This window comes from Phascolarctos cinereus, unplaced genomic scaffold (assembly GCF_003287225.1).
Source record: "Phascolarctos cinereus isolate Bilbo 61053 unplaced genomic scaffold, phaCin_HiC Scaffold_2;HRSCAF=192, whole genome shotgun sequence".
NCBI classification, from domain to species: Eukaryota; Metazoa; Chordata; class Mammalia; order Diprotodontia; family Phascolarctidae; genus Phascolarctos; species Phascolarctos cinereus.
Window position 1 is genome coordinate 34,317,745 of NW_027555625.1, and position 71,323 is coordinate 34,389,067.

General features: G+C 46.2%; 1 protein-coding gene across 2 annotated transcripts; it reads left to right on the forward strand.

The window, feature by feature from the left end:
* The first annotated feature begins 1,366 nt into the window (after positions 1–1,366).
* On the forward strand, positions 1,367–48,290 carry ATOH8 (atonal bHLH transcription factor 8). Of its 2 annotated transcripts, XM_020969527.2 has the most exons (4): positions 1,367–2,939; positions 21,427–21,618; positions 34,665–34,863; positions 47,056–48,290. In XM_020969527.2, the coding sequence occupies exons 1-3, from the start codon at positions 2,160–2,162 to the stop codon at positions 34,830–34,832; spliced, it is 1,140 nt and encodes a 379-aa protein (XP_020825186.1). In that variant the 5' UTR covers positions 1,367–2,159; the 3' UTR covers positions 34,833–34,863; positions 47,056–48,290. The 2 variants fall into 2 exon arrangements, with proteins under 2 accessions (XP_020825186.1, XP_020825187.1); XM_020969528.2 differs by lacking the exon at positions 34,665–34,863 and having other exon boundaries at positions 1,371–2,939.
* The last annotated feature ends 23,033 nt before the right edge of the window (positions 48,291–71,323 follow it).

Consider the following 71,323-nt stretch of genomic DNA (forward strand, 5'->3'; position numbering starts at 1 on the left):
CTATCAGGCTTTCCTGCCTGGTAGGGGGTTGGGCTGGATAATCTCCCAAATCCCTTCCATCTCTAACATTGTTATTATCATCTCTCATCAATGAGGCCCAGAGATCGAGCATTAAGGACCTAGGTATTCCAGATCCTTACTTTTGCATTCTACCTGAATACTATTAGAATACTGCTGAACTGTTGGGTATTGTAGTTGAGTGGAGCTCAGAACTGGAAGCTGGAAATTGCTGGGCTTACCTTAAGTCCCTTTGGGGAGTCATCAGCCCACAGACCTAATCCTAGAAGGGATTTTAGAAACCAAGTAGTCACTGGATCAGAAGTCTAGAGCAGAAAGGGCCTTAAGAGACCACTGGTTGAGGGACTGGGGCAGCTAGGTGGGGCCATAGTGCACAGAACCCGGGGCATGGAGTCAGGAAGACTAGTCTTCCTGAATTCAAATCTGGCCTCAGATAGTTCCTAGCTGTGTGACGCTGAGCAAGTCATTTAACCCTGTTCGCCTCAGTTTCTCCATCTGTAAAATGAGCTGGAGAAGGAAACAGCAAACCACTCCAATGTCTTTGCCAAGCAAATGCCAAATGGGGTCATGAAGAGTGGGACATGACTGAACGAGAAGTTGTGGGATCACATATTTGGAGCTGAAAGGGATCTTAAAGATCACTAGTCCATCTATATTTTAGACTATCAGACACTGAACACATCACTTAATCTCCACTTGTCTGAGGATTAGTCCAAGGCTCAGAGGGGTGGCATTAAGTGACTTGTTCAAGGTCATATGGGGGGGGGTTGAAGCCAGATTCCCCTGATACAAACCCAACACTTTTCCCACAATTCCATGTTTCCGATGAAGTAACCCCGCATTTGGGAAAGCGCACTGGACTCAGATGGCCTGGCTCTGAATTCTAGCTTTGCCACCTACTGCTAGGACCCATGTGACTGTGAACAAGTCACCTCACATCTCCAGTCCAGGAAGATGAACGAGAAGATCTCGAGGATTACTTCCAGGTCTAACTGAGGCCTGTTTTCTCCATCGGATTTCTGCAGCTTTCTGTCTTTGCCTCACTCACTGGTCCAGAAAAGGCAATGCTATGTCTCTGACAGCCAAAACAAGGCAGTGTTGCCCCTCCCTCCTACCACTCCCTCTAAAATCGTAGCCTTGAGACACAGAAGGGAGGAAATGTCAATAAACCATGTGCAGGTGATGAGTGTTCTAGAAGGACATGGAAAACTCTAAGCCTTAAAAGGCAAATAAAAATCAAATGGTTTTTTTTGGGGGGGCCATGTATGTAGGAGTATGTGAGGAGAGAGAGAGAGAGAGAGAGAGGAGAGAGAGAGAGAGAGAGAGAGGAGAGAGAGAGAGAGAGAGAGAGAGAGAGAGAGAGAGAGAGAGGAGAGAGAGAGAGAGTGGACAAAGGAGATTGGCAGCACAGCTGTTTTGAAAAATGCTTCCTGTTTCTTTAAAGGAGCTCATCTGGGCGGCTGGAGGCTGGAAAGTCTCCTGGCTGTGGGAGCAGTCTCCCCTAACAGGCGGCCTGCTGACTGATCTTACTAACAGGGCTTCTGTGTAAACTGAGGCTAAGCAAACACAGATGGATCTCAGCGTGCATTCTCCAAAAATGCTGGCAATGCGGCAGCGACTTCAGATGACACCGTGAGCGCTCCGGGAAGAGACAGCCTCACATCGCTCCTGAGGAGCCCCGGCGGCGCAGCTGCTAGAGAGAGAAAGGGAGGGAGGGAGCAGAGAGAGAGAAGGAGAGAGAGAGAGAGAGAGAGAGAGAGAGAGAGAGAGAGAGAGAGAGAGAGAGAGAGAGAGAGAGAGAGAGAGAGAGAGAGAGAGAGAGAGAGAGAGAGAGAGAGAGAGAGAGAAATACAGAGAAACAGAGACAACAGAAAGAAGGGACAGGGAGGAAAAAGAGAAGAAGGGAGGGGAAAAGTCAGGTCAGGGGAAAAGAGAGCGGGAAAGAGGAAGAGAAGAGAAGAGGGGGAAGAGAGAGAGAGAGAGAGACAGAGAGAGACAGAGACAGAGACAGAGAGACAGAGAGAGAAGGTGGGAGAGGAGAGATTTGGGGGGACAGTGAGGGAGAGACGTCCCCCTATCCCCGCACAGGGTCTCTGTCTCCCCTCCCCCGGCCCTCACCTTGTCCCTGGCAGAAGAATAACATGAAAAGCCTCCCGACCCTCGAGGGGGGGCCGTGGCCAAGCCTATGCATCAAGGAGGTGAGCTGCCCCAAAAAGCTCAAGAGGAAGACCCAGGAGGGGCCGAGGCGCGTGAACGGCTACAAAAGTTTCAGGGCGGACTTGAAAGTGCCGGAGCCCGCGGCCAATGGACTAGGGGAGCGCACCGAGCGGCTGATCTCGGCCAAGGGAGCGACTGTGGCGGCTGCTCCTCCAGAGGAGAGCCCGGAGCTGCTGCTGCTACCGGGGGACCGCAGTAGCCGAAGCTGCGGCGGCGGCCCCCGGGGCAGCGAGGTCTTGGACATGCGGAAACGCTGCTTCCCCCCGGGGCCTGGCCGAGGTCTGCCCCAGTCGCCCCCGCCGCTGCCCCCGGGCCTGGCGGCTCCTCCCGGGAGCCGGGACGGGCGAGAGGCTCCGCAGACTTTCGGGGACCAGAGTGTGCGTTCCCGGATCGTGCTGTGCCCGCCGCCCCCTCGCCAGCCCGCGCCGCAGCCCCCGCCACCTCCCGCGCCCCAGCCGCAGCCCACGCAGCCCCAGCAGCAGCCGCCGCGTCCGGCGGGAAGTTCCTTCTCGTCAATTTCACACGTAATTTACAATAACAGTCCGGATTCTTCAGCCGCTTCGCCTAGGAAACGGCTGGGCGAAGGGGCGGGCGTCTCCTCGGAGATCAAAGCCATCCAGCAGACCAGGAGGCTGCTGGCGAACGCCCGCGAGAGGACCCGGGTGCATACCATCAGTGCCGCCTTCGAGGCGCTCAGGAAGCAGGTACGGCGTGCACGCTCACATCCTCGCGCACACGCTCAGCTCACCTCCTGCTCTGTAGACCCGTCCCCGCGGGAGGCTCGGGGCTGGGGGCGGCGGGGCGGAGGACCTTGCTCCTCTGCCTCCCCTGCGAGCTCGCTTCGGGGCCTGAGTTTGGGGGTTGGGGTGGGGAGAAGGCTAGTCCCCGAGGAAGCATGGCACTGTAGAAAGCGTCATGATGATCAGGAGTCTGTCGACCTAGTTCGCATCCCACGCTTGTTTGTGTCCTTAGGCGAATTACCTAGTAACAGCTAGCATTTATATAGCGCTTTAAAGTTTATCAAAAATGTTATCTCCTTCGATTTCCCTGAGCCTCAGTTTCCTTCTCTGCAAAATGTGAGGCTTGAACTCGATGACCTCTGAGATGCCTTCTAACTAGATCCTAGGACTCAGTGCTCTGCCTCCTGTAGCTAATTCTCTCTCTCTTCCTCCCTCCTCCCCCCACCAGTCAAACACAGCTCAGAGTTTTCTTGGGGTGGGGGAGAAGTGGTTTTTATTGTCTGTCCACCCCGGGATTGGAGGTAAGCTGTGCTTGCTCTCCCCTTAGACTTCCCCACCAGTCTGTAGGGGTTCGGGGCCCTCCTTCCCACAATCCATGGGGTTGTTCTTCCCTTAGCAAGAAATATCTGGTTATCTGCCTGGAGATGGAGATAGGGATTGGAAAAAAGAGGGCCTGGGATGAGAACTGACCTTTGCCCCCACAAGTAGGAGGAAGGGCTTGCCTACTTTGACGGTGGGATGATGGTGATTTGTCTGGAATGTCTCCTTATTCCTGCCTCTTAGCTCCCTCGGGGCTTTGATGGAGCAACAACACCTACAGAAGGCCTATCCTGAGTCCCCTTTATTTTCTCCTGTCCCCCCAACCATTATTCTGAATTTAACTTATGCACATGCTTTTCCCCTTTCCCTCCACTAGAATGTAAGCTTGGTGAGGACAGGATCTTTTTTTCCTTTGGTTCTCTACCTCCTATTACTGTCTCTGGGCACATAGTAAGTGCTTTATAAATTTGGGTTGCATGGATGAATGAATGGTGTTGATGTTGATGGTAATGGTGATGCTGATGAGTCATAACTCCTGGGGCCAAGGGCTGCCATTGTCTAGTGAATTGCTTTGCAGCTGGAGAGAGAGACAGATTCCTATGACTGGGCAGTTTGGTGCCTTCTGACTTTAGACCTCATATTTCACTTTCCTGGCAGCTGAAAATTCCTGTCTTCAAAAGCGCTCCCTTGGGTTGGAGGAGGAGGAGGTGGGGGGAGGAGTAGAGAGAAAGGCAAGGGAGCCTAGAGTCCTATCACAGAGTCTGAATGGACGTAGTGCCATTCCCCCTCCAGCTCCAACCTGGGGGGTGTGGGTTGGTTGGTACTGGGTCTAAAGAGCTAGGAAAAAGCAGAGAGATTAGGAGGTAGGGCATCTGGAAAAGGAGGGAACGCTGTCCTTCACTGCCCTGAGAAGTGCATGGTTTTGTCTGCTTACAGTGATATTTCTGGAGTAGAGTGAGTGCACTGGTGAAGGACTGGGGGAGGCAATTCTTTTCCTTTTCCATCCTCCCCCCCTCCCCATGCCAGAGCCAGAAGGCACCAGTTTCAAAAGTACAGATCTTCTCAGTCTCTCTAAAAGGACTCCCCCCTATCCAGAGACATGTTAGCCTCCACTGTCTACATCTGGGCCACTTAGTATGGTGAGTGATAGCATTCTTTGGAATACTCAGGATTTGTGAAGAGAACAGAGAAGAATATACTCAAGACAACTTCACTTTGCCAGTGAAGTAGGGTGAACCAAGAGCGATTTCCCGCTGAGGTGCCTGGATCATTTGGGTTCCTTTCTGTAGTGATCCCTATTACCAGTTTAATAGTGACTCTGACTTTGAGGCTACTATACTGCTGCTGCTGCTGCTACTACTCCACCCTCTGACTCCAGGTGGCCCTGTCCCCAAATAGGCAGCTATTTTGTCTATTTTAAACAGGTATTTCCTAAATACTCCCTTGCTGTGCATCAATAAAATCCTTGCCAATTAATCATCTAGCATTTAGCACTTTAGTAGTTTCTAAGTGCCTTACAAATGCTACCTCCTCTGATCCCCACAACAATTCTGTGAGGTAATCCCATTTTACAGATGAGAAAACTGAGGCAGACAGCTATTAATTGGCTTTCCCAGGGTCCCATGGCTAGTGTCTGAGGCAGGACTTGAACTCATGTCTTCATGGCTGTAGGTTTAACACTCTAGCCACTGGTCTACCTAGCTGCTAAAGTTTTGCTAGGACTCTTTCTCTTTTCACACTTTGCTTTCTGCCATGATGGGAAGATAAAGCTGGGTGGCTGGGGAAAGAGGTACCTTAGAGACATCATAGTGTAGCAGAGATAGGAAATCTGGGTTCTTATTTTCACTCTGGTACTAAATGGCTGTATGTCCTTAGTAAGCATGCCTCTTCACCTCTCAGCCTCAGTTTCCCTGTCTGTAGAATAAAGGGGTTGGACTAGTGATCTCTCAGCCCCCTTCCAGTTCAAGTCCCAGTGATCTACTGGGATTCCCTGGAGGATTATAGACCCCTTGAGAAGAAAGGTCCTGGGATGACCATATTTTTTAGCTAAATGATCATTTTAAGGGTAAGGGCAGTAGGGGAAGAAGGAGAGTTTAAAAAAAAAACAATACATGGGATCATATTTAGAAAATAGCTTTTTATTCCTGAGGAAGATGAGCCAGGGTCAGATCATCACAGGCTGAGGTCCCCTTTCATTGTCCCACCATGGGGCAGATGTCCTTTCTCTCTGTGGCTCTGCTAGAGGGGATCCTACAGCATCCCACCAGTCTCTGATGGGAACCCTCATGGGTCTGGACTTTAGCCAGCACTTTATACTGCTGCTTTGGATGAAACCTTTGTTTTGGAAACATTTGATATTTTTATTAATGTCCTTTCTTTTTTATATCACATTCATTTCTGAACATGTCCCACCCCACCCAGTGCAAAGACTTTAAAAATCGGATCAGCAAAAATAACCAACAAATCATCTGAATTTGACTGTGTATATAGTATTCTACATCCATAGCTCCCCACTTCTGAAAGGAAGAAAGAGAGGCGTACTTTCCAGTATTGTATAAAATGCTTTTACTCAATTCAACCAAAACTCATAAAGAACCTAGTGTGTTCAGTGCAGTGACCTAGGTGCTAGGGATAAATAAAGCAGGGTCCCTGCCCTCAGGGAGGAAACCTGGAAGATGCCTATCTGAATTCTGCTTTTGATGTGCATGAACTGTGTGATCCTGGGCAGGCAATAACCTTTTAGCGTGGCAGATCAATGGGGTCAAACTCCAATAGAAATGGGGGCTACTAAGCCACATACCTAAGGATCCCTTTGGTCATGTTGACTTAGAAAACCTCATATTAACATTATCTATGTCCTACAATATTTTAATTTACTTTGCCAAATATGTCCCCATTCCATTTTAATTTGGGAGTATTACTGGCTAGTCACAAATTAGACACTCCTGCTTGAGTCAACTCATCAAGACTGGAAGGTACAGAGCTGCTTTGGGAAATGGGGTTCACTATCCCAATGAGATCTCAGGTCAAGTCCCATTGCCTGCCCTCCCTTGTAACCTTACTACAAGAGCTAATCCTGCAAAAATAAAGCACATAGCAGAATGGGGCAAGTAGGTAAGAGAGGGGGAGCGAAGTGGAATGAGGGATCACTCCCAGCAAGGCGGGAGTGTAGGGAACCAGGGAAGGGCTTTCTAGAGGAGGTGGAAGCTCAGCTGGGCCTCAAAGATCGAGTAGGATTTCAGCAGTCGAAAATGTGGGGGAGGCATTCTAGGTCAAAGGGATAAGCATTTATATAGCACCTACTGTGTGCCAGGTACTGCACTAACCTAAGCCCTTTACGAACATTATCTCTTCTGACCCTTACAACACCCCTGTGAGGCAGGTCTGTTATTATCCCTATTTTACAATTGAGGAAACTGAGGCAAATAGGTTAAATCACTTTCCTAGGTTCACACAGCTAGAAGTGTTGGAGGCCCATTTTGAACTCAGGTCTTCCTGACTCCAGGCCCAGTGTTCTATCCATTTTTACCACTGAGCTGCTCATTCCAGAGAACAGTATGTGCAAAAACTTGAAGTTGAGAAAAGGTGGGGTATGATGGGAGAGGGTGAGAGGAGAGAGAAACTAATCCCATTTGTTTGAAATGTCGACAGAAGAGCAAACCTTAAAGTACTTATACAAATAGCAGCTGTTTTTATTAGTAATAATCTTATTAACTTCAATCCAGTGTTGGATTCAATTCAATCCAACTAGCATTTATTAAGCACCTATTGTATGCCAGGAACTGTGTTAAGCACAGAGGACACAATAACAAAAATTAAATAGTCCTTGCCCTCAAAGAGCTTATATTCTATAGGAAGAATTCATGTTATGTGAAATATATATTATGTACACACACACATATGCACATATATAATATTATGTATTATAAGCTGAAGGGATAGATGTGATAGAGATTCAGAGGTAGAGTCCAAAGAACACGGTGACTGATTTAAATCTTTTAAAAGCCCTTTCTATCCCATTTATTCCTTCCATTATGTCTGTGAGGTCATCCAAAGTAAGTAGAATTAGGCCCATTTTACTGGACAGAAAAACTGAGCTTCAGGAAACAGAGTGGGTTGTTCAAGGTCATGAGATAATTCAGCTGTGGAGCCAGATTTGGAATCCAGGTCTTTAGAATCCTGGCCCACACTTACTCTTTCCGCAGACCCAACATTATCAGGCTTCCTTCAGACCTGGAGGATTTGCTAACAATCATGTTTGGAAATGAAATTGGCACGCTCAGGGTTTCTCTCTCTGCAAAGGAGCAGAGCAGCTCTCACCCCGTCCCTGCTCTGTTCTCCCATCTCCATTAAGGGTTTGGTAAAAGAAAAGTTCCAGCCTGAGGGGGATCCCCAAGTCCTCTAAATAAGGTGAGGGGAGGACCAGAGCATCATAGGATGTTACAGTTGGCAGGGGCCTTAGGGATTATCCTCATTTTACGGATGAGGAAAGTGAGGTCGGTGACTTTCCTAGGCAGGGAGTAAGTGATGGAATTGAGATTTCAACTTGGGTTTCCTGACTATGAGGCTAGCATACTTTCCAAAGTACCAGGCGATGTTCCAAATCTCTGTGTTTAAAGATGAGCAATGGGGCAGCTAGGTGACATAGTGGATACAGCACCTGCCCTGGAGTCAGGAGGATCTGGGTTCAAATCTGACCTCAGACACTTGACATTTACTAGCTGTGATCCCAGGCAAGTCACTTAACCTCAATTGCCTCATCAAAAGGCAAAAAGAAAAAGACACTAAAGATGAGGAACCCTAAGCCCAGAGAGAAGTGCTCCCCAAAATTCATGCCCACAGTCACACATTGAGTGAATCAGTGGAAAAGCCAAGACTAATGAGAATGAGAATGAGGGTGATGATGATGATAACTGATAATTAATATAGGACCTTACAGGTCACAAAGCAATTAATATAGATGTCGTTAAAGGTTCACACCCATCGTGTGAAGCGGAATGCCTGTATTCTTGTGTCCATTTGCAGGGGAAATAACCAAAAGGTGGAGAAGTCAAGTCACTGTTAGGTCACACAACGAGGCGGTGTTGGAGGCAGATTCCGAACCCAGATTTTCTTGACTCAAAGTCTCCATGTGCCCAGGCTCCCAAAGTGGCTAGCTCAGTTGACTGTTCCTAAACTGGTGTTTTCTTCCTTCCCTGTCATCACATGGCCATCCCTTCAACAGCTGGGAGTTTTCCCTCCACTCTGGAGACCCAGAATGGCAAGGACACTAAAGTGACTGGAAAGAAATGCCCTTTGGACCTTGGCCCTGGCTTCTTCTTCTCTTTAGCCCCACCCCTGCCCTGGATTAGGCTTCCAGGACACCCCCTCTGGCTTCTGGTGCTCATGGCTAAAGTCAGTGAAGGCCATTTCCCAGCTCCTGCACTTGGAATCATCACAAGATCAGAGGATTTAGAACTAAAGGGATCTTAGAAGGCCAGCCCCTTCTTTTCACAAATGAGGAAACTTGAGGCCAAAAGTGGGGAAGTGACTTACGTCACCTCATGAGGGTTCTGTGCACCCCACCAAGCTTCCTCTCCTATCCTGGCTTTCCTAAGTCTTTTGGTCCCCTTTTTTCTGTCTGAGCCACAATTTTCTAAGAAAAGCTCCCTTATGTCTTTATGGTTCCCCCCCCCCCCACTCATGGGACCATAGCTTTAGAGCTGGAAGGGACCTTAGAGGTCTTTGGATACAAGTTGCTCATTTTACAGATGGAGAAACTGAGGCCCAGACAGGTTAAGTGTCTAACACATAGTAGGTGCTTAATAAATGTGTATTGACTGATCCTGAAGTCCCTTTTGGCTGTGATCCTGTGATCACAAAGTAAGTTAGTCAATGAGCATTTATTAAGTGCCTACTATGTGCCAGGCAATATGTCATACCAGTACTTGCGATACAAAGAAAAGCAAAAATTGGACTCTGCTCTCAAGGAGCTACGTCCAAATCTGATATGGACGGGATAAACTGAAGAACATCAGCAGAGGAAAAAGCATCCAATCAAATTCCTTCATTTTACAGATGAGGAAACTGAGGCCCAGAAAGGTAAAATAAACTGCCCAAGGTCAGAGAGGTAGTTACATGATAGAGGCAGAATTTGAACCTGGGTCCTCTGAGGACAACTGTAGGACTTTTCTTCACCCAGTTCTCCATTCACTTGCTCCCTTCCCCAAATATATACTCTATCGTCAACCTATTTAATTTGTACAAATGTCCCCTTCTCTCCAGTCTCTCTGGCTTGGTTTTTCCCTTTCTCTGGCTTGGTTCATCATATCCCGTTTATCATCTCTCTGTCCATTCAGGGGGTGTGACTTGCAAATTAAACATAATCCCTGTCATTCCTGGGGAAGCACCTTTGCCTTCCCTTATACATTTTAAAGCTCTCACGCTTACATTTTAATCCTAACCCTGAGATCTGTCCAAAAGTGGAATCAGCTGCTTCATAGAAGGTGGTGCATCCCTCCCGGCTGGAATTCTTCAAACAAAGGCTGGATGGCTATTGGCCAGGGGTGTTGTAGGCCATTCTTGCTCTGGTCCAGGTTGGACGAGGTACCCTTGAAGGTGGTGCCTTGAAAACCAAGCCTTGCTCTGGTGTATTTATGTAGCGAGCACTGTTTCTCCATTCACAGACATTTGTCACTGGTCCCCCTTAAACACCTAGGGAATTAAGTGAGGGGAGCCCTCCCCCTTCCCCAGGACAGTGACTTAGAACCCCTGAATGATGTCTAGCTCCAAGCCCAGTACAACCAAAGCCTGGCTTTTTGTGCAGTTAAGTTGATAGATGAGAATAAGGAATGTATCTCTCTCATTGAATGTTTCTTCAGGTACCCTTATAGTGTGTGTGTGTGTGTGTGTGTGTGTGTGTGTGTGTGTGTGTGTGTTCTTAACTTTTTTTGTGTGTCCTGGATCCCTTTATCTAGTGAAGCCAATGGACCCTCTTCTTAGAATAGTGTTTTTTCATACATAAAATACATAGGACTACGAAGGAAATCGATGATATTGAAATAGTTATCTAAAACAAGGGGCAAAAAGCTCATGGATCCCTGCTTATAAAGTTCTGCCTTAGAAAACCACAGAATCTCAGAGTTGGAAGGGATCTAAGAGGTCATCTGGTCCAATCCAACTTGTATCTACAAAAGATTCCCCTCAATGACATCCAAGGCGAGTGGCTGTTACGTCTTCCAGTGATGGGAAACTCACTACCTCCCAAGTCAGCCCATTCCAGGAAATACTTTCTTATCTTGTATTAGCATTATTTGTGTCCATGTCTTACCCTCTCTCCCAACAGGCTGAGTTCCTTGAGTGGGGGAGTTCTAATTCTTTTCATCTTTGTATCTCTCTTGGGACTAACAGGGCTCTATACAAAGTACTCAAACATGTTGAGTTGAATTACAAGTTGTAATTTAAAAGGACATGAGACAGCCCTTCCTTTCCCCAAATGTCTCCATGTCCAGAGCTCCTGCTATAAAAAAAATGTTGTCTCAGAGTAGTACTATCAATTATCATTATTAATCCTAGCCACCATCATGAATGATAACTGTTGTTATTAGCATTATTGTTGATGACAACTATTAACTCTTAAAAATTGAATAATATCATTAATAGTGATAAATGCAAATTTTTACACTTGGGTTCAAAAAAATCAGCTTCTCAAGTATAATCATAAGGAGGCAGATCTTGACAGTCGTTTATCCTCAAAAGGTTTAGGGATTTTCCAGTAATAAAAGCCCCAGATGAGCCAACAGTGTGATGTGGTACCCACCAAAGCTAATGTGATATTAGGTCAAATTAAGAAAGCTACAGTTTGCAGAGCTAGGGAGATAGTGGTGCTGTTGTACTCTGCCCTAGAGAATTGTGTACAATTCTGGAACATTGATAAGCTGACTGGAGAGGCTCCAGAGGAGGGCAGCCAGTTGAAGAGCCTCAGAATCATTCCATTTGAGGTTGGGTCAAAGGATCTGTGGATGTTTAGTCTGGAGAAGGGAAGATTCAGGGGGATCATGGTCAATGTGTTCATGCAATTGAAGGGCTCTTATACAAAAGAGAGAGTTAGATTTGTTGAGCTCCAGTGGGCAAAAAACTCGGAGCAATAGGTGTGAGTTGCAGAGAGGCAGTATAAGTATTTAAGTATTATATATATATATATATATATATATATATATATATATATATATATATATATATATGTATATATATATATATATATATAAAATTATATATCATTAAGATGTTTAAATATGAATTAAAGGCAAAAAAGCCTTCTCAACAATTGTTATTGTTCAGTCATGTCTGACCCTCTGTGACTCCATTTGAGGTTTTCTTGGCAAAGATATTGGCGTGGTTTGCTATTTCCTTCTTGAGCTCATTTTACAGATGAGGAAACTGAGGTAAATAGGGTTAAGTGACTTGTCCAGGGTCATACAGCTAGTAAGTGTCTGAGGCCAGATTTGACTTTAGAAAGATGAGTCTTCCTGATTCCAAGCCTGGAGTTCTGTCCATTGTGCCACCCAGCTGCCCTTCTAACAGAGCCATTCATAAGTGGAATGAGCCATAGGAGGGAGGGAGTTTGGTGGTCTTCAAAAGTTGGAGCCTGGATGATGCCTTGTCGGGGGTAGAGGAGATCCTTTCTCTAGTGCAGGTTTAATTAGGTGACCTTTGAAGTCCATTTCAAGACCTGAGACAGAGAGATAGAGAAATAGAGACAGAGGCAGAGTCAGAGTCAGACAGAAAGGCAGACAGAGGAAGAGAGAAAAATAGAGAGACAGAAAGACAGAGAGAGACAGACAGATACAAAGAGAGATGGAGGAGGAGGAGAGGAGGAGGAGGAGGAGGAGGGAGAGAGAGAGAAAGAGAGAGAGAGAGAGAGAGAGAGAGAGAGAGAGAGAGAGAGAGAGAGAGAGAGAGAGAGAGAGAGAGAGAGAGGTTTCATATGTGTATACATGAGCTCTCTCATTTCTAGCCTTCTGTCCATGCACAGACTCGTCAGTGTCAAACCACCAGCAGGGCAGGGCAGGGCAAGGGGGTGGGGTGGGGGCAGATGGAAAGACAGCAGTGCACACTTATCAGCCCAGCTGCCCAGCCAACAGCCTTCATGGTTGTCAGATTAAGTCCATGTATGCCCAGCTGGACCCATTCCACGCATGTATCTGCTTGGGCTCCAGACTCTGACGGGAAAGATTGTGTTGGAGGCATGAGGACTGGGAGGGAGGAGGGGCAGGCTGATGAACTGAGAGGTGACAGAGAAGGGAGGGGGCTCCTGGGATGGGAGACTCCTCTTCTTTCCCCTCCCTTCTCCTCCCCTCTCTCCTTCCTTCCTCTCCCCTCCCACTTCCCCTCAGACCTTCTCTCATTTCTCCCTTCCATCCCTTCATCTACTGCTGTGTTGCCTGAGAAATGTTTTTCAGCCCTGGCGATGTAGGCTGTTCTGTCTCCCCAAATAGCTTGTGAGGTACTTGGAGAGGACACTGGATTTGGAATCAGAGACGTTGGTTTTAATCCTGCTTCAGCTCCTTCTAGTCTGTGTGATCTTGGACAAGTCATTTTCCCTTTGCTCATATGCTTCTTGGTTGGTTGATTATAAAACAAGGGGGTTGGACTTGGAGATGTCTATGGATTCCTTCTGGCCAGAGCTCCTATGGCCTCCTCCCTGATAGAGACTGCATCTCTGGTTCTTTTGCAGCCTCCTGTGAAGCTAGTCAGCTCATGAGGTAAAGGTCAAGTAGATTCTATCCCTACAATTGTCTTCCTGGACCTTTTACCTCTTGGTTCAACTTTCTTCTAGGCTGCCCCAGAGCCCTAAGCAGCCATTCTCACAAAGGCCCACCATTGGTCATAAAGGGAGATCAGAGAAAGGAGTGTGGATAAGTATCACCCACCCACACCCAACCACTCAAGTGGACCCAACTTTCCTACAGTGAATAGGTCAGGAGTGTCTTTGACTCTGCTGATCTGCCTTTCTTCTCCTGCTATACTCTTCTCTCCAGGCTTTCATGACACCACTCTCATCCCATTTGTATCACTGCTCTGCAGTGTCCTTTGCTGGTTTTTCATATGTGTCATGCCCACTAACTGTGGTGTCTCTCCAGGCCCTGTCCCAGACCCTCTTCTCTTCTCCCTCTCCACTGTCTTACTTGGTGACCTCATCAGCTCCCATAGGTTCAATGATCTTCTCTATACAGATGATTCCCATATCTATATATATCCAGCTCTTTTCTCTCTATTGACCTCCAGCCTCCCATCTCCAACCTCCTGTTGGATATCTCCAACTGTATGTGCTGAAGGTGTATCACACTCAACATGTCCAAAACTGAACTGGTTATCTTCCCCTCAAGACCTCTCCTCTTCCCAACTTTCTTATTCTTTTTGATGTCACTCCTTTCCTTCCAGCCATCCAAGCTTGCAACCTCGGTTCCATTCTGGAATCCTTGCTTTCTCTCTCTCCTCGTAGCGAATCTATTATCCAATCTTGTCATTTCTGACTTCACAGCATCTCTCATGTATGTCTGTCCACTCACAGAGCCAACCCCCGTTGTCCCCAGTTTAGCTACTCACCACCTGTTGTCTGGACTGTTGCCTGTGACTGGTCTCCCCACTCCATCCCATCCTTGACTTGCTAACAAGGGATTCCCCTAATGCAGAGATGAGAGCATGGCCATCCCAACAAGCTGCAGTGGCCCTAGTACCTCCAGGATCAAGTATAAAACCTCCTGCTTGGCATTTAAAGTGACCGTCACAACCTGGGGCCTTCCTGCTTTTCCTGTCTTCTTGCTTTGTTACCCTGTACACATGCTGTAATTCACTGACACTGGCCTTTTTGTGTCCTGCAAACACTATACTCCATTTCCTGACACCGTGCTTTTCTCTGGCCAGCGTCCCCATGCCTGGAATGCTTTCCCTCCTCACCTCTGTCTCCCAGTTTCCTTCAAGACCCAGTTCAAATTCCACTTTCTGCAGGAGGCCTTTCCTGAGCTCTCCTCTGCCCCTTCTTCATTGCTGGTGCCTTCCCTCATAGATTATCTCCAAGTTATCCTGTGTGTATCTATCTGTGCATGTTGTCTTCCTCATTAGACTGTTAGCTCCCGGAGGGCAGGATGGTGGTTTTGCTTTCCTTTGGATCCTCAGTGCTCAGCACAATGCCTGGCACATAGTAATAAATGCTTGTTGACCAACTCCTTGGCAAACCAGATGTGCCCTCTATAGTACTATGTGATCTCTATACTATGGAAGAGTGATTTTAAATGCACAGTCACAGACATGTGGACACACCAATAGTAAGGAAACTTAGCAAGAATTTTAAATAGTTATCAAGCAGTCACTTTCCCTGTAGGGAGAAAAGACCTATATATAGCTCAGCCCTGGGAGAAGCTCCTGATCCCAGCTTCTAGATCCCCCTTAGGACATAGTCCTAGGCCTCTCACCCTGCCAGAGAGAGTACTGGGCCTTCCTTCACTTTAGCCCACCCCTCGATTTAGGGACAGTCAGAGCCAGAACATCAGAGCAGAAGAGGCCCTTACAGATCTAATCTGAGATGAACAAGTCTTACCTGTGAGGAAACTGAGGCACGGAGAGGCCAACTTGCCTGAGCACATGTGAAAGCCCCAAAGCCAGAGAGCCAAGAGCCTTGTAGAGTTGTCTTCTTGTCCCAAACCTTCATTTCAAAGGTGAGGAGATCAAGGTCGGGTCTCTGGCCCTAGGTTATACAGGCAGTCTGGAGAAGAGCCAGGAGTTAAGCCCCCTGCTTTGCCATTAAAGCCAGGACTCTTTTCATTCTGCCGTACTGCTGCATAAAGCATAAGCTCTTTGAGGGAAAGGGCTATTTTACATTGGTCTTTGTATCCCCAGCGCTCAGCCCTGCTAAAATAATTAATAATAATAATAATAATAATAATAATAATAATAATAATAATAATAATAATGATAGCATTTCTGTGGTGCTTTGAGCACTTGACAAATACTATTTTGTTTGTCTGACCCTCACCAGAATCTAGAGAGGCAGGTTCTATCATTATCTTCAATTTACAGATCAGGAAACTGAGGCAGAGAAAGTTTACATGACTTGCCCAGGGTCTCATACCTAGTCAGTGTCTGAGGCAGGATTTGAATCCAGGTCTTCCTGACTTCAAGTCCAGTACACTACCCATTGTGCCACTTGGCTGCTTTATAATGCTTGTCCACTGACTGGTCGATTATTGGACCCCTCACTCCCCATTAAGGATGAGTGCCCCAAGCAGCTGGGTTTCCCCTACCAGTAATGCTGCTGGCCAGGCTCAGGCAGACAGTCTGTCCCTCCTGTTGAGGTCACTGCTTTTCCAGGAGATATTTCTCAGTACTACAGCTGCTGAGGGGGAGGGGAGGGACCGGCAAGGATTCCTAACTGGTCAGGAATCCAAAGGAATCTCCCTCATCCTAGCCCCAGAGCTTAAGAGACTGGATTGCTCAGGGGGTGGGGGGAGGGACGGAGGAGGGAATGAAAGGGACCAGATAGTTTTCAAATAGCAGCAAAGCTCTTGTAAAGTCTCCTCTTCCATAGCCAGGCAGAAGCTGTGAGAGCAAATGGCAAACAGGAGTTCCTGATGTGGACCATGGCAGGGGATTCCCAGCCCCCTCACTACCTCAGGCAGCTAGCTGCCCTCACCTGATGCGCCAGACCCCTTTCTGCCTCTTCCCCCTTGTTACCCCCACCACCACTACCACAGGGTACTAGCCAGCTCAGACCCCCAGCCTGAGAACATCTGACTTGTCACGCCCCAGGGACATTGCTGTCACAGAGCCAAGGGCTAATAAAAAAAAGCTGAATGTTTAAATGAACCTTCTGGAAATTCTTTGGGCCAAACCTCCCAGAGAAAACAATGAGGCCGGTCGGGCTCTCACGCTGCCTACCCTTAATATCACCACCTTCCAGTCAGCCTTAGACAGCTGCTGACCAGCTGACCTCCCCCTGTGTTCATTCCTCTGGCTCTCTCTGCTCTCACCTCCCATTTGTGCCCATCTGGACACAGGGCTGGGCTCTCCAGCCTCTACTCCCTGAGGCCTTCCCCCCCCCCGGAGGCCCAGGCTGGCCTAGGGAACTTGGGGGTGATGCAGGGGGCTGCAGCACTAGGGCTACTCACCCCCAGCCCCAGGGACTGGTACCTTTCCCGTGCAGCACGCCTTGTTTACTTGTCGGAGCTGATAAAGGAGTTTGGAGGAGGGAGGGGGGGAAGCACCGTGTTCCCCTGGATTCTTGCTGGGAACAACCTCAACTCATTGTTCTGCCAACTTTTCTTGGATGGGCCTGGGTGGGAGGGGGTAGCAGGGACCTTGGAATGTCCTGGAGTGGCCTCCTACTTCTGGTGGGGTCTCCTTCTAAGAGGCTGTATGGTGTTAGGAGATAAGGTGCTGGCCCTAGAGTCAGGAAGACCTGCACTCCCTTCCCACTGGTGACATTTCCTGGCTGGGAGACCTGGCATGGGAGACCAAAGCTCACCTCTCTGAGCTTTGGCTTTTTCATCTATACAATGGGGATGAGAATTACGATAGTAGCACCTTCTCAGAGAAGCATTGTGAGGCTCAAATGAAATCAGCTCCCTAGAGCCTTCAAAGACCTTCCTGTGCTAGATTTTAATTCAATTTAGGAAGCATTATTAATCACCTACCAAGGGGCAGCAAGCAGTGTGATAGGTTCTGGGGATTCAAAGATCAAAATGCAAATTGTCTCTGCCCTCAAGGAGCTTATATTCTACTGGCGGGAGATGATGCATAAATAGTTATTGATTTGAATTCCCACCATACTGACTGTTTTCTAGTGGTAGGACCTTGGCCATGGTCTTCTTTCTGAGGAAAATGAGTTTCACCTCATCTGTAAAAGGAGACAGTTGGACCAGGTCCAACTTCAACTCCAAATTCTGATTCTGAGAGGCAGTGTGGTACAGTGGGAAAGCACTCTAGAAAACCAGGGTTCAAATCCCACTTATTGTGTACGATCTTGGGCAATTCACATAACATTTCCGGGCCTTAGTTTCCTTATCTGAAAAATGAAGGGTTAGCCTTGCTGGCCTCTAAGGTCCCTTCCTGCTCTAAATTGATGATTCCATGACTCTGATTTGGGGTCAAAACAAATTAAAGTTAGGTGTAGCTATGAAGTAATGGTGTGTGTATGTGTACTTGGTAAGCTAACTCTAAAGGCCAGTCCCAAAGGAGAATTCATTTTAGTAATGTTTGGATTCCCTTTAGGAACCTCTTGTACCAAACTCTTGATATCAAAGAGTACTCTGAGCTCGGGTGAAAGGGGACAGGCCCTGCTGACTCAGGCAGACAAGAATTACTCAACCAGGAGCGTAACTGGGACACTGGAGTTAGATGTTCTGAAAGACCCTTCCCTCATTCACCTGACACTGTCTGCCAATCTCACCTCTCCATTATGATAGTCCATCTCCCCAGCACTCCCCTTCCTAGATCATTATACTATAGGAATCCACTCTTGTCTGGACATCTGTGACCTTGACAAGTGACCTCACATCCTTTTCTTAGGTATTTTTCTCTCTCTTATCATCTTTCATACCACCCCCCACCCCACCCAATCAGTATATTTAAAGTACAAACCAATATTCCCTGGAAGTTGTCTCTCAAATATGTGTAAGAGGACAGTTCGGAGTCAGTTGGGCTAGGCTGAGACACAGTTGCAAAGCGTGTAAAATTTACCTTCTCTTCCCAGCCTTTTCAACTCCTTCACTCAAGGAAGCCTCAGATGGAGGAATATTGGTGGGAAGAAAGCACAGGGATCAGAGAATGGGCACAGGGAGGGAGACAACAGAGTATTGGACTATTTCATGGAATACATTTTCCTAAAGTGAAATTCAGGACCAGTAAATGTAAAGTCTTATACTTGGGCTCAAAAAATCAACTTCCCAAGTATAGTATGGGAGAAGCAGCGTTAGACAGCAGTTGTTCTGAAAAAGAGTGGGGGGCCTTCAGGGGACTGAAAGCTCAAAGCATCAGCAGAGTCATGTGGCCGCCAAAAAGCTAATAAATTTTGGTAATGCATTAGGAGATACCTAAATTCCAGGAACAGAGAGGTGATAAACCAACATTGTACTCTGCCCCTCATTTAGAGTATCATGTTCAGTTCTGTGAGGAAATATTTAAGGAGGACATTGATTAAGCTGGGTAGTGTCCAGTGGGGAGCAATCCTGGAAGATCATTTGAGGAAACTAGACACATTTATCCTGGAGAAGACAAGCCCAGGATAGGGCCTGATGACTATCTTCAAGGATTTGAGGAGCTAACGTGGAGGAAGGATTATTTCTTATTATATGTGGCCCCAAAGGGCAGAACCAGGAATGTCGGATAAAAATTGCAAAATGGCCATTTGGGGCTTGATGTCAGGGAAATTTTTCTACTAAATAGAGCCTTCCAAAGGTAGAATGGACTAACCTGAGAGGAGGCAATTTCTCTGTCCTTCCAGCAAAGGCTGGGAGACTCCTTGCTGGGTATGTTAGTGGGGATTCTTATTGCAGGGGTGGGGAATCTGCAGTCCTCAAGTTCAGCTGATTCAAAGGGCTGCATGTACCTTGAGGCCACAGGTCCCCCACCCCTGGATGGGGTGGACAAAATGGCCTTTGAGGTTCTTTCCAACTCTGGGATTCTGTGATTTGATGAGAGCCTTAGTTCTAAGGCTCTTGGGAAGCTTAAATTGGGATATGTATCTTTTAATTCATGTGTCAGCCAGTGGGTGTGCTGATGAGAAACAGTATATGTTATTAGGGAAAACTGTCCGTGTTTATATTGTTTGTAGACACAGGGGAATTAAAAAAGTAGGAAACAGAGAAAAATAACCCAGCTTGGTTTCATTGCTCTCTGAGTCTCAGTCTCCTCATCTGTAAAATGAGTGGGTTGGACTTCATAATAGCTAAACTCCCTTCCAACTCCAACATTTTACAATCCTAAATCATGAAGACTGTGGTCATTTATGTGACCTGCTTTTTTTTTTTAATGCTGAAGTATCACATAACAGTAACAATTATTAATCATTATATTTTTCTGATTGACTTTATTGTAAATTCTATTTGATTACATGAAACCCTCTTCATCCATCCATCCATTCATTCTCTCAGCAAATATCTGAGTGCTTATTCTGTTGTTGTTTTTGTTGTTCAATCTTTTCAGTCTTTTCTGACTCTCCTTGACTCCATTTGGGGTTTTCTTGGCAAAGATATTAGAATGATTTGCCATTTCCTTCTCTAGATCATTTTACAGGTGGTGAAACTGAGGCAAAAAGGGCTAAGTGGCTAGGCCAAGGTTACACAGCTAGTAAGCGTCTGAGGCTGGATTTGAACTAACGGAGTCAGCAAGACCTGAGTTCAAATTTGGCCTCAGATGCTAGTTGTATGACCCTGGGTAAGTCACTTCACCTCTCTTTGTCTCAATTTCCTCATATGTGAAATGAGGATAATGATAGCACCTACCTTCTAGAGTTGTTGTGAGGATCAAATGAGATAATATTTGTTAAAAGCTCTTAGTACAGTGTCTGGCATATAATAAGCACTATATTAATGTTAGCTGTCATTGCCCATAGCAATGGCATCAAACTCTAAAGCTGAAGAGCAAGTGGGCTAATTGATGTTCAGCCAGAATACTTCCACTCCCAGGAAACTGAGTGTAAATGCTACTTTGTGGCACCCTCTGGTATAACTTGGTCTGGATTAGTGGGAATAAGAAATCCCCTGAAATGGATGCATTATTCAGATTCACACTGCATATTTCCATTGGGCTGGAACCAGTCGCCTTATTTTACATAATTATAAGTTTGAATGGTGTGAGGTCAAATACATTGGCTCACTTCAGGGGATTCCTTATTCAAACTAATTGGGACCTAGCTGTATTACAAATGTCCCTTGTTAACTTGCCAGGATCTCTGTGGAGAGCTAGGGTAGGCCCTTCGGCCAGTTCCTGTGCTCTGAGTCCCAGGTTAGTCCTTAAAGGGCCCCAGGGATTTCTTAGTTGTAGTGTACCTTCAGAGACTTCTGAGTGCCTCTTCAGAGAAGAAATATTTTGTGTGGAAAATTCAAAGTCCTGATTATTCTTGTTAAGGACAATCTTGCTTATCCCATAATCCCTTATTGTGAGAAGTAACTAGGCCTCTCTTTTAACAAGGCTGCTGCTGCTGCTGCTGCTGCTAACTAGCATTTATATAGGGCTGTTAAGGATTGCTTTACACATGTTATCTCATTTGTGAAGTTAGTCATTCAGTCAATAAACATTTATTAAGCGCCTATTGTGTGCCAAGCACCTTGCTATATTTTGGGGATACAAAGAAAGGAAAAAGGGGATGGGGAAAGGGGACGAAGTATAGTGAAAAGAGTGCCGACCTGGAATCCAGAAATTCTGGTTTCAAATCCTACCTCTGACACTTACTAGCTATGTGATATTGTACAAGTCACTTAACCTCTGCCTCAATTTCCTCATCTGTAAAGTGGGGGATAAAATAAAGTGGAGACTCTTTTGCAGTGGAGCCTCAGAGAAGCTGAGGGTTTGATCTAGTATCACAAAGAAAAAACAGTCTGCCAGCCCTGGAGAGCCTCTGGGTTCCTTCTCCGGCTCACACTGCTTCATCTGCTGCTCCCAGTTCTATTTAGCACTCGATTCAGAGTTGGATGACCTGGGTTCAAGTCCTTTGTGAGTTCTGGGTTCCAGTTTCCTCATGTGTAAAAGGAGGCTTCTACTGAAACTTCTAACACCGAATCTATGACTCTAAGCTGTAACCAATGCGAAGACGTCGTCTCCATGTTTCCATGGTGCCCTCGGTGATCACATGTCACGACTGTTGCCCAGACTGTGTCTCTCAGCCATGTGTGTGTCACCAGCCCTCGCCCTAAATGTTTTCTGTTGTCCTTTCTAGGTTCCCTGCTATTCTTATGGTCAAAAGTTGTCCAAACTGGCCATCCTGAGGATAGCCTGTAACTATATCCTTTCCCTGGCCAGGCTGGCTGACCTGGACTACAGTGCTGACCACAGTAACATGAGCTTCTCTGAATGTGTGGAACAGTGTACCCGGACCCTGCAAGCAGAAGGCAGGTCCAAGAAGAGGAAGGTAGGTTCTGGGGGAATCCACGGGGATGATTTCACCGTCTTCTTGTCAGGGAGAAGAGGGGAAGGGTGGTTCATGATTTTCAAGGCTCTGTTTGACAGAGCTCTTCATAGGAGGGTATGCCCACTGTGACTAGGGAAGTGGACATGCAGGAGCTCTGGAGGTGGAGGCCTTAAGTCCTCCAGGACCTGGCCATTGGGTTGTGGGAGAAGAGGAGGGCTATGTGGATTAAAGGGGCTCTGACAATTCACATACAGTGGACCCCATGAGACACTGGTCTATCAGCACAGCAATGAGGGGATCCTTTGTGTAATGAACATTAAAAAAAAATTTGGTAACCCTAGGCATACACATCCATGGAACTGTGTTCTAGGTGGGACCATAGTCTTCATAAGGAGGGCCCCTTCTCTGGAACATTAAGTGCTTAAATTTGTAGCTTGAAGCAAATCTCCTAATTTCTCTGGGCCTCAGTTTTCCCAACTGTAAAGTGAAAGGACTATACCCAATAATCAGCCTATTAGATGCTGCGTAATGAAAGATTTATGTTCTGTAATGAGGGTTCTTCCAGGTTACTGTGCTGTTGGGATTACTAGGCATGTGCAGAGGGACAAACTGTAGGTGACCCTTGAGCCTCAGTTTCTTCATCTGCAGAATGGGGTTGGACTAGAAGATCTTTAGGGTCTCTGCTAGCTGGAGGCATTTTTTCATTCTCACCCAATGAGACTTGGTAGGAATGAGGCTGGCAGACAGAGGGATGCCAACCACCCTTCTCAAGGGCAGGACCACTGAGAACATATGCCATCCCATCCCACTCACTTAGGTTGGGGACCCTTAAGAAACTGGGGCTGGAATCCGGCCTCAGACCAAATACTTGACACTTACTAGCTCTGTGACCCTGGGCAAGTCACTTAACTCCAATTGCCTAAAAATTTAAAAAAAGAAAAGATAAAGAAACTAGGGCTAGAATCCCAGCATCTCAGAATTTCAAGTGACCTCAGAGGGCTTCCAGTCCAACCAAGAATTTCCTCTAAGATCTCTCTAGCAAATAAATGGTCCTCTAGCTTTTGCTTGAAGACTCCAAGAAGAGGGAAAGCCACTACTATTTCCTGAGGCAGCACGTTCCACTTTGGGACGCCCACAATCTTTGGAAGATTTTCTATACTTCAAGCCTAAATGGGCCTCTTTACAACCCCCACCCATGCACTGAGCCTAGTTATGCCATGGGGCAAAGCAGAACAGCCTAATCCCTTTCCCGTGACAAACCTTGAAAAGCTGGCCTCATCAAAGGTCTGCAGCCGTTTTCCCATCTCAAGGCTGAGGGAGGGGGGAGGGAGAGATGGGGATTTGGAATGCTAGGGAGGCAGGGTGGTCAATCAGTCAACAAACGGTTGTTAAGTGCCTACTGTGTGCTGAGGGCTGTGCTAAGCTGGGATACAAAGACAAGCCCACTCACTCTCCAGAAGCTCTCAATTTCAAGGGAGGGAAGACGTTGGGACATATATGTACATACAAGATACACGCAGAATGAATATGCTTAATGCCGAGTCGGATGATCTGGCTTCTAGTGGCTGTGTGGCCTTGGGCGAGTCTCTTCACAGCCTCGGTTTGCTGATCTGTAAAAGGAGGGAGTAGGACTTAGTGATTTAGTGAGAGGTGTCTTCCAGCTCCCCGCCCTACCGGCTTCCCTTGCCCTGGCACAGATCCGTTCTTTCCTGTCTGCACCATCGCCGACCTCTCGCTTCCTCGGGGGCTCACTCCGATTACCCGGGGGTCTAGCCGGGGGCCCCGGGATGGGGTGGGCCCATCTAGGAACTGTCCCTGGGGCTCAGGCCTGTGATGGGGCGGGCGTCAGGGAGGGTGCCCACTGGCCTGGCCGGGCCTCCCCCTGAGGCTGCCGTCCTCCCCCGGCCCCTTTGTTTCCTTACCCCACATCCTACAGGAGCCCCCGGCCCAAGCCACGTGGGTGGGTGCCGTCGGATGGGCAGGTCGGTCACTCACTAATTGCCTTGCGCATTCCGGCCACTTATTTACCGCGGGACCAATTAGATGAAATCACCATCAAGCCGGGGGTGAGAGAGGAAGCCTAGCCCGGGCTGGCTTTCCTCTAGCCGTGTGACATGGGCAAATTAGGGCTGTGATTGATGGCTCCGCCGCCATCACCGCCGCCAGCGACCCTCGGTGACAAAGGGAGTGTTGTAAACTCCGAGTGAACCGCCCCGGGGGTCAGACAGCCAGGAGGGCAGAGAGGACGGGGCACCCGAGGTGACCCTAGAGGCACCTCCCCCCTCATTACAGAGAGAGGAAATGGAGCGCAAGGGACTGGCCCAGGGTCACAGGGGTGACAGAACTGGGATTCGAACCCAGAACATTTGATTTCCCCATTAGAAGGCGAGCTCCTTGAGGGCAGGCTTCGCGGTTTGCTCTCCTTTCTAGCCCAACCATTTAGCACAGTGCCTTTCTGTAATAAATCCTTGTTGACAGACAGACTCATTCCAACCCTATCGTTCTTTCCCTCTCACCAAGCTGCTCCCTAGGAGTGGATAGGGTAGGCTGAAATGAAATGCAGTATGGCCCTATAGGATAGTAAGCCTGGATCCTACCTCAGACACTAGCTGCGTGACCCTGGCCAAGTCACCTAACCTCTTAGCCTCAGTTCGTCATCTGTAAAATGAGGGGGTTAGAAGAAGTGGCTTCTGAAGCCTCTTCCAGCTTCATGGTCCTTATTGCACTCAGCATTCTTTGTACCTCACATCACTTCAAGGAGCTACCCCTCTTTTCTTTTCTTCTATTCCATAGCAATGATAACAGCTCCAGACAGCATGGTATAGAGCATGGTAGGGGGGCATCCTTGTCAGAAGTCAGGAAGCCCTGGCTTCAAATCCTGCTTCTGACCCACTCTGGCCCTGGATCCCAGCCTAGAACCTGCTCCCACTCCCCCACTCCCCCACTCCCCACATCCCCACATCCCCATTCCCAATGTTGATGAAATCACAAGTTAGGGCAAAAAAGAAAAAAAATCAACAAGCGTTTATTAAGTTCCTACTATATTAAAGCATCTACCAGTGAAATCACAGGTTAAACTTTTAAAAAATAAAACACAACAATTTGTTAGATGCTATGCCATGCCCGGGAAGGTCCTATATCTTACTGAAGATATGTCATGTGTATGATACATATATACACGATCATCTGATGAGAGAGACAGCAGTAACAATAAACAACTAGGGAGAAAGATTGCTAGGTGGACAGATGGATGGAGAGATAGGCAGATGAACAGACAGATGGATGAACAGGTAGATGATAGACGGATGAATGGATGGATAGATAATACAAGGATGGATAGATAGGCAGATGAACAGATGGATAGATGAATAGATAGAACAGATGGATGGATAGATAGATGAACACATGGATGGATAGCTGAATAGATAGATAAATGGATAGATAGGTAGATAGATGAACAGACAAATAGATGGATAGATAAATGGATAGATAGATGAATAGACAGACATAGATGGATGGATGGATGGATGGATGGATAAACAGGTAGATGGATAAATCTAGTTGTTATCCAAGAGACCTGGAGGTAGTAGGCAGATGGGTATGTCCAAAGCCCAAAGAGAGAAGAGGAGAGGGAAAAGCAGGGTGCCCTGAATTTCCATGGACTATCTTCTCCAAATCCCTCGTGCCTATTCCCATATTCCACTCTCCCTCTCAGTGGAGTGTACTGGCCGGTCAGAAGATCTGGATTTATTGTATGACTGTAGTTTGTTCCAGGGGATGCCCAGATTCTAGCCTCTCTGGGTCACCTGGAGCAAGTTACTTCCCCCAGCCAGTTTCCCTAACTGTAAAATGGGGTTAATAATACTTTCATACCAGACTTTAACCTCAAGTCCTCTGACTGTAAACAGAGTATTCTTTTTGTGTCTTCTTCCTCAAAACACTATGTGAAACGACTTTGAAAACTGGAGTACTCTATATTAGTGTGAATTGCCATTCTTATTCCCAGTTGACTAGATGTTCAGGTTCAGTTTAGATGGTCCTATGTTCTTCTGACCAGTACAGAGTGGGCAGCTGTCCCCAAAGATGTCCCTGGTAACTCAACTCTAGTCTTTCCCTGCAGACACTGAAGATCTTTGCTTTGCCCCATAAATGGCCATAATCAAAGCTTCAGTTGGTGCTACGGAAGCTCACAGGATATCTCACACCATTTACCAGGTCGGGCTTAGAGAATTGTACTATAGAGCAAGCTGTGAAAACTCATTGCCTTACACAGACCAAGTTACTTTTCATGTGGTGAGGAAAGAAATGCAAGTTGGGGGACTTTGTATTTCTGCAGCTGGGGGCCATAGACAAAGGGAGGGAGCAATCTCTTTCATCTTCTTCCACCAACTTTTCAGCCTTTCGTTTCCCTTACAGATCACTTTCAGGCAGTCCCATTCTGATACTCCTTAAAAGCAAGACATACTCAGGTTAGCCAGTAAGTCAGACACTTATTAAGTACCGACTAGGTACATGACACTGCCCTAAGCTCTGGGAATTCAAAGAAAGGCAAAATATTTTACTTCCATTTTCTCCATCAAGGAAAATGATTTTCCATCTGGAAAGCATAGTATATATAGAATACGGGGGCAGCTAGATGGCTCAGTAGATAGAGTGGTAGCCCTGGAGTCAGGAGGACCTGAGTTAAAATCTGGCCTCAGCCACTTACTAGCTGTATGACCCTGGGCAAGTCACTTCACCCTATTTGCCTCAGTTTCCTCATCTGTAAAATGAGCTCTAGAAGAAAATGGCTAAATCATTCCGATATCTTTGCCAAGAAAACCCCAAATGGGGTCACAGAGAGTTGGACATGATTTAAAGGGGGTAGGATAAACCTAGCTTTGAGGGAATTGAGCAATGCTATCATTATAAGACCTTTGTAAGACAGCACCTGGTATGTAATTGTTTTAAAGAAGATAAAGACTACAGACCCAGAAATGTCCAATTCCAGGGTCCTTGAAGAACTTGTAGGTGTGATCACAGAACTGCTAACAGTATACTGAGAAAATACCGAACGATGGTTTGGAAAGCATGCAGGGAGATTGGAAAAGAGGTTCCCGTTTTCAAAAGCATGGAAGGAGTTGGAGTCTGGAGACTGCAGGCAAATAAGTTTGATTTTACTCTCTGGGGGCGAAAGTTGAAAACAGATCGATGATTAAGCAGATGGTTCATGAGAATTTCCAAAGCAACTCAGTGATCACTAGGAACCAATACTGTTTCAAAAAAACATGTCATGTCAAATTAACCCAGTTCACTTTTTTAATTGTGTCTGGCTCTTCGTGACCCCTTAGGGATTTTCTTGGCAAAGATACTGGAGTGGGTTGCCATTTCCTTCTCCAGCACGTTTTACAGATGAGCAAACTGAGGCAAAAAAGAGTTAAAGGACTTGCCTAGAGTCACACAGCTAGTAAGTATCTGAGGTCACATTTGAACTCAGGTCTTCCTGACTCCAGGCCCTCCCTGTACTCTATCCTCTATGCCACCCAGCTGCTGGATAAATCCAATTAACACCAGTGCCGTAAAACAACAACTAGGGATCATAGATTGATGCACAGATAGCGTATGCCTTGATTCAACTACATTTATGATAAAAAACACTTGGGATATTCTTGTGGACAAAGTAGGGAAAGATGGGCTGAGTGATAATCATATACTTAGGTAATTGATAAATGGGTTAATATCAGCCCGAAAGTCTCTGAGGAAATGACACAGGGCTCTGTCCTTTTCTTTGTCTTGTTCAACTGTTTCATCAGTGACCCGGATGAAGGCATACCTGTTGAATTTGTGAATGATTAGATAAAGAATAACCGATTTGGTAGTTGAGAAAAATGAGGCATTTCCTGGCTTTGGAGTCAGAAGACCTGGATTCAAATGTCACCTTTGATGTTTACTCCTGGTGTGATCTTGGCCAAGTTACCTCACATCTCTGAACCTCAGTTTCCTTATTTGCTTAAATGAGGTTAGCTGGGCTACTACGAGGCTCTTTCCAGCTTCTAGATATATAGAATCTTTGGGGAGGGGGGCAATTGGGTTTAGTAACTTGCCCAGGGTCACACAGCTATAAGTGAGGCTGGATTTGAACTCAGGTCCTCCTGACTCCAGGGCTGATGTTCTAGCCTCTGTACCTCCTAGCTGTCCCTAGATGTAGGATCTTTTTTAATCCTCTGAACCCAAATGATCTCGACAGGCTGGAATACCAGGCAGAAGGGAGAAGGGAGAAGACAGCAGGGCTGCAATAAGTCCAGTATTTGGGGGTTCAGAAAGAAAGTCAATTGCACAAGAGCAGACTTGGAAAAGACCTGGTCTGCCAGCAGTTCACGTGAATGAGGCCGGGCTGTCTTTGTTGCTGACTAGAAGACTTTGATGAGCCGAGAGTGTGCTCCAGATACTTAGAAAGCTCCTGTAAGCTCAGGTTGTATTCCCAGAAGCACCTTGGCACCCTATGGAGGCCACATTGGGTCAGTCAGACCTCATGTAGCATCCTTCACTTGGAGCATTACGCCTTTAAAGAAAAATGAAATCTTTTATTGAAAACTTCACATTGAGCACCAATACAACCACCTCTACTAGTTTAATAACTATTTATAGTTAAGTTAATGAATTCCAATGAATAAAACACAGTATTTTTTTTTGTTTTTCTCCCATATCTATTGAGGCCCTTCTGGCCACTTTTCCTTTCCCCCCGCTCTCCAACTAGAGTAGAAGTGACCTCTTATAACAAATATGTACAATCAGACAAAAGAAGAAGGAAAAAGAGCCCCCTGGTAGGGAGTGGGCAGAGGAGCTGGGGCTTCTCAGAGCTCCTATTCTCTGGAATGGCTCCTGTCTGCCAGGAGGAATTTCCCTAGGAAGCCAGGCCCTGAGGCAGAGTTTCCAAGGGCTCAGGTCCCTGCTAATCCTTCCCTGCCCCCACGTGAAAAATAAACGTGCCCCATGAGCTAGTAACCTCCCAGGACTCTGGGCACATGTCCATCTGCCCCCTAGGAGAGTCTGATTCTGGGAACTCTTACATAGCTTACACTGAGGGTCATAGGACTGAAAGCTGGAAAGGGGTCCAAGAGATTATTTGGTCCTCTGACTCCTAACCTTGTCCTTGTATCAGTAGCTATGCAATCTCACCATTGGGCCACACTGCCTCCACTTGAATGGATGTAGACTTTGGGGCAGTGGAAAGGGTGCTGAGTTTTCCTGCTGATCAAAGAATCCTGAGACAAGTTCAGACCCAGTCTTTGTAACTTATTATCTGTGTGACCTTGGGCAAGTCATTTTGCCTCTGGGACTCAGTTTCCTCATCTGTAAAGGAAAAAGTGGGTCTCAATGAGCTATGAGGACCCTTCCAGATCAGATACATGATGCTGTCTGAATGTAGGGGAAGTAAAAAGAGGCCTGAAGTCATGGGACTCCCTGATTTAGAAGGGGGGAAGAATTAGGGAACTTAGGATCATAGACGCATTTTATAGGCATTTGAGCCAATCCCCTTATTTTACAAGGAAGCTGAGGCCCAGAGCAGTTAAGTGATTTGCCCAAGGTAAATGTTTGAATTAGGGTCTGAACCCAGGCCTTCCAGACTCAAAGTTCATCACCCTCACTCTTGAAGTCCAACCCCCCCCCCCACCATTGTTCAGTTAAACAAATGCCCCGAGAGGGGGAAGGGTCATGCTTTTGTCAGGTCTTCAAGGCCCTCCACAACCGGGGGCCACTGTCCCTTTGCAGCTTCCTCCTCCTCATCCCATCCTCTTTGGGCCTGCCAAACTGGACTTTCTTACTTTGACATCTTAGCCTATGCCTGTCATGCACTTCCTCCCCGTCTTTGCCTTTCAGATACCTACTCAGCCTTTAAAACTGAAAGCCTTTCTTGATCCCTGATTTGGGTTATAATCTCTGCCTCTACCTCCCTCAGTAGTACTCTTCTGCCTCATCAAAGCATTTTCCCCCCTGTGTTTTACTGATTGATTATAGTTATCAATGGATGTGTGCTCTCTTCCACTATTACATTATAAACTCTATGAGGGAAGGGGTCATTTCCCTAACACCCAGCAACATGACCTGTACACAGTTGGGAAAGGGGAGAGACTAGACCTGGAGTTTCAGAGGTGAAGAGAATCCTTGAGTGAAGAAATTCCCTCTACCCCTACAGCCTGACATCTTCTCTGCAGCTGTGGTTAGAGAGTTGCCCGAAACATCGAGAGCTTTAGTAACTCACTTGCCCAGGGTCACACAGCCTGTTGGTTTCAGAGGTTGGACTTGAACCCAGGACTTCCTGGTTGTGAGGCTAGCTTTCTATCCACTATATAACCCTGCCTCTGTACTCACAATAGTAGGAGAAGCAAACAAACATTTATAAAGCACCTACTGTGTTCTGGGCAATTCGCTAGGTTCTGAGAGTTCAAATACAAAGGGGAAATAGTCCTGACCTTCCAGGGCCTTTCATTCTACAGGGAGATACAAAATAAATGCCAGGTAATTTGGGGGCGGGGAGGTGAGGGTGAGGGGAGAGCACCTGGGGGGAGGGGATCAGGAAAGATGTAGAAGATGGCGCTTCAGCAGAACCTTAAAAATAACAGGGGATTCTAAGAGGAGGCAATGAGGAGGAAGGGTGTTGGAGACTTGGAGGATAGCCATTGCAAAGATTCAGAGGTAGGAGTTCAAGCATAGTGTTTAAGGAACAGAAAGAAGGCCAATGGGTTGGACCAGGAAGTGTGTGAAGGGGTACACTGGGTAATCAAAGTATTTATCGTATTGGCAGCAAGGTGGAAGGTAAAGAGTGTGGGACTGGGGAGGCCCAGAAGACCCAGATCTCAGTTCTGGCTTTGTTGCCAGCTCACTGTATGACCCTGAGCAAGTCTCTTCTTCTCCCCAGCCCTGGGTCTTTGTACAACGAGGGGGCTTTTGGACTAGGTGATTTCTAAGCTGTCGTCCAGAGAGAGGCATGCACTGGCCTCCACTGACCCAATTTCATAATCATGATGGGAAGACTGCGCTGCATAACCAAGCTTGGGCCTCCTCCCCCCTACAGAGCAGACAGGGCCCTGAGCGGGAAGGCTGAGCTCCTTTCTCCATTACCCTTTTCATCTAATCCTACCCCCTCCAACTTCTGCCTGAATGACTCAGATCCTTGCCCTGACCCCATTCTTCCCTCTGGCTTTCATCGGAGACCCAGATTTGGAGGATTACAGGGTGGGCAGGGCCAGTGGGAAAGGACATTTGCTTGGGTGGCAAGATTCACAGGCCCCTCATTGCCTGGGAACAGTCAAATTCCAAATGGATGGAAGAGAGCGCTCCCTTTCCCTCCCTCTCCCCCCCCTTTCTCCCCCTCTTACTCCTCTCTCCCTTTTCCTCTCCCCCTCTCTCTTCCTTTCTTCCTCTCCCTCTTTCCAGACAACTTCTCTTAGATGTCCAAGTCTGTGAAGTCTGTCCATATTGGGGGAGTGAGAACAAATACCAAATTATCTTCTGAGCATAACAATGGATGCGATTTCTCTTTCCCGGCATTTGATGACATCGCCATTTGCCACCAGCTGTTAGTCTGAAGGCAAAGGTTTCAGCTGCTATTTCTCCTTTCATATGTGACACTGTTCACTGGAGATCTTGGACCATAAGAACGGCTTGAATTTCTACAGCACTTTATGGCTTACAAATTACTCTCCTCATCACAGCCTGGTGGGAAATATTCTTTTCCCCCATTTTGCCGACAACAGTTAAAGAAGGTTGCAATTGAGGTTTTGAGAGTTTGAGGAACTGGCCCACAAGAGGCAGGGATCATGGTACAATAGGAAAAGCATTGGATTTGGGGTCAGAGGCCCTGACTGCTACCGACTGCTACCGACTGCATGACTTTAAAGAAGTCTTCATCTCTCAGGGCCTCAGTTTCCTTATCTGTAAAATGACCGGTTGGATTAGATGGTCTCTGAGGACCCTTCCAAATTTAGATTTTATGATCCTATGATTAGATGACCTCCCAGTTCCCTTTTAGCTTGAAATTTATGGAAGTCACACAAGAAGTAGGTGGCAAGCCTGGGATCCATGGGATTTAAGGTTGAAACCTTCTAGGTCATCTAATCCAGGCCCCTTGTTGTACAGTTAAAGAAACAGAGATCCAGAGACTTTGCCTCAGGCACAAAGCTGGTAAGGGGCAGAACTGAGATTTGAACTCAGGGCTTTTGACTTCAGATGTATCAGGGCTTTTGACTTCAGATGTAATGCTTTCCCTACCATGTCACACTCCCTCAGGTTTCCATTGTACATTTCTGATCTGTTCCAGTGTATGTATTCATCAATTTTTAGGGGAATTTGGGTTTAGAGGAAGTTGTCTTTTTTCTATTTTTCTATTCAGAACCCCTCCTGCCCACTCTCCCTTCCATATGGATGGATGTGCCTAATTGAGAGAGATGGAGATAGAGGAGAAAGAAAGAGACATCAAGGAAGACACAGATACACAGGGAGATAGAGAAAGAGAAAGAAAGAGACAGAGAGAGGGAGACAGAGGCAGAGACACAGATAGCCACGGAGGGAGAGGGACGTGCTGAGGAGTTCCTACTCAGAAAACAACACAAGTAACAAACCACAGGATACACACAGTGATTAGCTGACACAAGTGATCCAAGAAATACAGACATCCTTAGTGAAATGCACACCCACTGCTTTGAAATGTACACGATCCCCACAGTTTCAGAGGCACACACGCAAGTCAAGCTAGCGTGCTAAAGACTGAATGGATACAGCTTTAAAAGGATACTAAAATACACGTGGAAGCAAACACCCCATCAGCCCTCCAACATTGTTCCGTCTGCCTCCAGAGCCTTTGCCTCCCATTTCCTCACTCCCCTCCCCTCAGCCTCTGACCCTTTTGGAAATGTAGAAGCCAAAGAAACTTAGAGGTCATCTAGTCCAGGACCCTCTTTTCATGGAGTAGAAAACTGGTCCAAGGGAACTTGGCTTGCCTGAAGTCACTCACGTTTAGTTTTGTGGCTTTCTAATGCATTTTTCATGTAATTGTGTATGCCGGGTTCAAGTCCCACCTCTGACTCAAATTGTGAGACCCTGGGCAAGTCACTTAAAACCTCTGGGTGAGCCAAGAGACTCTCTAAGACTAACCTAATGAAAAAAAAAAGACTAACCTAATGTAAAGATGGGCTGCCTCAATTGGCAGAGTTGGGTATTAGCATTATTTGTGTTTCTCTGTGAGGGCTGGGACTTCATCTTTATCTAATATATCTTGTCTGATGTATCTTGTCTAAACCTCATAGCTCCCTCAACAAGAGTGTGATTTTGTAGGTGTAGGGAATTCTCTGTATGGACAAACCCTTCACAGATCTGCAACTTAAGAACTTGAACCTGGGTTTTCCTGGCTCCTTCCTGTCCGCTTGCTGTGCCCATAGTGGGTCCCTCATCTTTCTTCATATCTTTGCAGATGTCCTGGGGGCATCCCAAACTCATTGTCTGCCCCCTCAAACTTCCTCATTTCTCTCGAGGACATCACTTTCTTAAATTCTCTGGGCCTCAGTATAGGACCTGTAAAAGGAGAGGACTGGAGCTGATCTTTGAATTCCCTTTAAGCTCTAAATCTATATATGCTTAGCACAGTGCCTGGCATAGAGTAAATGCTTAATAAAATTTCTCTCTTTTCTGTGCGGCATTCTGTGTCTCTTCTCTCTTCTCTCCCCCTCTCCCTTCCTCTTTCCTTCACCCTGCCTCTCTGTCTCCCTCCCTCCCTCTCACCATTCTTCTAGGCTCTGATTCTTCCAGTGCCCCAGGTTAGTGTCGTCCTTTCTCTTTCCCTCACCCTACCCAAGTCCCATGACCAAGCAGTTGCCAGTTCTACCGGCCGAGTGTAAACTGCTTGAAGGGAGGACTTCTTGCTTCTGCCTCTTCATTTCTAATAGAGAATAAATTAAGCTTAATACAAGTGGATTGCATTGAATCGGGTGAATGGAATTGAAGTACGCAGAGCTGGCGTTAGAATCCAGTTTCTCTGACCCCAGTGGTCTTTTCCCATACACCCTTCTGGTTTTCCTTTCCAGGCGCCCCCTCCCTGCCCTCAGCTCTCCCTTATAAGCAATGCGTCTATTATCCCAACTCTGCTGGGCTGCCCCAACACTGAAGCCTCTCGAGCTCCCCTCTCCCTTACAGCGGCCCCCACTCTGCAGCCCCCTCCCCTCCGGGCTGCACTGTAGAGAAACCCGCATGCTTTGATGAAAGCCTTTCACCCTGGAGCATTGGGGGGGTAGGGTACCCCACCAGAGTTGGGGCCATCTCTGACTCCAGTTTGGGGGGGGGAGCGGAGGGAGACAATAGGGCGGGTGTCTTAAAGCCCCTAGCAAAACCCGCCCCATTTCTCCGGAGTAGCCCCGCTAGAAGCAGCCTTGCATCTGGCGGCAGCTGGGGCGCCGGCCTGCTTCTCATTTGGGCCGCTTTTGGTTTCGATTAGTTGTTCTGTTAGTCAGTAACGCTATGGAGTACATAGGAGCTGAGCTGGAGCAGAGAGGGTTTTTTTTTTTCCCCCTCTCCCTTCCCCTCCCCTCCGCCTCTCTCCCCCTCCACCCCCCTCCTGGCAGTCGCAGACTCCAGATGTTCAGAACGCTGGTTGGGAAGTTCTCCTGGCGCCACTGAGGGCAGAGGGCAGGGGAAAGGCACGCGAGCTGGAACCAAAAGGACTCAGTCACTGAAGGATTTGGCCGCCTGCCCTGGCCCTCTGCTGGCACATTCCCCAGCTCTCCCCTGGCCATCTGTTCCCCCAAAACACTTTCAGAGCCTCATCATCACTCAGGATACAACATTGAGAGCAGCTGTTTTTGAGGCAGGAGGAAAAACCATGCAAAAGGTCCTTTGTGAGAGAGGAAACTTGGTTATGAATAACAGCCCCACTGTCAGAGCGCCGCCGCAGTCAACGTGGTGGGACGGCTGGGGCTTGGAGCCGGAGTCCTCAGCTTTTCTCCACCTTATCTTTTTTTTTTTCTAAATGTTATATTCTCCCTTTCCTGCACATTAACGCGGGTTTTTTCCTCCAGGTGTGTATAAAGGCCCTCTTATTAATGCTCCCCGTGGCCTTTCGTTCCCTTGGACGCTCACTCGGGCTGCGGACGGCTGGAAGGGATGGAGTCCAGTCTGGAGGAGTAGCAGATGAGGCGGCGCCATTGGGGAGGGCAGAGTGTGGAGAGAGCCTGATTGATTCTTAGATTTTAAAAAAGAACAACACGGCAGCAGAAAGTAATTATATCCGTCACCCTAAATAAACCCAGAGCATAAAGCTGTTACAGTGCAGAAGGGGTGGGGAGAGGCGGGGAGGGGCTCAAAGGGAGAATGATATAGAGACCTTGTCAGTTCATCAGAAAGCGGGCTGAGACCAAATTCTCATTAATAGCTGCCCCCCACCTTCACCCCCTATCCACCCACCGGTTTTGTGGGCAGCTTAGCTTAGCCTATTGAATCATACCGTGATGTGGAGTCTTTCTAGAGACTTGCCTCATGGGAGAGCCCTCTGAGGTATGTTTGTTGGTGTGAGGAATCGGGGTGCTCTGCGGAACGTTTGGCGACTTCTTCATTAAGTGAAGCCTCTTTGGGGTCAAGTTTGCTGCCTGGGGAGAGTGGCTGGAAAGCCAGAGGGGATGAAGGAATAGAGAAAAGAAAGACTCACTGAGTAACGGCACAACCTCAATTTCCACCCTCCCTCTTCCCCACCCCACCCCAATACCCCAGAGCTGTCTAGAGTGCAGTTAACACTGGGAGTCGTGTTGTCCTTTCCCCACCTTATTTAACATGTGAAATGGACAGAAACTCCTTTCTGGAGCTGGGATTTCTTTTGTGTGTGGTGTCTGACAGTGAGAAGGATCTCAGGCCCCCTGAGGCTGGGGGTGCAGGGGGAGGGGAGGAAGGAAGGAATGTTTTCATGTGTCAAATAATGACATGAGACCCTGAATGTCACGTGGAGTTTTTCTGTTTTCCACTTTCAGTCCTTCCCCTTCTCTACTTTTTCTTTTGCTCCCCTGCCTCCCTCCCTCCATTACAGGACAACCACTCCACTCCAGCAGTGGAAAAAGTCGATCATAAAGTTTGCCGGTGGGTGGTCAGCTTTTTACAGCCCAAAGCATGGGGATTTGGAGGACCTATTTGCATTTCATCTGTACTTTGCTCAGCCTCCAACACTTCATTTTTCCTTCTTTCCCCTCCTCTGTTTTGCTTTTGGGTTCCAGTTGGAATGAGCAGAAGCCCCAGAAAGGCTAAATATTTATAATTATCCAAATATCGGGGGCATCCATCTCATCTGTCCCAAGTGCCTGAGTTCCTCCAAAGGATTTGGACAAGTGTTCATTAGATGGGCTCCCTCTCCTGAGGGGGAGGGGTGGGTAGAACCAGTGGGGGGAGCTGAGTTCAAGAAGGGTCCTGGTCACATGATATCTAGAGTATTGAGTTCGGTACTGAGAACCCGAACTGAAGAAGGACATTGAGAAACCGGAGAGCTTCCAGAGAAAGGCGACCAACTCGCCCTCCCCGTAGCGGCCAAGTGCTGGGCCGACCGAATCGTCCCATGTGAATTAGAATGTGAGCTCCTGGAGGGCAGGGGCTGCTTTTGCTGGTGCAGTTTTTTGTTTTGACTTTGTCTCCAGTGTCAGGCAAACAGTTAGTGCTTAATAAATGCTGGTTGACTGTTACTTCTAGGATCCAGTACAAGCATTGCTTCACCTCTCAGGGCTCTAGGCAACTCTCTGACTGAACGGGTTGCGGAAAAAGTGCCCACCTACATTGGTAGAGGGAGCTTCCAAGAGTTCCTGACACAAACCCAGTCCCTACCGCTTGCCTCTCAAATATGAGCTCTTCTATGTTATCTAAGGGACCACTAGGTGGCGCCACAGTGCACAGAGCACCAGGCTGCAAACAGGAAGAATCACCTTCCTGACTTCAAATCTAGCCTTAGACACTTACTAGCTGTGTGGCACTGGGCAAGTCACTGAACCCGGTTTGCGTCAGTTTCCTCATCTGTAAAATGGACTGGAGGAATGTCAAACCACGCCAGTATCTCCACCAAGAAAACCCCTGCACACACATATATTTACACATGCGTATGCTGCCTTCCCCTAATAGAATATGAACTTCTTGAGGGCAGGGTATGTTTTATTTTTGTCTTTGCAATCCCACTGCTGGCCCTTAAAATACTCGCTTATTTCTATATGAGAAGAGGGTGAAGACAATGGAGACATTTGGCCCGAGAAACAGACTCAGGGGACATGATAACTGTTTTCAAGTACTGGAAAGGCTGGGATGTGTAAGAGGGATTAGCTTTGTTCAGCTTGGCCCTAGAGGGGAGGTGGAAATTGCAGAGAGGCAGAGTTAAAAGTGACTTACCCAGGGTCACACAGCTAGTAAGTGTCTGAGGCCAGATTTGAACTCAGGAAGATGAGTCTTCCAGATTGCAGGCATGGTACTCTATCCACTGCACCACCTAGTCGCTTTTAAAGTCAGGAAAGCCTAAGTTCAAATCCACCTCAGACAATAAGCTGTATGACCTTGGGCGAGTCACTTAACCTCTGTCTGCCATGGTTTCCTCAATTCTAAAATGGGGATCATAATAGTACCTACCTCCCAGGTTTGTTGTGAAGATTGAATAATATATTTGTAAAGTGCTTATATAGCACAGTGTCCAGCCAATGGGGGGCGCTAAATAAATGCTTCCTTCTCTCCTTCCTCCCTCCCTTCTTTTCTTCCTTTCTTACTTCCTTCTTGAAGAACCTGGACCTAAAAGAGGCAGACCTTTCTCTCACTCATGCTCCCACTCAGTATCCTTGGGGGAAATCACCCTATGTAGGTTTAGCTCATGTCTAGTATGCCCCAAAAGAGTGTAGAAAGGCCCTCAATCTACAATGTAGATCAGGTATAGGACAGCTATTTGTTTCTCCCAGTATCAAAGAAATGCTTAGAATACAAAACAGTCACAAGCTTGCATTGACCAATGCATGAAGAAACTTGGAATTACTCTTAAACTCTCCCAGGAGATTGACACTAATGCTGGATGGGCACTTCACCTTCCGCTCAACTCAGCACAATCTCCTTCAGGTTTTTTGTCTTGTAGCAAACTATGCCAGGGGGTAGGCACTCCCCTCTGTTGGTGATTGCCTTCTCCTCCAAGAGGCACTATAATAGCCGTAGGGGACACCTCCCAGAGTGCAGCTGGCACAGACTGAGGGAGCAAATGGCTCCTGTCCTCTTGTACTCACATGGCTGCCTCCAAGGCTAGAAACACCCATCCCAGGATTACTGCTTAGCCATCTTTGCTCAGGGAAAGATACACAAAGTAGAAGAGGCAGCCAGAAGGCCAAACCCAGGGGTCAAGCTCACCTAGCTAAACACCTGCTCACTTGTCACGTGTGAACAGTGATCATTTGCACCCTACCCGTCAAGGGATATGTGTGTGTGTGTGTGTCTGTGTGTGTGTATGCATGTGTGTGTGAGTGCACATGTGAGTTCTCCAGTGCTTGGGAGTGCCTGGTGGGGGGAGGAGGAGAGAGGGAGAGGAAGTACATATTCTAGAGACAAAAAAGAAGACAGAGGGAGAGCAAAAGCACCCCCCCTTCTATAGTGCTGTAGGTTTGTTCACAACCCACCTCCACCCCCACCCCCATCACCAAGATGTAACCCAGGCTACACCCGGTTTGCTCCATTATCCCAAATCACCAAGTGCTTTAGCAAAGGAAGTGGCCCCGGCTCCAGTTAAGGGGATGGGAGCTTACCTGGTTGCTTCCCTTATATTTACATGTGTACACATTGTCTGGGGCAGCTAAGTGGGTAGTGGATAGAGCTCTGGGCCTGGAGTCAGGGAGACTCATTTTCCTGATTTCAAATCTGGCCTTGGAAACTTATTAGCTGTGTGACCCTGGGCAGGTTAGAATTAGAAAGTTAGGCAAGGTCAGCTAGAACAGGGCGTTTTAACCTTTTTGAATGTGCCCTGAACCCCTTTTCAGTCTGTTGAAATCTATGGACCCACTCTCAGAATGTTTTCAAATGCATAAATAAATCAGATTAGAAAGGTAACCAATTACAGTATAGAGTTAACAAAGAAGTTATTTTTTAAAGTTCATGGACCCCAGCTTAAGAATCACTGTGCTGCATTTCTTGCCTTCTCTATGGGTGGAGGATGGGTGGGAGGAAGAGAATTTGGAACTTAAATTTGTTTTTAAAATGTGAAAAAATATTATGCATATGTGTGTGTATGGAAGAATCACTGTGCTAGAAGAAGTCCCACTAATTTCAGGAAGAAATGACATCTAAGGGGTAGCTAGGTGGCACAGTAGATAGAACTCTGGCCTTAGAGTCAGGAGGAAATGAGTTCAAATGTGGCCTCAGACACTTGACACTTATTAGCTGTGTGACCCTGGGTAAGTCACTTAACCCTGATTGCAGGAATGACATCTAAGGAGAAAATAAAAATTATAAAAAAAAAAGACACCAGAATTCAAAAAATCTTGGGTCATTCACTATATTATTATTATTAAACATTTTGATAGAATTCAAGGTTTGTCAAGTGCTTTTTTACATATGTTATCTCATTTGGAACTCACAACAATGTTGGGAGCACAATGGTGCTATGATTATTCCCATTTTACAGATGAGGAAACTGAGGCTAAGAGCAGTTCCTTACCTTGCCTAGGGTCACATAGCTGAGTGTCTTTTATATTGCGCCCTCTACCTGCGGATTTGTTAGTCTGAGTATAGTCATTGAAACTCCTCATTTGGGTTCTGCGTTATAGAAGATTAAATTAGATTCAAGACTTCTATTTAAGAAAGCCTGACAATATGCACTATGCTTTTTGAAGGATCTCTATGTGAAAATGTTATTTTTTTAAAGGTTAGTGATGAAAAGTTGAGAAGAGCGAGGCAGGAAGGCGCCAGACTGCTCCTTAGCCCCTCTCCCCTCTTGTCTCTGGCTCCCCTCTTCCTCACTCTACAGTCCCTGGGCAGTGCCTCTGCCGCCTGGGTGTCAGGTAGAGTGGGAGTGAACGTGTGTCCCAGGCGGTCAGGGCCTTGCAGGTGTTACTTTTAAAGGAACTCTCTTATTACAAATGCAGTCATCTGGAAAGCATCAAAGGGGTTGGACAGCAGGTGGGAAGCCTTACAGAGCCAGTCCCCTGGGCTGTGGGAGACCCAGGGACTCAGTCCTGGCTCGGAGGGAGTAGGAAGGACCCTCAGCAGGGAAAAGCCCTGCTTTCCCACACAACTTCCCCCAACCAGCAAGGGGGCCAGCTGAGGCTGCCTGCTGGCTTTTTAGGCCCTCCTGCTCCAGACCCATCCTTTATCACAGCTGGTTCAGGGCTGCCGGCTGCCTTCTCCAAAGACTCCCACAAGCTCGCTCGCTGCCACGGAACAGGATGCATTCAGAGGGAGCTGTGGAAGGGGGACAGAAATCCTGATAAGGCGGCATGATGGAGGGGCAGGAGTACCAGGCTTGGAATCAGGACAGCTGCATTCAAAGCCCAGCCTGCTGGGTGGAACGCTGTTATGTTCTGTCAGACTCAGTTACTAGCTTGGTTAGTTTTATGGAACTGCTTTTCTTCCTCCCTTTCTCCCTTTCCTCTTCCTTTCCTTCCCTCTTTTTTTTTTTTTTTTTTTGGCTAGGCAATGGGGTTAAGTGACTTGCCCAGAGTGTTATGTATCTGAGGTCAGATTTGAACTCAGGTCCTCCTGAATCCAGGGCCGGTGCTCTATCTACTACGCCACCTAGCTGCCCCCCTTCCCTCTTTCTATCCTCTCTTCCCTTCTTCCCTCATTCCTTCTCTCCTTTACCCCCTGCCCTGTCACCTTCCTTCCCTCTTTTCTTCCTGTCTTCCCTCTTTCTCTCCTCCCCCTCCTTCCTTCCTTCTCTTCTTCCCTCCCTCTCTGCCTCCCTCTTTCCCTCTTTCCTTCCTTCTTTCCCTCTTTCTCTCCTCCCTTCTTTCTTTCCTTTTTCCCTCCCTCCTTTCACTCTTTCCTTCCTTCTTTCCCTCCCTCTCTCTCTTATTCCCTCCCTTTCTCTCTTTCTTCCTTGCTTTCTTTCTAGACTATATTTAGAAGTCAAGGTGCTAACAAAAAATAGAAATTTTTAAAAATTCTACTTCTAATACTTCCTAGTTACACAACAGACCCTGGTCAAAGCATTTTACCTCTCTGTGCCTCTGGTTCCTCATCTGTAAAATGGGGATAATGATAGTGTAGCTCCCTCCCTTGGCTTCGTTCAGGACTCACCTTTATCTCACCTTCTGCAGGAGGCCTTTTCTGCTCTCCCCAGCTGCTAATGCCTTTCCCCTCAGAGACTAGTCAATAGCAATAACATTAATATTTGAATAATGGATATCAATAATTAGCTGAGACTAAGAAGAATTTTATCACGGTTTTATCACAGAGTAGGCATGGAGTGAAATGAAGGGGATTCTGTAGGGCAATGAAAGGGAGGCTGTGACTCTGTGAAGTGGCTAGAAGAGATAATAACAGTATCAACAAGAGCCTGTATTTCTTTAATTCTTGAAGGTTTATAAAATTTTTTCCTCATAACAATCAGGTGAGGTATGGTTTGATTTGGTATGGTTTGTCCCCAAATTATTTACAAATGTGGAAACTGAGGCTCAGAGAGTTGATGTGACTTTTTTTATGGTTTTTATGGCTAGGAAACAGCACAGCTGAATTGGAACCCAGGTCTCTAGACTCAGTCCAATGGTCTTTCTGCTATATCCCATACGTGATATTCCATTTCCTACCTCCATCGGCATCGGCAGGACCCCATGCCTGAATGTGCTCCTTCCTCACCTCTGCCTCTGGCAATCACTAGCCCCCTCCAAGGTTCAGCTCTAGTGTTGCACAAAAAAAGCATTTCCTGACCCACCCAGTTGTTAGTGCCATCCTCCCCCAAATTAATTTGTATTTATTTTGCGTTTACTTGCCTGCATTTACGTTATTCTATCTTAGTACCTACCGTGTAAGCTCTTTAGTCAATGGACATGAATTTCTTAAGCATCTTCAATGGGCGGGTTGCCATGCTGGACTCTGGGGGTACAAAGACAAAAATTAAACAATGCCTGACCTCAGGGAGCCTACATTCTACTGAAGAGCCCAGGAGCTTGATCCTACAGGCCCTAGGGAGCCACAGCAGCTGTAGGGGAAGGGGAGTGGGGGAATGAGGATGGAGGAGAGGGGTAATATGTGCTTTAGGATCGCTTTTGGTGTGGAAGATTAATTAGCAAGGGGAGAGACTTGAGGTGATTTTGAAGACCAATTAGGAGGCTTTCACAATAGTCTAGACAAGAAGGGATAAGGGTCTGTTTCCCCTTTGTCTTTGTATGCCCAGGGCCCACCTGTGCTGGGCAATAAATCAATGCCTAAGGAAAGGTGAGATGCCAAGGGGCAGAAGAAGGCTTTTGACTAGACTGAGCAGGCCACCAGAACATCCTCATAGCAGGAGATTTCCAGTTAGAGCTTGAGGGCCAGCCTTCTGCCATCCCTGCAGGATGGCCGGAAGCCTGGGAACACCATGGGTCTGCCCCTGTGTCTAAGGCAGGTGCTGCCTAGCCCAAGCCCCTCTCGGCATCCCCGGAGGTGTCCCCTTCTCCTCCCCCAATTTGTAGGGAGCCTTTGCCAGTTCTGAGGTATCGATGCTCCCACTAAAAATTTAACAGTTGGCCCACAAGAGTCGCCAGGCTGAGCACACCCCTGGCAGTTGCTCTCGGAGAGAAAACAGCCTGTGTCCTTCAGTTCTGCTGGGACATCTCTGTCCTTTGGAGAGGGGAAGGTAGTTCTGCCCAGGAACGCTTCTGATACTGGGCCCTGATTCCTCTTTGAACTCGACCAGTTCAGCTCCAAGCCTAGATGAGGATGCACCAGGTGGGAAGGATGTACTGAGGGCCTTGATTGCTTCTGCCCCCTGCTGGGAAAGTAGCAAAGGTGCAGGAAGGAACTGCCCCTTATACCGAGTAGGTGGCAGCCTGTCTTAGAAGTATGGTGTGACGGGCCTTGGTTTAAAAAAAAAAAGGCAAAACAAAATCCATCATAGTGCCATTAATACCACTATTAATCATGAAGGCACTGAAGGCCATTATTGGATTCAACAGTTAGTAAGCGCCTTTTCTGCAAAGCTGAGAGACAGTGTGATGTGTAAGGGACAGAGTTAGAGGTGAGAGAGCCAGGGTGGGGAATCCTGCCTCTGGGATGGCCTGGCTATATGTTGTTGTTTTTCAGTCAGTCGTCTCAGTCACATACAACCCTTCATGACCCCATTTGGGGTTTTCTTGGTGGAGATACTGGAGTGGTTTGCCATTTCCTTCTCCAGCTCATTTTACAGATGAGGAAACTGAGGCAAACAGGGTGAAGTGACTTGTGAAGGGTCATACAGCTAGTAAGTATCTGAGGCTGGATTTGAACTCAGGTTTTCCTGACTTGAGGCCTAGCCACGAAGCCAGATATATGGCTATATGGCTATGTGGCCATGGGCAAGTCAATTAACCTTCTCATAACCTCCAAATAATTCTCTGAGCTAGAAATCCAGATCTGGGAGGAAGTTTCTACCCCTGGGAGTTCTCAGGAATCATCAATGATACCAGATCTAGAACTGACCCCTTTCTTCCCATTAATTGCCATTGCTTAAAATGAGAATTCTACAGGCATTCATGAAACTGTCATTAGTCATTTTAAAATCTACATTACTCTGTCCCATTGGTCAATGAGGTCTCTTGGGTGATTACAAAATCCTGAGTGTGTAAGAACAAGCCTGAGGTGGGAAAAATGAACTTGGACCACAGAGTCTTGGTGGGTCAGCCCCCAGATCAGCATAGCAGAGGAGAGCCAATCTCTTGTCCTGAGGCTCTGAAGCAGAGGGGATCATGGGCCAGACCGGGTTCTTAGGCCGGGATTCATTTAATGTCCCTTATCTGCTCTTGAGTTTACCTTGATGTCTATGCCTGAGTCAGGATATGCTGTTTTCCCTTGTAAATAACCTCCAGAAAACATATTCCTGTTCTGGGGTGTTTGGAGACAAGGGTAGAAGAAATTACAGTTCAGGCATTCCTGGGATTTCTGAGACTAAAGTGGAATTCAAACTCAAGTCTCCTGACTGCTGGCCTTGTGCTCTTTCCAGGACCTTTATTTAGTCTAAGGGTTAGTTATATACTGAACTCTGGCTCTGCTGCATTACGGGGACTGAAGTGGAAAACAGGAAAGGGTTAGATGAGTTTAAAGACCTTTACCCAGGAGGAGCCCTCTACCTCAGAGGGGAAGAGGGAGGGCACAAACACTTGTCTGGTGCCTACAATGTGTCAGACACTTTACAAATATTATCTCATTTGATCCTCACAAACACCTGCTGACGTAGGTGCTGTTATTATTCTGTTTTACAGTTTAGACGGAGGTTAGATGACTTGTCCAGGGTCACACAGCTAGCAAGTGTCCAGGGCCAGTACACACTTCCGATGCTCCATCTAGCTGCTTCCAGAAGGGACATCAGGCCACTATGATCACACCCATTTTACAGATGTGGAAACCTAAGCTCAGAGGAGTCAGGTGACTTACCCAGCATCACATGTTACATAAATGTCAGAGCTGAGACTCAAACCTAGATCTTCTCATCTATGAAACCATGTGGTTGTTTCTGTCCTAACATACAGATGTGGTGCAGTGGGATGGAAGTCAGAGGATCTGAGTTCAAGTCCCAGCTTAGGTTGCCTGTGTGAGCATGGGCACGTGATACAGTCTCTCTGGGCCTATGTTTTTCCTCATCTGTAAAAAGAGGGGCTGCATTCAGTAAATCTACAAGCATTGATTAAGTACCCACCATGTGCCGGGCATGGTATTAGACACTGAAGATGCACAGACAAAAGTGAAGTAAGCCTTGCTTACCTCAAGGAGCTTACGATACAGCTAGGGGAGGAAACACATTTATAAAGGTGAACCCAAAACAGACACAGACTTATTTTGGGGGGGGGCAGGGAGCCATTAGCTACAGGGATCTGGATAGGCACCTTATAGAAGGTAGTGTTAGAGCCTTGAAGGAAGCCATGCATGCCAAGGGTTGGCAGTGAGGAGGGAGTGCATACCAGGTGTGGGTGACAGCCAAGGCAAAAGCCTGGAGGTGAGAAATGAAGAACCCCAAGAAGGCCAATTTCAGTGGACCACAGTGTCAGTAAAAGGGAGAAATGCACAACCAGACTGGGAAGGCTGGTTGTCTCCAAGTTCATCATTCAGTCTGTTGCCACGTGCTGCCCTTCCTTCTTCTGTATGTCCCCTCTCTCCCCACCCACAGATGCCTCCTCGGTGAAGGTCCCGATTTCTTCACGCCTAGGCAATTGCAATAGCTTTGGAATTGGTCTCTCTGCACTCCAATCCATCCTGGATGGGTTTCATGACCTTTGAGTTTCCTTCTAGCTCTCAATCTCTGGCCCCACGAGAAGGAAGGTCCAGGGCGTAGGGCTCATCCCCTCTGTGTGCCCATGGCCAGCCCAATGGAGAATGTTGCTGAAACATTCCTACAGCTCCCTGCCTCCTTCCCTAAATTGACAGGCAGGCTTCTTGAGGAGTTAGCTCCTGTAGCTTGACCACCAGGAAAGATGAGGGCAGTAAATTACTCCCCTGCTGACTCCCCTCCCCCTCTCATCCCAGTGGACCTGCTTTCCGTTCCTAAATCCTCCATCAGACTCTAACAAAAAGCAGATTCCTGGAGGGTCCCAGAGAGCACTGTGGCCTCTGAAAATGAGAGAGCCATATTTCCCACATCAAGCTTCTTTCTTTCTCCTTTCCATTTTAGTCACTGTTCATTGGAGAAAGCTTTCCCCTCTTTGCCAAGAATCATTTTTCCTCTTTGGACACTTCTTAGCCCCATCTCATCCCAGGCACAAACCCCAGCTATTTGCAACTGATGCATTTCAGCTTTGTGGAAGTGAGTTGTTTTACCCAGCAAGTCTGGCCCTCCCTCAAGCCCTCTCATGAAACCCCAAGGCTAGATCCTAGACCTGGCTCTCCACCAAGCAAACATTTCAGAAAAGATGCCCTTCCCCCTGCTCACTTGCAAAATCTATGGACAACCACCCCCAGCGTGAGCTTCTCAGCCTATTTTGTACATCTGTGGTGAGATCCAAAAAGGAGTATTACAGCTGGAAAGGCAGAGTTGTAACTAGAGTGGGGCCTCTGGACCTTTGCCCTGGGGTGCTGAAATTTAGAGAGGCTCCACTGTGCTTGCATTCCTGTAACAACCTAGAAACAACTGAGATTAGCCCCTAGTTAGCAGGAATAGTTAGTTAAAATAGGAAGCAGCTGGATGGACCACCCAACCCTCCTCTAATAATGGCTCACACCCCAGGTGAGTCCCTTCCTGGCTGCTTGCCTCTGGTGGAAAATGTCTACTTACGGCTCTTCTAGAAAAGGTCTTAAATATCAAGTGACGTGTGCTAGGCTCTTAGGGATCTTTGGGGTCTTGGTCTTATGGTCCCAACCCCATTGGGTGTGGGTTTAATTCTGAATGCGTGACTTAGTTTCAGAATCAGAGGGTTGACCCCTAGCTCAGAATCCCAGAATCTCAAAGTTCGAAAGAATCTAAGATGGTTCCAAACCAGAGCAGACCAAGAATTCTCCTTCCAGCAGAGCAAGCAAATGGTCATCTAGCTTCTGCTTATAGCCCTCCAGTGATGGGGAACTCATTACTTCCCCCAACCCAATCCACTTCCATTCCACTCTAATGATTAGGAAGTTTTTTCCTGATATCAAGCCTACATTTGCCCCTTTGTAATTCCCATCTTTTATTACTAGTTCTGTTCTCTGAGGCCAAGCAGAAAAAAAGGAAATTTTTCCCACATAACAGCCACTCAAATACTTGGGGACAGATATCATGGCTTCCCTGAGCTTTCCTTTCTCCAGGCTAAGTGCTCCTTCCCGGGTTTTCAGCCAATCCTCCAATGGTGTCATCTCTAGTCCCCTGGGGTTCTGGTCACCTCTCCAGTACCCTCTAGCTTCTCAACGTCCTCCCTAAAATGTCCTTCCTGAAAAACAGTGCTCGGGATTGACCAGGATACTCTAGATGTGGTTTGAGTGAGGACAGAGAACATAATATCTAAAAAGAAAAGAAGAGGGTTAAATTTCCTGGATTTGGGGTAAATAAGAGTACATAGCAGAGGACTTGGGTTTGAATCCTAACTGATGTCTTTGCTAGGCCTCGGTTTCCTCATCTGTAAAATGAGGTGTTGGACTAGATTGGGGGGTTCCTTTGGATCTCTGGTGATTCTGTGTTCCAGGAAGGGCAGTGATATCATCTCAGATGACCCTCATTGAATCCTGTGTTCATTCATTCATTCATGCATTCAGAATTAATTATTAAATCCTTCCTGGACCCTCTTGAGACCCACCCTGCCCCTCTAGCACTGAGAAACTCTGCTCTAATTAATTGTTTGTGATTTCTTTCAGGAGTGATCGTGGATCTAAGTGGATTCTCTACCCCTCCCTGCTAATGATCTTCTTCTTCAGCCTGGGCCAAGGGCACAGATGACTCTGACCCAGTGATGCCTATCTGTAGCTCACATCCTCCAAATCACCTGTCCTCCTCTGAGATGAACATCCTTGCTCAGACTGTCAATGGACCGGACAGAGAGAGATCATGAAAAGATCTCACTTTCTCAAACTCTCTTCTCTTCCTTCCCTGACTTCATCCAAGCCCCACTGGCCCTTCCCTCTTTGGCAAGGAAGAGTGGAGACAGAAGATGGAACGGTTTCCCCTTGCCCAGCATTCTTGGGCCATTGCCAAAGATTTGACCGACTTTTATCTGTTTGAATGTCACATGGTTACTTTTTGTTTGGAAATATCCCCCTCAAAGAGAAGTCAGGAATTCCATCTGGATCCCACAGAAAGAGTCAGCTCCTAGGGACGGACAGATTCTGAGCCCTCAATGCTCCTCCTCTGGGTCCCCTTTGGCTCCCAAGTTCCCAGGACCTCGTTTGGGCTACAAACAAGCATTCCCAAATGGAGACCCACAGATGTTTCAGAGTTGGGTGCAACGGGGACAGTCAGAGGGTGGGAGGATTGGATCCTGTTCTCTGCCGAACACCTCTTTGCCCTCTACTCAGCCTTATAGCTCAGGGGGCACCCCCCATATCTCTGTGGGGTCGGGAAGCTGTGACTCCTGCTCCTTTGCCCACTTAGGGGGACTAGGAGACTGGGGGCTTGGGAGAGGGCATTTCCTCACTTTCTTTTAGCCAAACCAAGACATGTGAAAGGCCTCCCAGGATCTTCTTGTGGCCAACAAGAGGGGAGCAAAAGGATTGTTTTTTCTTTTCAGGGTCATGGGGGGGAGGTGGGAAGGGCAGGGGGCTCATTCATTCCAGATCCTACAGGCAGAGGGACTGACTGAATGCCTGACTTGGGGAGGGAAAGATGTGGGGGAAGTGGGCTAGCCTGGAGAGTGGGGCTAGCCTGGAGAGGAGCTCCTATGGCTTCTCCCGGACCTCCTCCTGCTCTAATGGCTAAAGCATCTTATTTCTATGCTTTACTGTTTGCTTCAAATTGAAGTAAAAACCAAAAAAAATCTATATGGAGAAACACACTTGCCAGACCGAGTGGATTTTGTGGTGGACATAGATTTGTATTGTTGAAATTATTACAATTAACATGAATAGAGTATTTGGAAATAAAAAAGTACATTGTCTGAGGCAGCGTGGCATAGAGTGGTGGTTGCCAGTTAACAGGGGTCCCCCTGGGGATTTGAGACAATGGTTCAAGGGATTCAGTGCTAAAAATCCTTTCGTGGCAGTAAATAATTGCAAAATATTATGAGTAGTATATTAAATTACCTTGAAGGTTTACAACACATTTTAGAAGCACAGTGGAGGGGTTGGAGTCAGAAGACCTGAATTCAAATCTAGCCTCAGACACTTACTAGCTGTGGGATTCTGGGCAAGTCACTTAACCTTTGTTTGCCTCAGTTTCCTCATATGTAAAATGGGGATAATAATGGCACCTCCCTCCTAGTGTTGTTGTGAGAATCAAATGAGATAATAACTATAAACACTCGGCACCAAATCTGCACATAGTAAATGACGTATAAATAGCTGCTATCATCATCATTATTATTATTATTTTGTTGAAGTGGTTTAAGGAACAAAACCAGTTAGGAACCCTTGGTATAGAGGGGATGATGAACCAGCCTCGGAACGAGGCTGAGCGAGTCTGAGTCCCATCTCTGACACAGGTTTGCTGTGTGACTCTGGGGAAGGTGACTTCAAGGTGCCAACCCACATTGGTGGAGGTGTTGTACCGAGAAATCAGCGAGTGAGACCCAGACGTGATTTAAGATGTGGATTTATTAGCGCGCGGCTGCCACAGGTATGCACATCCAAATCAAGCAGCCCCCATCAGGGGTCGAGCTAGGGTTTATATAGAAAAGAGCAAGGGGAAGAAATGCGAGGAACACTGATGAGGTAATCCAAAGATGCAGGTGTCTTGGGGGGCTATGGATGGGAAAGTACAGGGAGTATACAGGACAGGGAGGGGGATGGATCTTTGAAGTCTGGCAAGAGGAAGAGTTCTTGGGCTGGTCAAGGACTCCCCTCTCCCTTTGTCTTGACATGAGAATGCTCTGCAACAAAGGAAAGCTTTCTCACAACACAGGAACTTACTGAGGAATTGGGAGGCTTCCAGAGACCTGATCTGAGGGCTGGGGCCTGAGCAGCCCAGTTCTGTGTAGCTGTACCAGGGAGAGAGATAAGGGTCATGCTGAGGCCCATGCCTGAATAACTGCTAGGCACAGTGTCCTTGGGCTGGGGAGTGGTTGTCAGAGACAGTGTTTCTGAGGCTAGGGAGAAATTGGGGCACAAGTACAAGCACAAGCACCCGAGCACCCCATTATTACAGGTCAGAGATCACACAAACCAGACCAGGCGTCCTGGCCTCTGGTATAAACATAATTATCTAAAGCAATTATATTGCAAGCTTTCTTATCCATTTGTGTTGGAGGTACGGGCTGTGCTGAGCTATGCAAGAGTACATTTCACTATTGTTTAGATTTAGGAGGAAAGAGGTCTGGGGCAAGATGAAGCACCAACTTTTGTTTTCCATGGCTTAAAGGGCCCTACTACCTAAATGGCAAAATAATGTTCTCTTTTACAGAGGGAGCTTCCCCAGCTGGAAGTTCCCTATACCCAGGACATCACGGGTCTAGTCCTCACCCCTCATCTCACTCAAGTCCCACAAAGAGCCAGTGAGGTAGGTCCTATAGATAACATTATACTCATTTTACAGATAAGTAAATAGATTCAGAGATATTCATTCAATTCAATAAATATTTCTTAAGTGTCTACTGTGTGCGAGGCACCGTGCTAAGAACTGGGGATTCAAAAGAGGCAAAAGACAGTCCTTGCCCTCAAGAAACTTACAGTCTCATGGAGGAGGCAACTATAAACACATAGATACATCAGGTTATTTGTTGTTCAGTCAGTTTCAGACTCTTTATGACCCCATTTGGAGTTTTCTTGGCCAAGATACTGGACTGGTTTAGCCATTTCCTTCTCTAGCTCATTTTACAGATGATGAAACTGAGGCAGATAAGGTCAAGTGACTTGCCCAGGGTCACACAGCTAGTAAGTATCTGAGGCCAAATTTGAACTCCAGGCTCAGCCCTTTATCCACTGGGCCACCTAACTGCTCAAGCAAGTGTATACAAGATAAATAGGAAATAACCAGCAGAGAGAAGGCACTGGAATTAAGAGGAGTGGGGAAGGCTTCCTGTAGAAGATGAGCTTTCAGTTGGGACTTAAAGGAAGTGATTTGCCCAAAGTCAAACAAGTATTAGGTGCCAGCAGGCAGGATTCACACTCAAGTCTTCCAGACTTCCAAGTCCAGCCCTCTAGCTATGAGGCCTTTCCATAAGGGCAGGAATGGTGACTGTGTAGCATTCCCTCCAACAGGTTCTAAGAGACAAGTGAAAAGAAGATTTTCCCCCTTTCCCCTTCCCCCAGCACCCCTGCTCAGATCGGTGATCTCTTGTCCCCCTCTCCCTTCTCCCCTTCCCTTCAGCACCCCTGCTCAGATTGGTGACCTCTTGTCCCCCTCTCCCTTCTCCCCTTTCCCCCCTCACCCCTGCTCAGATCGGTGACCTCTTGTCCCCCTCTCACTTCTCCCCTTCCCCCCAGCACCCCTGCTCAGGTCGGTGACCTCTTGTCCCCCTCTCCTTTCTCCCCTTCCCCACCCACCCACCCCCATCATCTCACTTCCCATATCCCTGTTTGACTGCACCACAGGTGCTGTGGCCTAATGGAGACATCTCCCATTGTGGAGGCATCAGGGCACCTGGGTTCTTGTCCTAACTTTGCCAGTGTGTGTGGCCCAAGGTAAGATTTCACCTCTGCAGGCCTCTGTTTGCCTATGTACAAATTGAAGACGACTGTCCTCATGGAGGAAAAACCTGAGGTGAGGGATGGAAAAATGGGGAATGGGGCTGAGCAGATACCTTGTGAATGTCAACTCTTGGATCCTGTCCTCTGCTGCACACCTCCCTTCCTATTTGCCCTCTACTCAGCCTTATAGCTCAGGGGGCACCCCCATATCTCTGTGGGGTCGGGAAGCTGTGGCTCCTGCTCCTTTGCCCGCTTGGGGGAACTAGGAGACTGGGGGCTTGGGAGAGGGCATTTCCTCACTTTCTTTTAGCCTGGAGGTCAATTTGGTCCCATAGAAAGCCCCCTGTGGGGAGCTGATGCTGGGCTGGGAAGGGAGAAGAATTGGGATGCCCTCCAGACCTCAAACCAGAATGGATGAAGAAGCATTGTAATCGATTGGAGATCAATGGACTAAGTGTCAGGGCCATGCCACTCATTGGCACGATGACCCGGGCGAAGGCAGGTCACCTGTCAGGGTCTAGATTTCCTCATCTGCAGAACTAAGGGTCTGGACTAGATCAGATCTAAGGCTTTTCAAGCGCTGGTGTTCTCCAAGATCCATGAATGCCCCTCCTCACACGGAGCCAACTTGTAGCTAGTCCTCTAGGGCACAGACAGAGTCAATCCAACTAAGGACTACGAAGTCTCTAAGTGCCTGCTATGGACCAGGGGTATTCCTGAAGGTGCAAAGATAAAAGAAAGAGTTCTTACCCTCTAGAGGTTTATGTTCTGCTAGTGTTGGGGAGACAGTCTGTACCCAGATAAATACATTTGAGAATTTAAGAAGGCCCTCTTGTATTGAGAGCCCCTTGGGTGGCTCTTCAGTTAAGGCTCAAAGGGGGTTGGGGGCTCTTAGAGGTGGAGGTGGGGAGGCAAAGCATTCCAGGCCTAGATGAAAACCTAAGCCAAGTAAGGGAGGGAGGAGATGGAATGGAATATTATAGCTAGGCTAGGGCCAGATCAAATGAAAGTTTAATTAAAGAATGGAGGACGAGGGTAAGGAGATGGAACAGGAAAGGATATGACCTTGTGTGTAGCCCTAGGGACCCAGGAATAGAATGGCAAGCATAGGTCACCAAGTCCACCAAGCCAAACTTCTCTCCTACTAGTCCCTAAATCCTATTTTCTGTGAAAGTAAAAAGCATGGACAGACTGTGGGACTAATGATGCTTCATGGACTTCTCACTATGGAGGGTATGTAAAGATCCCACCCCCAAACTAAAGCCAAAACCCAACTTCAGACTGAGTACCATCATTCCTTTCCAGGCTCAAGTAATGTAGGAGGAGGCAGCTGGTATAGTGGAAAGAAAGAACACTGACTTTGGGGTACAAGGACCTGAGTTCAAATCCCAAATCTGATGCTGTATAACCTTGGGCATAATCACAATCTCCACGAGCCTTGGTTTCCTCATATGTAAAACAACGGGGTTGTATTAGGGGGTCTTTGAGGTATCCTACAGTCCTAGATCTGTGATTCTAGGAATAACCCTGAATCAGACCTACATCCCACCCTTCACATCATTTCGTCTGCAAGCTGTTGGAGAGGACTCTTCTCTGGAAAGTGACCTCAGTGGGTAGGTCCCTGTCAAGCACCTTTAAATTGAATCCAACCACAGTTTTCATCATCCATTTATTCCAGTTCTTGTTCGAAACTCAGGCCATGATTCCCCAACCAACTGAATAGCTAAGCGGAGATAACTGCACTCACAATGATAATAGTGCATATATATGCATATATGGTAGATATTTTGTATATAAAGCAAGCATTTAGTCAACAAGTCAATAAGTATTTGTTAAATGACTATCACATACGAGGCACTATGCTAAGTGCTGCGGATCCAAAGAAAGGCAAAACTTAAGCAAATCAAAATAAACAAAAAGAAATCCATGCAGGAATGTCAACAGTTTAACTTCATTGAATCCCTTATGATTACTTTTTCACGTTTACCTATTTATGCTTCTCTTGAGTCTTTTATTTGAATGTCAAATTTTCTACTCAGTTCTGGTCTTTTCATCAGGAATACTCAATTTCATTAAATATTCATTTTCCTCCCCTGAAGGATTATACTCAGCTTTGCTGGGTAGGTGATTCTTGGTTGTAATCCTAGCAGCTTTGCCTTCTGGAATATCATATTCTAACCTCCCCACTCCTTGAATGTGGAAGCTGCTAAATCTTGTGTGATCCTGAAGGTGGCTCCACGATATTTGAATTGTTTCTGTCTACTTGTAATATTTTCTCCTTGACCAGAGAGCTCTGGAATTTGGCCATAATATTCCTGGGAGTTTTCATATTGTGACCTCTTTCAGGACATGATCGGTAGATTCTTTCAATTTCTATTTTATCCCCCAGATCTAAGATATCAGGACAGTTTTTCCTGAAATATGATGTCTAGGCTCTTTTTTTTTTTATCATGGCTTTCAGGTAGTCTAATAATTCTTAAGTCATCTCTCCCGGATCTATTTTCCAGGTATTTTATTTTTCCAATGTGACATTCCCATTTTCTTCTATTTTTCATTCTTTTGTTTTTGTTTTATTGTTTCTTGAGGTCTCATACAGTCATTAGCTTCTACTTGCCCAATTCTAATTTTTAAGGAACTATTTTCTTCAGTGAGCTTTTGTACCTCTTTTTCCATTTGGCCTATTCTGCTTTTAAAGGAGTTTTCTTCAGTGAATTTATTTTTGTCTCTTTTGCCATTAGGCCAATTCTGTTTTTAAAGATATTTTCTTCAATTTTTTTGTGTTTCTTTTACCAAGCTGTTAATTCTCTTCTCATAATTTCCTTGCATTGTCCTAATTTATTTCCCCATTTTTTCCTCTACCACTCTTATCTCTTTCTTTAACTCTTCCTGGAATTCTTTCTGGCCTTGGGTCCAGTTAACATTTCTCTTTGAGGCTTTGCTTGTAGCTGTTTTCACATTGTTCTCTTCTGTGTATGTCTTGGTCTTCCTTGCCACTGTAGTAGCTTTTTATGGTCAAGTTCTTTTTTGTTGTTTGCTCATTTTCCTAGTCTATTTCTTGTCATTGAACTTTATGTTAAAGTTGGGCTCTAATCACCTTGGGTGGGGAGATGCTGTGCCAAACTTCAGGCTTTTGCTTTCTTTCTTCTTTTTAAGGCAATTGGGGTTAAGTGACTTGCCCAGTGTCACATAACTAGTAAGTGTCAAGTATTTGGTCTGAGGCTAGATTTGAACTCAGGTCCTCAGGACTTCAGGGCTGGTGCTTTATCCACTGTGCCACCTAGCTGCCCCCTAGGCTTTTTCTTGCTGCCATTTTCAGAGTTAGTTCTGGTGGTCTGCAAGTTTACAGTGTTTCCAAGGTGATGTGACGTAAGGAGAAGCAGGGTCACTGCTCTCCTGGTTTGTACTCTGGTGTTTACCCAGGAAGGGCCCCTCCTTCCCTGTAGCCACAAGTACTAGTGTTCTTCTTGGCCCTGAAACTGTAACCAGGGCTCCTGCTCCCTTGTGAGACCCACCACAAATGCTTTTCTCCGCCTTGGAACTGCAACCCAGAACTGCTTATGGGCAATAGAGTTACCAATCAGTGCCAGCTGCACCTAGTACCAGCCAAGGGTCCCCATAATCTCTTTCTGACCAGTTGTCTGACCCGGTGACCATCTCTGGGCTGAGAGCTCTGGTAGCTGCCACTGTTGTGGCCACCTCCAAGGCCCATCGCTGATGCTCCTGCCACCCTCCAGCCCTGAGTCCACCAGTGTTATAGATCTCTCCCGTAGACCTCCTAATTTAGGCTGGAAAAATGTATCCCTCTGACGTTTTGTTAGCTCAGCTGCTCCAAAATTTGGTTTAAGGAATTATTTTGAAGTTGTTTGGATGGAGTGTTGGAAGAGTTCAGCTGGGTCCTGGCTTGTACTCTGCCATCTTGGCTCCACCTCCAGGATGCATTATTTCTGAGGTAGGATTCAAACCAAGATCTTTCTGACTCTAAGCCCAGCACTCTAGCCAATATGCTGTGTTGCTTTTCAGGGCTTTCTCTCCTGGTGACATTATTATAAAGAGAGGCATGATGGATTGGATAGAATGCTAGGCTGGGAGCCAGAAAGGGCAGGGTTCAAATGCTACCTCAAAATTCTTACCAGTAGCCTGACTCCAGGCAAATAAACTTCCTGAGCCTCAGTTTCCCCATTTAGAAAATGGATTCTATACTCAGGAAACCCTTAATAAAAGTAATATCTGCATGACTCCTCTCAGCCTCAGTGGACATCCGTCATACTCATCAGATGCCCCAGACCCCTTCTTATTATCAGCCTCTTTTAAGTTCTATTTTGAAAGAGCTCAGGTCACCAGTCATGCTTGACTTAGGTGTGAGAAGGTGACGTCCACAGGGCAGGGTGGTCCCAAGGAAATTGCCTGAGAACCACCTAAGATGCTACTTGGCCTCTCTTATCTCATGGCCCATTGTCCCCTGCTCCTGACATCACTCCAGGCCCAAGGGTCCCACTCACCGGAGCCCCTTGACTCTATCCCACTGTAGACCCACTGTGCCAAACCTGCAGCTGATTCAAGGTGCTCCTCCTAATCCAAATCCCCACACTCTTCTCCACATCAGCATACTAGTCCCATGTCAACTGAATCTCATATCCCCACCAGACTCTAGCTTAACCATAGATCCCAACATCAGCCCCACAGCAGGCCCATTGGCTCACTGGAGCCCAAACCCACACAGTCCTTACAATTCTAGCTCTAGATGCCTACCCCACTCCAACCAGAAAACGAGAAGAGTAAGGCATGAAGGGGTTTTCCCCCTCCTAATCTTAGGATTGCTTGACTAGGATTACAGATTTAGGGTTGGAAGGACCCTAAAAAGTCATCAAATCCAAATCCCTTATTCTACAGATAAAGAAACTGAGGCCTGGAGAAGGTATGAGCCATTGGCATGAGAGGTTTGCAAAGCCCTTTACTTATTATTATTAATCATTTAATTACTTATCAATTAGCTCATTTACTCCTCATAACCCTGAGAGATAAGTAGTAGTATTCTTACCCATTTTACAGAGTGGGAACCTGAGGCCTAGAGAAGCAAATGAGCCCCCAGCTAGTAGCTAAGCTAGGATTTGAATACCAAATCCAGTATTCTTTCCACTGTGCTGCATTGCCCTTCATGACAAGAGCCTCTGGTTGTCTAAATGCCTTTTAAAAAATTTTATTATTCTGTAATAATAATAATAATAACAATATGATTATAATTAAACAGAAATAAATTCAAATTAAAATAATTGCAATTAAAATAATAAAAATAATTGTACTACACATTTAATCAGCATGCATTTATTAAGTGCTTACTATGTTCCAAGCAGGGTACTTAGCACTAGGGATACAAAGAAAGGCAAAAGACAATCCTTGCTATGTATAAAAGGAGCTACTGACAAGATAAATTGGAGATAATCCACAGAGGACAACACAGTTTAGATAATGCTTCAAAAGCGTCTCCAGAAGGTTTGTGTCATTTATCACAGGAGCTGCTTACAGACCCCTAGGGAAGTCTATATGTTTCCATTTGACAAAAGTAGCTAAAACATACGGTCAGTGACTTGTCCAAGCAGGTCCTTGATAGAGGAGGACTCCCCCAAGGCGCCTCCCCCAGCCTATGTCTGTCCCTTCTCCCTCAGCATAGTAGCTGTCTCTGATGATATCAAATGAACACCTACTGTGTGCAAAATGTGAGGGATACAAGAGACTCTCTGGGAAGTTTGCAATCAGTGCAGTGTGGTGAAAATAGCCCTGAATGCCTCCAAGAAATAGGTGCTATTATTATTTCCACTTTACAGATGAGGAAACTGAGGCTGAGAGAGATTAAATGATCAGAGTCATACAGCAAGTAAGTACATGAGGACCAGCATGAACTCTGGTCTTCCTGACACTAAGTTGGGGGTTCTTAACCTATTTTGTGCCCGGGATCCCTTTGGGAGTTAGTCTGTGGATCTCTTCCCAGAATAAGGCTTTTAAATCATTGAAGGAAATGCTGCATTTAAGTTAGAGAAAAGTGAAAATAAATATGCATAGATATATTTTTGCCTTTCCAGTTCTCAGACCCCTTGAATTCTGTTAAGGAACCCCATGCATCCCAGGTGAAGAATCCCTGCTCTAGGGATCCACCAGCCTCCACTGCTTTCCCTTGGGCAGTAGGGAGACATTGCTTTTAAGCTGGAGAGTGATCTGATCAAAGTTTCGCTTAATTGCTAGGAGTGCTCAGGATGAATGAGAGAGACTGCCTGCAGGAGACCATTGAGAAGCTACTGAGCTGCCCAGAGGAAGGGAGCTTGGCCAAGGAGAGGAAGCCACCAGTTCACAAGCATGAATCACTTCACAGCTTTTAAGAGGGAGATAGGGGAGAAACTTCGGATTCCGAGGCAGGTGGAATTTCTCCATCAGGAGCCAAAGTCAACGTTTGATTGAGCAGTGGGAGGAAGGCAGGGGAGTGGGGAGGGGGCTGATGGTCAGGAGGGGGGCTCCAGATCTCTTTGGAGACACCACAGGAATATATCTGGAGGTTGTGTGTCCCAGGGCATTTTACCTGAAGCCGACTGGCTGCCAGGCCTATGATACCCCTAGTGAGTTCTCTAGCTTCAGGCAGGAGGAGGGGTTTGGAAGCAGGGGTTAATCGGGGCATGTGGAGGATTGACAAACACACACAGAGACTTCTTTGGCCCTTCTCTCTCCTGTCTTTTGCCTTCTCTGCAGCCTCAGAGCTGTATGGATCACAAGATCATCAAATTAGAGTGAGAAGAGACCCTGGAGGCCATTTAATCCAACCCTCTCATTTTACAGATGAGGAAACTGAGGCCCAGAAAAGTGAAAAAGTCACACAGGTAATAGGAGTGTAGCAAGTATTCTCTGGTATACTCCCATAAAACCAGGCTGCTAGATCCCTCTGCCAGGGTGCTAGCGGCAGCTCTCTTGCCATCAGCTTGAGTCCCTGTTTTAGGGGTCTCAACAAGTTTACCTTCAAATGTACCATCACATCCGGATGTGACCTTGTCTCAACTACTGCTGGGATGGATCCTGGAGGTCACTTCCAAAGGTCTCTCCTTTCTCCTCAAGGCATCTACTGGGATGCCGGGATACCTGGGGGCTCCCGACCCTGACATTTAGAAATTATGAGACTGTAGTCTCCAACCTCTTCTCTTAAAATGGAAAGGAGCAAAAAAAATGGCAAAGGATTCTAAGTATTATCTTTTACTTGTTTTTAGGTTATTTCTCATCCTACTGAGTCCTTAAAAGTAATATGAGACTGTGAGCTCCATGAGGGAAGAGACCATGTTTTACATTTCTTCTATCTCCCTCCGTGCCAAGTATAGTTCTGCAAAGGGGTAGGGTGGGGGTGTCTTCTGATATCTATTCTTTCAAATCATGCTTATTCTTTATAATTGTGCAACATTTACTTTTGATTTTTTAAAACTGTTCTTTCTCTTTGCTGTAGTCATTATATACATTTTCTTGGCTCTACTTACTTTACTATGCATCAGTTCATGTAGATCTTCCCTTGCTTTTCTGTGTTTATCACATTTGTCATTTCTTACAGCATCGTAATATTCCATTACTAAATTCATGTACCCTACTTTGTTTCTTTTTAAATTTATGTACTCCTATCAATAGACATTGACTTTTTAATTCTCTGCCATCATGAAAAGTGCTACAACAAATATTTTGGCATATCTGTGAAATTTCCTCTTACCAATGGCCTTCTTGGGGTATAAATCAGTAATGGAATCTCTGGGTTTCAAAGGGTATTGTGGAATATGGTGTGAAATGTTGGTCTAAGCCTAATTTTTGCCAACCTTCTTTCCAGGTTTCCAAGCATGGGCTTTCTTTTTAATTCTTTGCCATCACAAAAAGTGCTACAATAAATATTTTGCAAATCCCTCTAGAAAATACCCAGTGAGTGGCCACCTGATTTTGCTTGAGGACTTCCAGTTGAGAGAAATTATTATTAATAACCAATGATTTGGGAAGAACCAGAATTTTCCCCCTTTTCTATAGTCATTTAAAAGTTCTGTCTCCTGAGATTGAATGAACTCTCCTCAATCTTGGTCAGACCCCACCCAATATTCTACTCAGGTTTGGGTGAGGATAAATTCTTTGACTAGACTGCCCAAGGTTGGGTAATTCAGAAGTAAATGACACAATCAAAGTTCATTAGAATAAATCCATTAGAATAAATTCATTCTCTCATTAATTATTAACCAATCAAAGCTGATTGTCACCCTCAGGAACACCCCTTTTCCAACAGCATATAAGGTAGGAGCCTGCCGCCATGATTGTCTTTGGCATTCAACAGTGCCACTGACCTCTTTTATTAAAATAAAATGACTAATTACCCAGAAATTATGTTTCTCGAATTTTTTGCACACCACACAGTGAGGGGAAACCCACTATTTCCTGAGGCAGTGTTCTCCTGGTGGACTGCTCATTTCTTATAAGTCTTTCATTCGGGATGACTTTGCCCCTTTTCAACATCTACCCTTTTCTTTTGATTCTTTCCTCTGGAGCAGAACAGAACCAGTAGGGCCCCCATCACATGATGGTTCTTCAGATACTTGTAGACAGAAATAGCTGATTTCATGTTCTCTTCTCCTGTGTCCTTGGAGTCTCTTCCCGTTGCAAGATGTCCAGCTCTTCCCCTTCCTAGTTTCTTCATTCTCAGAGTAAGTTAGACTGGGGGAGGGGAGGAGCAGTGTTTCTCATCAGCCCACATGCCTTACAAACTGTTTTCAGAACCTTTGACCAAAGGGACACAATACGTATTTATTCTCTAATATTTCTTGTTATACCACTGAATTTTTGCATCCTCATTCTTTTTTTTTTTTCAGGGAGTCCAGTGCTTTACTAATGTTTACCAACTTCTGTGCCAAACCAGGGGCTCCCTCCCCCCATAAAGGCCCTAATTTCCCTCCCTAACTTCTCCCTTCAGGTCTCCTTCCTGCCCTTCTAAGCACTCTCGGGAGTCTTGTGGCCATTCTATTCTCTGTTCTAGGGTTCCAGTCACATTTAGCACATTTATCTCCCTTTCAGATTGATCTTATGATTCTCTCACACCATGGAATGTCTTCCTCATATTTGGAATTTTCTGTGCTTATTCATTTTCTAGACTCCCTGTTATCCCTCCCCCCTCCTTTTATGAGCTTTATGGAGATTTGTCTCCTTCCCCCTCTTTTATCATTGTTATTTTGGTTCATTTGGTGCTTTTCTCCAAGCCTGAGGTTAGAGAATAGGGCTGGGGTCCAGACTTATCCCTTGCCTCTTCCTCAGCTCAGCCATCTTGGCTGGAAGTGACCGGGGTCTAGAAAGATTCCACCTCTGGCTATGATTTTTAAGAAAAGTTTTTTTCCTCCAATAATTCTGATCCACTTGGCCACCCTAGCACACCCATGCTAACACCCTGCTGCACCCACACTCTGCCATGCATGCATACACAAATGCCCTGCAGAGGGGAGTTCATTTCATATCCAGTCTCAGATTACATTGACAAGTATCCAAAGGGTTTTCTGTAAACAGCCGTGCATGACGTACATAGAAATCTACGTGAGGAAAAGGGACTGTGACCAGGACTGGCCTTGTTAGAATGTAGTTTCCCCACCTGGAAGAGGATTTTGTGGTTATAGACCCTGCCTCCAAATCTGCTCTGAGGCTCATTCACTGCCATAAAGATTTACATGGTGTGGCTGCATGGGTGGGCATTTATGAGAAAGAAAAACCATTTTCCTTTGGGGGGGGTGCACCTTGGGGGTAGTCTTGCCCAGAGGCAGGGCCAAGGGCCAGGTGAATCCACTGGAGGGGGGAGGGGAGGGGTGGTGATGTTGGAGTACTAAGATGATTATAGGCACACACGCCAGCACAGGTCTTCATGTATGTACATGCATGCACACACATATGCTTGCTTGTGTTTGTTAATGCTTAGGACTCAGGCACCCAGCTCTTATCCAAAAAAGCAAAGTTCCCAAGCACAGCTGGAAGACATAGGAGACCTCCCGGGGTTTGGAAGCTGAGTTTTATGAGGACCTTCGTGCGGACTGTGGGAGCATACAGCTGACAGCTTCTTTCCTTTCTATTGAGCCTGGGTGGGCAGGAGAACCGAGAGAGAGGGGGAGGCAGCAGGCTCATTGCAACAGAATCCCTTCACCCAGCACCTGTTTCCCTAGGACACCCAGGGGTAGAGAGGATTAAACCCTCTGGTTAGCCTCCAACACAGTTAAACTCTAGTCTCTCCCTATGGCCTCCACAATCAAACTCCTCCACTTAGTTTTACAACCTGGCTGTAACCTATCTATCTTTCCAGGCACATCTCACTCCCCCTTCCCACACTCTTTGGGCCAACCACCTCCCATCTCCATCCATGCCTTTTTAACAAACTTACCCCGCCCCTCCATCTCCATGCTTGGAATACACTCCCCTCTCCATATGTGCCTCTTAGAATCTTAATTTTTTTTTCAAAGCTCAGCCAAAGTCTTACTTCCTCCTACATGAGGCCTCTCTTGATCTACCCAGTTATTAGTGACTCCCTGTACCCCAAATTATCTTATATCTACTTTTATGGCCTACCATCTCCAGGGTTACTCCTTCACCTGGGTACTCCACTTCGGGCTGGGGTCTGCAAAGAGTGGCTGACTACTACTCCCCTTAGGAATCTAGGGGTAATCCTAGAGAACTGGAGTTTCTAGTATTGTAACTCAATTAATTGAACACCATTAAGTTTTAGAAAAGAGATTTGCTGGAAAAAGGAGGGAGCAAGTCAGGGTCCACAATATCTCTGCTGACAAGAAAGCAGAGACTAGATCTGGAAGCCTCCTGCAGTAAAAGCTGATGCAATGAGAATTGTGTAGAAACCCCCTCATAGTGGAGGTGCCAAAGAAGAGGGAGATAAGGATGATTACGAATGGGAAAGCACCTAAACCAACTTGTACATGTCTGGTGTTATTGCAAGGGACGACAAAGATTTCCACCCTGCTGCAGCTCAGATGGCTCACCCCAAACCACAACCCTCTACAGAAAAGCATCCTTCTAGCAGGACAATACAGCACATTCAACAGCCTGAAAGTGAAGGTCCGGCTACCACCCTGTCAGTCTGGTTCTTGGAGAAGAGCACATGATTTCCTCTTAGGTGTGACATCTATTGAGCAACAAGAATTAGTCCAATTTTTTTTTCTATTTCTTGCTCTGTAGAGAAATTTAGGACGAAGTAAATCAGTAAATCCTTTGCCTTACATTTCTTTGTTTACTGCCTGCAAATAGATCAGATACCCATATATCTTGTTCATCTAAATGCAAGCAATACTTGAGGCTCATGTTTTTCCTCTGATTTAGAATCCTTACTCAGTTTAACCTTAGCTGCATTTTGCTTAGGGAGTATGGCAATGCTTTTAAAAGTTAGTTTTAGCAGTTCTAAAATTGCTTTTGATTTGTACCATAAAGTGAAGTGGGATATTTAAAAACAATTGTAAGCAGACTTTGGGAAAGGTGAGGTAAAGATGAAGAAAATAATGGGTCATTTTGTGATGTTATTTTTATCAGACACTAAAGTCTTCCCATGTAGTTCAGAGTTAAATGGGGAAGTCAGTTAAAATTTCACACAGTTCTTTCAATGAATAACCAGGATGCTTATTTCCTTTAAGAGTCTGGTTGCCGGAGAATGAGAATCCAGGAAGACTTACTCAAAGTGAAGCGTCTTGCTTTGAGTCACAGGACTGGAGTGTTTGTTATAGCCCAGAAAGTGCTGGGTAAATTTATGCATCTCTGTAATGCTCTTGTTGGCTTGGATTTGAGGGGGACACATTGTGGTGGTGGTGGGGTCAGAGAGGAGATACATGGAAAATAGTTAGAAAAGTTTACATTTAAAGTAGGGGGGAATAAATAATAGGTAAAAACTCACCAACTTCACAAAGATTTCCACTTTTCCTCCTAAGGGAGATTAATCCCATTGTCAAGGACAGATAAACACATTGCACTTTAGTTAGAGCTTTCTGTTTGCAGACCTCTCCACTGTGGTCAGACTCCCCTTTGCCCAAATTACATAATTACTCCTCCCAATGTTTAAGTGCTTGCTGTCTTTCTGAGCTATTTTGTGGGTGCTTCTCGCCAGTGGATATTTGGAGGACTGCAGCTGCAATGATTACTACACCATTTGCCTGCTGGGAAAGAAACTCAGTCTGGTTATTTGCATATGCAAAAAACTCTCTCAAACAATACAATTTGATGGAGAAAGTGTTGCGTTGTTAGGACACTAGCAATCTGCTTTAAAGCTCTTCGTTGCTGCAGGTTAACCACAGTACTATGAAGGGCTGCCTGCCTACAATACCAATTATCCTCAGGTAAAGATGAAATCTACACCCATCAATTGGTAGAAATACTTGTCACTCTCCCTTGATCGATGTCTCTTAGCCCTCCTCTCAAGAAAGAATGTTCACAGTTGGCTTCGTTTCATGTTTTCAAGAAAATTTAGGTTTTCTTTTTTTTTTTTAGCTCCAGATGAAAAGCAGGCGATTTCCTATGGCAGTGACATTGCCTCATCTATGTTGTTTCATAATGGCAGAAGTATTAATGTAAACATTTTCTGCCTCCAGAAGGCAGAGTGTTTTGTCGTTTCTTCCCAGTCAGAACACATATCCAGAGGCTCACTGGTTGATATTCCTACGCAATATGTGCCTAAAGACTTGGCATCTCCTCAGAGCTCTGTTCAGAGACAAACATTTCAAATAGGAAGGGGAGAGCTTTATAACATTTGGGAAAACAATTGGAAGTAGATTCAATCTAGTGTAATCGATCTATCATACCTTCTGCTGTAAGAATAGTTTAGGAAGCTTCTCCCACCCCACTCCCCCCCTCAAACCTCCACTGAGAGATACATGGAAATAATAAACTATTATGTTTCCAAAAGTTTCATTTTACATGTATCTTAGATGTAGTGTTTATCCACATGTTCCAAATCACTGAAAAGAAACAATTATATCAAGTGTTTCCTTTTATAGTTAATCATTTGTGTTTTTCAATACTAAAAATTGGAATCGCACACACACACACACACACACACACACACACAGAGAGAGAGAGAGAGAGAGAGAGAGAGAGAGAGAGAGAGAGAGAGAGAGAGAGAGAGAGAGATTAGAGAGATTGGCTGAGAGGGTATAGTGAAAAAAGTTGTTGAGAAACAATCCCCCTTAAACCAAGAGGCTGCTCTGCCTTGCACACGCAAGGTCCTTGAGGACAATGAATAAGACAGTACTGAGGTTGAGAATGTGGCTTCAGACGTCCTTTTCCCCCTTTATGGAATCCTCATGAGGTTCCCCTTGGGTAGAGTTCTCTGCTAGGTGCCTTTCCAGAATCCATAGCTAACACTTCTACCAATCCCAAGGAGCTGCAGTCCCTGAAGCCATTGCCAATCTTGTACCAATGCCTCTCCACATCCTTCTGTAGGCACTTACTGTAATCAGCTGCTTACCACTTTGTCAGCCACTGATTTTGGCTCCAGGGGACTCTGCTATCAACTCTTGCTGCCTTTAGCACTTCTGAATGACACCTGGATCTTCCAAATTCAAAATACTTGGACATGTCTAATTTGAGATAAACACAATAGAAACAAAGGTGCCATGTGCTCAGGGGCAGATAGAAGTTGGGTTGGAGAACATGGCTTATTTCCACTTCCCTTGCCAGCTACTCACAGAGGTCCTGACCTCGATAGCCACCAGTAAGGAAAAGAAACTGAGACATTGGTGGGTCATCCCTTCAGTTCTGATTGAGCACATCCACAGTCATTGCTTACATTTTCTGCATCCACTAATCCTCCATTAATGATGAGACTTCTCATCATTACATCAGTAGCAGCCCCTCAGGCGTGGAAACAGGCTCCCAAGATGCACGTGTTAGTTTGGAACAAGGCAGGCTATTGCTGTGTATGCTCTGTATGAGCCACCAGGAAGGGCAGATTTGAATGTGTGCCAAGGACCAGGCCCTCCCCAGCCAGTTCCCCCATTGCACTTTGTGTATAATTATACGTTACCCTCATATGTTTGTGTATAATTACATGTTACTCTGTTTGTCACCCCTTACCTAGGCTATTGCTATGGCCTCCTATCTTATCTTCCTGCCTCTCTGTTCTCTTCTCTCTCCATCCCATTCTCTTCTATACAGTTGCCAAAGCGATATTCCTAAATTACAGGTCACTCTGCCATTCCATAAACACCAGTGGCTCCCTATGACTTTGAGGATTGAAGGCAACTCGTCTCTTTGGTAGTGTTTGAAGTCTTTCACAACCTAGCTCCGACCCACCTTGGCATGCTTACGATAGTGCATTCTCTTTCATGCGTTCTACAGTCTGGCCAGACTGGTCTTGCTGTTCTTCACATGTAGTAATGGTCCATCTCCCATCCTGATGCCTTGGCACAGCTGGTGCCCCTTGCCTGGGATTCATTCCCTCCTCATTTCATTCTTTTTGAATCCCTGGATTCCTTAAAGCTCAGTTTATGCACCTCTTTCTTTTTAGATGAAGTCTTTCCTGATCTACCCAACTGACTGGTGTGTTCCCTCCTATATTTATTCTGTCTATATTTTGCATGGCCTGGTGGCTAGGCCTCAAAGTCACAAAGACCTGGGTTCAAATCCTGCCTTTTGACTTACAGCAGCTGTATGACCCTGGGTAAGTCATTAACCTCTCAGTACTCTGGGCAATTATTTAAGATAAGAAGTTTCAGAGGAGGTGTCAGCCTGCATTGGTAGAGGGACTTTGCTCACTGGGGAGTTCTTTGTACCAAAGAAATCACAGGCCTGTCTAGGTCTTGTCCCTACCCTATAGTTTGCATATACTTGTACGTGGACCTTTCTTTTCCCTGATAGGATGTAAGCCCCTTAAAGGCAGGAGCTGATTCATCTTGGTCTCCTCAGCATCTTGCACAGTATCTAGCCCATAGGGGCACTTGAGAAATGCTTATAGTTCGGGGGCAGCTAGGTGGCACAGTGGATAGAGCACCATCTCTGGAGTCAGGAGGACCTCAGCTCAAATCCGGCCTCTGACACATAATACTTACTAGCTGAGTGACCCTGGGCAAGTCACTTAACCCCAATTGCCTCACCAAAAAAAAAAAAGGAAGAAAAAAAAGAAATGCTTATAGATTGATTGATGGATGGGAGGCAGGGCTGAGACTTGAACTAGCTAGGAAATCACGGCTTCCATCTCCTCTGCTGTTTCAAAGCAGAAAAAAGGCCAGGGGCACTGGGGGAGGGGAGAATATTCCTTTTTCAAATTTCTCTGCAGGAAATGTGAAATCAGAAGACTGAGAGGAGAAAAAGGAGAATAATGCAGTGAAAATATGGTCGTGTGAATGGAAGGCTGAGTGTAAAAAGACAAGAGACCAAGGCAGCAACAGTGAGCAGAGGAGGTCTGAGGTTCCTGGGAGGGAGTGATAGCGAAGAGTCCCACCCAGTGGGTCTGGCTCTGAGACAATGGCAAAATCTCATCTCAAATTTCTTGGCCAGTGTCCATCCATGAAATTGTTGCAAAAAGAAGAGAACAGAGGTGAACAGCAGAGGAGTTGGTGAATTTTTCCCCATGAAAATTGCAGGAGATCTGAATGAGAGTTGTATAGGATTGGGAGTGGGGGAGGGGGAGGGAGAGGACCCAGGTGTCCTGGGGTTTCCTTGAGAGCTGGCTGAGTCTTGTCACTTTACAGAAGAGAAATAATGGAAGCATAAGGAACAGGTCAGAGACAAAACAGCTCTACTAAAAAGGGTTTCAATCTCGCCTGAGATCAGGCATATACAGAAACTCAGAAGATCAGAGCTGGGAGGGGCCATGGAGCTCGTCTTGGCCAATGCCATTGACAGAGAAGTAAGCTTGTGGCCAGAGGGGTCAGGGAATCTGTCCAAAGCCACACAGCCCGTTGGTAGCAGAGCATGAACTAGGATCCAGGATTCTGGACCCAGCCTCATCCACTGGTTCTTCTCTTCTAAGAAGAGGCAGACAGACAGTGGGTGGGTGGAGTGAATTTCTCAGCATTAATTACAACAGAAGGTTTGGTTCCAACTACGCCTTCCTCACTGGAGGGAACAGTAAAGAGGCAGTGACCTTGAAAAGAAAGCATATAGCTTGAGTTTTTAAGGCAGCCTAGGAAAGTGACTTTCTTCTTAGCTGGTGTTATCTTTTCTTTACATAAGTCTGAAGCTAGGTGGCATCGTAGATTGAGCACTGGGCTTGGAATCAGGAAGACTCAGCTTTATGAGTTCAAATCTAGCCTCAGACAGCTACTAGCTGTGTGACCTTGGGCAAATCAGTTAACTCTGTTTGCCTCAGTTTCCTCATCTGTAAAATAAGTGGGAGAAGGAAATGGCAAACCACTTCAGCATTTTTGTCCATAATACTGCGAAATGGGGTCACAGAGAGTCAGACACAACTGAACTGAATGTGTCTTTTCAGTTGTTTCTTTTTCCCCAGAAGCTACTTGACTTGATTGTAAGCTTCTTGAGGGCGTCTTCTGCCTTTTTGTATCTCCAGTACTTAGCACAGTGCCTGGCACATAGTAGGTGCTTAATACATGTTGATTGATTGATTGATGGTAGGTTTAGGTTGCAGTTCTCCATTCACACTCTCACCGCAACATTACAGGTCTGCAAAAACAAACAGAAAACCCCCAGAAACCTGATTAGGACTGGGGATAAAGTCCATGACTGAGGATGGGAGCAAGTCAAATGGATTGTACCCTCAACGGGGGGTGAGGAGAGAGGGGACAGAGAGCCTGAGATCCCAACTCCAGGTTGCACCTGGGAAGGTTACCGAAGCAAGGATGGGACACAGTGAGGATGGTGGTGGCATCTTCTCTGAACCAACTATTCTTTGTAACTAAGTGCTAAGCTGATTTGTTTTTGTTATTGTTTGTCCTTCCTTCTCAAAGAGGACCATGACATCAAGGAGGTGAGGCCGAGACATGGAAGTGAATTAGATTTGAGTGAGGAGGGCTGTGCAAAGTCACCAACCTCACTTTCTCTTCCAGAGCCATCTGGGTCCGGTGGCAAGGCATAGATCAGGACGTGGAGAAAGCCCTGATTTGTTTTTATGCTGTTGAAAGATGTCTAGTTTTGGTGCCCCAGGGCAAAGCACCAGTCACCATGCCCATGATCATACTGCTAGTAAGTTTCAGAGGTTAGCTTTGAACCCAGGTCTTCTGACTTTAGAACCATTTTTTTCCCTTCTTGTCACAAAGGGAGAGTTACATCTCTCCACAGCTCCAGAGGAAATGTGGATGTGCCTAGTGTTGTTTAGACTAGGAAGGAGAAAGAGAATATGGTTGATGAAACTGAGCAAAATCTTTTGGGGGGCCTTCAGGAAAGGGTTGGCCTTAAGCCAAGCTGTGAAGTAGACAGAATGTCTTTGATGTTTTCTATCCCATGCCATCTGCCCAGAGCTCACCTCCTGCCCCCAGACTGTCCAGATAATCCCACTTTGGCAACCCACCAAAGACAGACCAGCCTTTCTTCCTCTCTCCTCCTCTCTGGTGGATAACACTAGGAAATAACACAAGCTCCATTTGGATACACACTCTTGAAGGCCAGAGCCATTTTGGTTTTCTTTTGTTTGTCTTTGAATTCCTAGTGCCAACCACAGTGCCTGGCATAGTGTAGACAGTCACTAAAAGTCCATTGAATTTAATTGGATGCCTTAATTTACTCAATGAGATTCAATTTAAGGAACATTTATTGAGGTCCTACTATGTGCCTGATAATATGCTTAGGGGATACAAAGACAAAAGAGAACATCTAGTTAGTAGAGGAGATAACTTAGGCACAAGAATAACTCTTTTCCCAGCTGGAATGTCAGAGGGCACAGGAGAGACTGGAGGAGAAAGATGCCAATCTATACAAGTGTGGGTTCAAATATCGAGGAATCATACAATCAGGATCACCCAATACCTAGCGCATTCTTCTGTGGCCTCAGTTTCCCAATCTGTAAAATGAAAGGGTTGACCTACATGACCTCTGAGGACCCTTTCAGCTCATCTACACTGGTAGCATTCCCCTCAATTTTATGGGCCCAGTAGCAAGTTCCACTTAATTATTTAACATCCAATAGCTTTTACAAAGGAATAATCACTGAAAAGGTACAGTCAGAACAAAGTGCAAACACTATGGAGGGCCTAATTCTGACTATGCCACCTCATTTTGGGGGGAAGGGGGAACAGGTTCACAAAATAGCTCAGTTTCTATGTAGCATTGCTCTTTTGGGGGTATTTAAATTCAGAATTTAAAAATTAAATTGAAGTAGAAAGGGAAGGAGTTGGGGAGAGGGTGAGAAGATTCTGGGAAATGATGTGATGACCTGGTTTTAGGAAAGACAAGGTGAAAACTTGCCTGAGTCTAGGGCCAAGGACACCTGGGTTCAAGTAAATCTTTTGACATAAACTGACTGTGTGACTGGCAAAGTCCCAACCTGTCAGTGCCCCAAGGGAAGCCTGTAATTTACAGAGTTGGTGCTGATCTGCATTGGTAGAGGGTATTTCCTCACTTGGAAAACCTTAGACTAATGGAGAATGTTACATAAACAAATAAACAAATACATATGTATATGTGTGTATGTATACATATGTGTGTGTGTATACACACACATACACACACAAAATAAATACAAATGATTTTTTTTTGGAGAAGGGAATGGCATTAGTAACCAGAAACATCAAGGAAGACTTCATCTGGGTGGTGTGTGAGTCTTGAAAAAAACCAAGGATTCTGAGAGGTGGAAGTGAGAAGAGAGTGCATTCTAAGCATGAGGGACAGCAAGTGCAAAGGCACAGAGATGGGAGATTGTGGCATTCAAAAAGCAAGTAAGGCGATATGGCTGATCACAGCCTGTCTATTGTCCTGTGTTGCTCCCGAGCAAGTGTGCTAGCTTAGCCTAATATGGCAGCTACCCTCTTCTAGGTATCAGGGAATCTTAAAGCCCTCGAAACGTGATTGTCCCATTTGTGCCCAGAGGGAAACAGTTTTCCCTTATGATTCATGCCATGGTTGAGTGATGTCCTGGCAAGAGGCACAGACAGAACCACCCCGCTACAACCCCCGCTGCTTCTAGAAGTCTCTGTGTCCTGCACAGATGACCAGAGGGGCCACTTGGTCTGGCAATGGCCGTATGGCAATTCGATTGTCCACAGCAGGCTGGAGCTGGAGGAACACACAGCAAAACTCTGTCCCATCTTGTTCTCCTTAAAAAGTAAAAAACAACAGCTGCACTTTGGGTCCTGAGAGAGAGAGAGAGAGAGAGTCTTCTCAGCCAAAAAAAGGGCTTCATGAGGCACAGGCCAGTTCTAGTTAAAAACCTTTGGAAAAATCTATAAACTGAAGTTCTCATTTCCAAATTGGAGGAAGGCCACGAAGAGGGCTCCCTTTAGATTCCTGGTATTACTGTGCAATTTAATAACTAGCATTTTTATGCACTTTAGGGTTTGCGAAGCACCTTACAAATATGATATTGCAGCAATCCTGGGAAGTAGGTGTGATTATTATCCCCATGTTACAGTTGAGGAAACTGAGGCAAAAGTGACTTACTCAGGGTCCCATAGCTAGTAAGTATATAAAGCCAGATTTGAACCCAGATCTGAATCCAGATCTTCTTGGCTGCAGGTCCAGTTCAAATTATTAAAAAATACGCAAAAAGAGGTTCAGAAGACAGTTTTGAAATTAACGTGTGAAATTTATCATATATATATTTAAGCAAATGGTGTGAAATGGATTCACAGCTCCATTTAGCATCCTCTTTTTGGGTTCTGCTGAGTGTATGGAAATGCTTTTTTAGGCGGTGTTTAAGTTCAAAATAAAAAGAATTAAAGCAGAAAGGGGAGGGATTGGGGAGAGCATGCAAAGTTTCTGAGAGGCGATGTTATGGCCCAAACTTTTAATAATTTGAACCCAGACTTCTTGACTCCTATCTACTGCACTAGCTATCAGCAAAGGATATGAGATGACTTCTAGATATCTCACAGTCCTAAAACTGACTGGTTGAGCATTTGGTTCAGTTAGAACAAGAAAGAAACTCATCTTTGCCCTAGGTGAATGGGAAACACGTGTCGAACTGAAATCTTTGTTACAAACTGGTCTGTCTATGAAACACAAGAGAGGCACTGAGTCAGGGGGACCTTGTTCCAGTATGGCTTTCTGGCACAGCCTGACTGTGTGACCCTGGGAAAGTCACTTAACCTTTGAATGTTCTAGGCAGCTTTCTAAGACCATGCCTTGCAGAGAAGTGCTATTTCATCACCAGGAGATATCTATTATCAGTGAAATCACAGGGCTGGTTAAAAAACAACAACAACGAAGAATCAAA

Coding starts and splice junctions, on each gene's coding strand:
- ATOH8 (XM_020969527.2), top strand. CDS start 2,160: ATGAAAAGCCTCCCGACCCTCGAGGGGGGGCCGTGGCCAAGCCTATGC. Junction 2,940..21,426: donor TCGAGGCGCTCAGGAAGCAG/GTACGGCGTGCA, acceptor TGTCCTTTCTAG/GTTCCCTGCTATTCTTATGG. Junction 21,619..34,664: donor GCAGGTCCAAGAAGAGGAAG/GTAGGTTCTGGG, acceptor TTTTTCCTCCAG/GTGTGTATAAAGGCCCTCTT.